Raw genomic sequence first — 72,089 nt, 5'->3', positions numbered from 1 at the left:
TTTTTCACCACTTTCCTGTCTCCCCATTTTCTTTTCTTTCAAAGAAAATAGCGGGTGTCGCCAGAATAAGCACCGTTAAGCGGTTGTAGGGTGTGCGCTTGTGCGTGGAGCTAAACGCCAGTGCGCATGCGTGAGCTCCACGCAAACCAGCGCTAACCCGGTTACAACTGCTTAAAAGTGCCTTAGTCACTTTGATTGACAGGTCCTGTACTCAGTTCAAAAGCAAAATAAAATCCCACTGTCAGTCCCGAACCCAGGTCCTTGGAAACACTAGTCTGTATGATCTACCACTAAGCCATGACTCGTATACCAAAACATTGTGCTAAAATAAATATAACATGTAATAGTAGGGATGAATGTAAAGGGAATATAGGATGTGTAGTACACAAAGCATGTCATTTAAAATTACTGTCAAAACTACTGGATTTCCATAATAGTAGTGTGTGAACAGAAACAGCCATGCTAGTTGGTAGCTTGTAGATAATAAGGTCAGTTAAAGTACATATATAAATGTATGTATATGTACATATATATATATATATATATATATAAATATATATCTATATATAGTTGTAGGAGTCATTGTGCATACACACTTGCTACAAGGAACATGAGAGAGGAATGGAGAAATGTGAATATGCAACACAGCCTGAATCATGAGAGAGATACTAACCTTTACACTCACAGAACACTGTCCACAGCATACCAGCATGGTCCCCGCCCTCACAATCTGAAAGGGCAACGGCTATCCCACATACCCTTTTATAGCACTGACCTGAAATCACAGTGAGAACTGCAATCAGTACACAACTGGCTGTATGCAATTAGCAAATGCTGGCTTACAACTGGTGCAGAGGCCATCACATGGACCTATGCAGATACCTACAAAAGTATCTAGTACTAACACTCCACACATGCAATACATTCATTGCTTCAGGCCTTCTAGCCTTTACTAACACCATAAACCACACTTGCAACACTAATTATATATCCTCAGCCCTCTTTTTGGATCTTTCCAAGGCATACGATATGGTTGATTACCAACTTGTAATACACACCCTGCAAACATTCTGTCTAGATACTGGAGCCTTCCAATGGTTTCAATCCTACCTGCATGGTCGACAGCAGGCTGGCCTCTGGCAGAACAAACTCTCTAACCTTCTGCCTAACACCCTCAGAGTACCACAAGGCTCTATACTAGGGCCCTTGCTGTTCTCCATCTTCATTAACAACCTTTATACTGTCATCCCAAAAGTCAGCTGTATCCAATATGCTGAAGACTCTACTCTGATCTGCTCAGCCACATCTCCAGTAGAGTTATGGTCAGCTACCCAGACCACCTTTAATACAATAGAAAACTGGCTTTCTGAACATCGTCTGACCCTAAATCCCAAATAAACTAAACTGCTGTTATTTCACCAACACGTAGGTCTACCGCTTTCACCGTTACCATAACATCAACTGATGGCACAATAATCTCCCCTGACCCATCTACTAAACTATTAGGTGTCATCATAGACAATAATCTCAAATGTGACCTACATGTTAACCAGATTATCAAAGCCATCAATAGAAAACTAGAGTCACTTTACAGAATTAAAGCCTTCCTAGCCCCTCCAGCTAAAGGTGCCATAGCTCGCTCACACCTTGTTTCAACCCTTATGTATGCATCCCCTCTACTCTCGAATATGAACAAGACTGTCCTTAACAAACACTCAATTTGCTACAACCACATTGCCAGGTTTGCCACTGGGCTGACTTTTAGGACACATCATTGCATCAATCTAAATCAGCTTGGTTGGCTTGCAATACCCAGCCTAATACAGTATAACCAACTGATTATGGCCTATAAAATCCTCTATAATCCAGACAATACTCCTGCACTTCAAATATTATCACCCCCTGTAATAATCCTAGACCGCTTCGATCCTCTAACAAATTACTAATTCAGACTAGCAAGTTTAATAACACAGCCGCTGATTCTCTCTTTGCAAACCCTGTAAGTAGATCCTGGAACTCACTTCCAGCTGATATTACCCTACTGTCCACCTTAGGTCAATTTAACAGTAGACTCAGACAACATTTGTCACTTAACTGGCTATGTCAATGTATCAAGCCTTGCTAACTCGAATGTGTAAAATCTGTGAACCACTTTACTGTGTAATTTAATTTAATCCTGACTTGTGCTCAGGACTAACATTAACCTGTGGAACATGTTTGACTTGCTTACTTATGTAATCTCTGTAAATAATCTGTTTGTAATATGTAATGCTAGTATTATGTAATGCTGTATCTGCTACCCTCATAGCTTGTCTCCACGGGCCTCCCCTGGAAATGGACATGCATCCAGTCGGACTATCCCAGTCAACAAATGTAGGATAAATAAATAAATAAATAAAATATATTACACTGACTACAATACAAGTCAGACATTGACACGCACTGACAGCATGCTGAACACACTGGGGCATACGTGGGGACTCAGAATAGCAGCCTGCCTGGGCATCACACACCTCCGCAGCTGGCACACAGGCATATGTTCCGTCGAAACAGAGCACATGCCACACATGGCACACACATCCCCTGTGCCACACACTCACAGCCTGTAGGGCTACACAACACATCTGCTACAGACGTGTCAGGTACCTGTCTTGTGTGCTGCACTGGGGTCCCGCTCAACAGGCTATATCTGGTGAAGGTCACAGTGATATGCCTCAGGGCACTATGGTCCACCACAGAACACATGCATACAGGTCAGTCAGAGGCATGGACACATATGACTAACTCACTGACCATGCCAGTATGGCTGCCTGAGACATACCTCCCTGGACTACATGATAGGGAACATAGAATGGATCTCTCAGCATGTGGCACAGGCCAGTATGAGCCTGATGTTGGTTGCCAACATACCCTCACCAGGTATTCTACCACTATATGTGGGAAGGGTGTTGTATGTCTACATTATGCTCAGTCTCCACTGTCATTCATAGGGTATCCACTGGCTGGTGTATTGTAGTATTTGCCAAAAGGATCTGTTCTCTCACACTTGCATTTACACACACCCTACAACCCCCCCACACATGCGCACTTGCCATTTGCAGGATTAATTCCCCTACCTAACTAAGTCATGACACGTGAGAGAGACGCATTAGCAAAGCGCACTATTCGGTTTACTAGACAGTTCCTCTTCTCTGGCTGTACTTATAGGGTGCTGACAACATCAGTACTTTGAAAGGGTAATGTGCATCAGGTAGTGTGATCTCCTGATTGCCAAAACTAACATGTTTTTCATATGGAAATGCACACACACAAACTCCCCACATCTAAACACACACATGCCATTTACAGGTTTCAAACTCCTACCTAATTACATTACGATACTCAGCAGAGACGCATTAGCAGAGTGCGCTACTCACATTACTGGGAGGCTTCTCTTCTTCTGCTGTACTTATAGGGTGCTGACATCATCTGTGTTTAGAAAGGGGAGTGTGCATCCTGTAGTGTGTTCTCCCAGTGCCAAAAGGGACATTTCCCCCACACAAATTTGCACACACACACACACTAACCCCCCTCATCCAAACACACACACTTGTCATTTGTAGGATTCAAACCACTACCTAACTAAGTTATGACAATCGAGATGGACGCATTAGCAGAGCGCCCTATTCACATTAATGGGAGGCTTCTCTTCTCCTGCTGTACTTATAGGGTGCTGACATCATCTGTGTTTAGAAAGGGGAGTGTGCATCCTGTAGTGTGTCCTCCCAGTTGCCAAAAGGGACATTTTCCTCAAACAAATTTGCACGCACACACTAACCCCCCTTATCCAAACACACATACTTGCCATTTGCAGGATTCAAACCACTACTTAACTAAGCTATGACACTCGAGACGGACGCATTAGCGGAACACGCTATTCGCATTACTGGGAGGCTTCCTTTCTCCTGCTGTACTTATAGGGTGCTGACATCATCTGTGTTTAGAAAGGGGAGTGTGCATCCTGTAGTGTGTTCTCCCAGTTGCCAAAAGGGACATTTCCCTCACACACACACTAACCCCCCTCATCCAAACACACACACTTGCAGGATTCAAACCACTACCAAATTAAGTTATGACACTTGAGACGGACGCATTAGCAGAGCGCACTATTCGCATTACTGGGAGGCTTTCCTTCTCCTGCTGTACTTATAGGGTGCTGACATCATCTGTGTTTAGAAAGGGGAGTGTGCATCCTGTAGTGTGTTCTCCCAGTTGCCAAAAGGGGTATTTCCCTCATACACACACTAAGCCCCCTCATCCAAACACACACACTTGCCATTTGCAGGATTCAAACCACTACCTAACTAAGTTATGACACTCGAGACAGATGCATTAGCAGAGCATGCTACTCGCATTACTGGGAGGCTTCTCTTCTCCTGCTGTACTTATAGGGTGCTGACATCATCTGTGTTTGGAAAGGGGAGTGTGCATCCTGTAGTGTGTTCTCCCAGTTGCCAAAAGTGACATTTCCCTCACACACATTAACCCCCATCATCCAAACACACACACTTACAAGATTCAAACCACTACCTAACTAAGTTATGACACTCGAGACGGATGCATTAGCAGAGCGCACTATTTGCATTACTGGGAGGCTTCCCTTCTCCTGCTGTACTTATAGGGTGCTGACATCATCTGTGTTTAGAAAGGTGAATGTGCATCCTGTAGTGTGTTCTCCCAATTGCCAAAAGGGACATTTCCCTCTCAGAGCCTTTCACACACACAAACCCCACTCATCCACACACACACTGAGCATTTGCAGGATTCGAACCCCTACCTAACTTTATTACGACACTTGAGGGAGACGCATTAGCAGACCGCACTATCCGAATTACTGGGCATCTGTTCTGCACCTGTAGTATTTCTAGGGTGCTGACATCTTTATTTCTACAGAGGTATGCAGATGTAGTACTACCTGTCAGGTGGGGGATAGCATATATATGCATTTGCAGCCACCTACGTCAGGGTCAGATATGCACATCGCACTGGCAGGTTATGTTCTATACCATGCTTTGGGGCCACAGGACCTGTAACACACAACACAACCATTCCAGAACACCACACCCACATCCAGGACACACACTTAGCTTCCCTGGGAACAGTGCCAGGATATGCAGGTATTCACATACACCATTCCAGTTGTTAACATCAGGTACAGGCATATTGTGTGTGAGAACTACTCAGGCCTCTACCACTTTACCCTACAGCCACTACAATTTGTGGGTCCATGTGCTATGGCAGAACCACACACCACAGCCACATGGGTGAATACATATTGCACCTGTCCATCTGCAACGTGGGTACTCACTGTTCCACACCAGAGGTAGACCACCATTGCTGATATCTGACCATACCCACCTTTCCCTGGACATCCATATCTCATCTCCACCCCCAAGCAAGGTTGTCACTGCACACAAACTGTGTTTAGCACAAGCAGACTCTACACTTGTGTAGACTGGGGTGGATGACTTCAGAGGACCCATGCTGGAGGACTATACTGGCCACTCAGCATAATCCTTGACAATTGCATCCTATGAGCATGTGTACAGTTTGCATTGGTCATGCTATCCCACATATACCCATGACTGCTCCACAACAAGACACCTGTCAGCTGTACACCAGCCATATATGCGCCGTTCAACAGGCAGAGTGACCTAATACATTGCAAAGCTGTAGCCCACAGAGGGAGGACATCTGTGGACAGTTCCAGCATGGCACTTCATTCACACATACTCATTACAACACAGTGTTGACAGTGGAATCATCCAGAGAATGCAGATAGGGCTCCCCTCAGTTTGTTATTGACAGACACCTACTGTCAGAGATCCTCAGCAACCCTCTCACAGCACACACCGACAACATGGCTGTGGCTTAGCACATTCAATCCCTGAGACCTCCACGGTGCCCCTGCTTGACAGAGGCACAGCTCACTAGCCTCACATGTTGCCTTCTGTGACCTACTTTACAGTGGCACAGTAGCCTACTATCCTGGGGATGCAGATGCTAAGCACAATCTGGCTGAGCTGTCATTCCCTGGGGCAAGAAGCCTAGTATTGACCTCTACACCCATATGTTCAATTGCCGGATGCACAATATTTGTTGTGCTGTTCTACTGTTTGCAGGTCTTTATTGCAATAGCATTCCCTGTTCCTATGACCAACTTGTGTATCTGTGGCAGATGTTTGCATATGACGGCGATCCACTATATCACTTATGTCTCTGTGGTCATTTACTGTGTGCACTGGGCTGATTGCTGTGTTGTGGTTGTTTCCTGGACTGACACGTACAAATACCAGATATGTGTGGCCAACTGCTAAACGTAGATATGGCCTAAGTGTGTGAGCATGCCCAGTTCAGCCTTTCCATGGCATGTTGTCTGACATATGCCTCATTTATCAAAGTGTGCGAGCATGCCCAGTGTGAGCTTTCCATATGTTGCACTCTGAAGTCCACCACATATTTGGGTGTGTGTGAACTTCGAGAATATCGCACATCTATGATTGTGTGTTGGGTGTCATGTTGTGTACTAACTGACCAACTGCTTCATGTCTGCCACAACAGGGATTATACTGTGCCTGCAGGAATTGCATGGGATACTTTGCAGACAGTTCTCAACATACTTTCATAATGACCTAACACTGTAGTACCGTATAGTGTACTGTTTCGGTACTTTCACTGTGGTGGACAGTATCCTGGGCTTTAGTCCTATGACTGCTTGACATCTTCATAGTGAGCACAGCAGACTGTGTAGGGGCCAGTTGTGCACATATGACCATGTTGCAATATGTTGAGATATGGACTACCTACACCAGGCTCGTCCAACATTGTTAGTGTATTCCACAACATGGGTGGACATTGGCAAACACTAGCGATGTTCCGTAGGCCATTTCTGATGCTAGTCACAGGGTGTGTTTGTCCTTCAACACACATTGTAACTGGAGTTTGCCATTACATATGTCATGGTTAGTATACTGTGCCTCCATCTACCTCTGACATAACAGTGATACCCAGGGTAGCCTACCATCTCCCATACACTCATCAGGATGCCTTTTGAGGGGTGTCAATATGTGGCTCTCTGGCTGACCTGTACCAGGAGTTTACTGGAGTGTGGGGGTGCCTTCTGTGTTATGGATCATTCTGTACAGCTTGTCCTATGTATGTCAGTGCTGGGGTTCAGGTCTCTCAAGTGCATAGCTCACTGCCATTCAGATTGTACAAGGTGCAACATGTTCATTCATTCCAGGTTGGACATGGCTTCATACATCAGGCACAGCTTTCCTGTAGCTGGGAAGGATGGCGGTGTGTGGGGCTGCAGTTTGTTTACTCAGGCAACACATGGCATCTGTTCATGCTCTTTGCTACCCCTGGTGGGGTACTGTTGTGGACTTTACAGTTGATGGAGGTGTCTGCTGCGGTATATCCCACAGGGGCTATTGTAGTCAGTTGTGATGCTGATGGAGGATGGCTGCAGAGCCACAGTGAGTTCCCTTATCTACATCTGCCAGCCTTCATGTTTGGGTGGGTATATGGTACATGTTTCTGCAAACACTACAGCTACATGTTTGTCCAGTGCAGGATATTTATCACCTTTTGTACCCAGGTCTCACATTACATGTTAGGTACCTCATGGGTTAACACCTGTGTGGTAATTTGTGGGCACTTACTGTATATCCACGGTGGTTGTCTATACACAGTTCTGCAATTAGCTTGCTGACATGGCTATGGCTACAGTTGTCTGTTTGTAGGTGGCCCTTTTGTGGGTTGCTTGTGTCAGCTGGGGATCGGATATGGTGGGCTGTTTGTACTCCTCTGCATACATGCTCAGTCACAGTCCTTCCATGTTGGCCTATACCTATGGGACATGTATACAGAACGGGGGGGGGCCAAGACCAGGCCTTGTGGGATGCCACTCATATCCGCTTTGTAGTCTGACATGGATGCGGCATGTCTGACCATGTCAGTTCTGTCCTTGGTCTGCTTTGCAACCCCTCTACTGACATAGGGCTGTATATTTAAGCTGGTGAACATATCCATACTAAACACGTACGGTATTGTCTAGAGGCATGTGCACGGTCCAGCTACGCTGTGTGGACCACATAGCCCTCATCAATGACCTTAATGACTGCTTCAAATGGGTCAGACATGTTTAGGGGCCGGTTCTACAGTTACAACAGCCACAGTGTGTAGGGTCCAATATCAGTAGGTCCACATTAGCCTTCTGTCTGCGGTACATACTGATCCTTTCCATAGCTGTGCAGAACAAGCTTGTCAGGATCCTGGGGTGGTTGTTTGGAGTATCCATTCAGGCAACGCCTTTGTTGTGATGGACCACTGTTGTTGTACACTGCTCTTTGGGTACATATCCTGTGGTAAGGCTGACATTGGCCAGTTGTGTGATTTGGCATTCCATTATTCTTGGGGTCTATGTTGGCCTCAGCACAGGACACCATCACATACTTTTGCTGCTGTGTGTTCTGCTTTGCAGATGATGGCTGTTACCTCAGCATCTGCAATGTCAGGGGACCATCTGCTGGGATAGGTATTTTGCACTCGGGGGGGGGGGGTATTTGCACTGCACCTTACAGGTTGTATGTTAGCAATATGTGTGTGTGTTTGGTATGTTGTTTGTAATATCTGTGTGATTCAGAGCATATCTGTGGATGCCCAACATGGTTCCTACCATCAGTTGGGTAAGCCTTGTGATTATCCTTAGTGTCCTGTACATTTTGTATCTTCATAGGTTCATGGATTCATAGTACGCTAGACACCCTAGGCTATTAGTAAGCCTAGCTAGAGTGTGTGTGTCTTTCGCCACCCCTTGCTATGTTCAATTATGGCCATTTATGAGGTTCTTCACTGTGCCTCTGTCTGGTCGTGACACAGTGGGGACCCCCAGTATACATGTACGGTCATCCATCCACTTGGCAATATTCCTGTTGAGGGGTGTCAGTGAGGGGCTCTGCCTACCATGGATTGGGATCCTGTTTCTGGGTGTGGGGAGCCTATGGGTTATGTATCTGTCCCTCCAGCACATCTTATTTCATTATGTGTTGAGGTTGACATCTGTGACTCTCACAGCTCCAATGGCTTTGATTTCCTGTGGTGTAGCATGTTCATTACTCCTGTGTTGGACATGGCCTTGTACAACAGACATACAATGCCTCTGTGTAGGCAGTGTGTGACTGCAGTCAGCTGGGGTGTCTACAGCCAGGCAGCATATGACATATTTCACACCCTTTATCCTGTTGGTGGGGTAACTATGAGGTCTTCCGAACAGCTGCAGGTGTCACGTACAGTACATCCCATATGAGTCATTGTACTAGATTATGGGTCTGATAAGGGAACAGTACAGCGGCACAGTGACCTCTGTTGATGTTGATGTGAATCCTTTCATGATACGGTGTCCAGTATCAACAGTCTTCATAGCCACATTGGCATTGTGGCTGTCACATGACAGATTAATGTCGACCTGTGTCCCTAGGTCCCTGATTACTCCTTGCATACATAATGGTTTCACACCTATGTGGTACTTTGTGTGTACCTTGTCTGGTATTTGGTGGGACATTCATACTGTCCAGTGTCTTCGGATGTCTGGGTGGAGTTCTTGTGTGTGAGAGTGTGGTCTGTCGCATGCTACAGACTGTACAGCAGTTTTGACTACAGTAAAGTGCACATGGGTGGTGTCCGCTGCTTTGTGCATTGTCAGTTACCTGGCAATATGGGTGTCTGTGCTGCATATGGATACTCCCCCTCCTTTGATGTTTTGGTGCAGGTGTTGGGGCCATGACACATGATATGAGGTATAACCTAGTAGTGCTGGTGTGCTATCACTAGGCTTGCAGCAGGCATCTGTCACTGGACAGACATCAATGTTCTCCATAATGGGAAGTGCCTCAGGGGCATGCATATTGCAGTTTACACATCTGGCATTGGTCAGCATTACCCTTATGTTTCCTACCACCTATGTTTTCTAGGGTGGTGGGTAGTCTTTTTGGCCTTGCCTACATACGGCTCTATGGAGGCGGCAAATGCCTTATCCAGTATCCAGACGCACACGGGTAACAGCTGACAGCCATCCCTGTAACAGCAGCATGGCTTGTCATGCTTGACATCTCAAGCAGACACACATTAGACCCTCTTGGACTGACAGCTGTAACTGTGCCAGCTGTTAAACATGAGCATTCTGTGTTTGTACTGTGGCATCATTCTTGGTGAGGGTTGGATGCTGCACACAGCCAGTGTCATCCCGCCCTGGGGTACATACTCGGAGGGACCATCCATGTCTCATTTGATGTTGACCAGGGAGGTACATCTCAGGTAATTCACACCAGCATGGACATTGAGTGCATCATATTTCTGCTTGCTTTGGGGTGACCTGCGTACTTGTGTTATGTGGCATTTTGTGGCAGCCTACAAGCAGCTTACTCTACCCTTTCCCTTGTTCAGTCTGGTGAGTGGGACAGCTGTGTGTCTGCCTATACAGACACCTATTACGACTGTATCAGGCATGTTGTTTCTCCTTCTGGCCTGTGACTGTTTGGCACACCAGCTTTGCATACTATTCGTTGCATGTGCTATGTTTGAAGGTTGTGGTTGCTTGTGATCTACTTTGGAGGCTTCTGTTGGTGTGGTGTGTTTGTAATTAAGGCCTCCGGGAATATTTGTCTGTGTTTATGTGTTTGGTTTACAGTTGTGGTAGGTCTATGTGGGACTGGGTTTGTGGTGTATGTGGTTACCTTCTCCTCCTGACTAGTGTTGACAGTACTGAGTTGTTGGAGCTCAACCTCTGGTTTGGATACATGGATGCATCTATCACATATGTTTGTATTTATTGGGGGGTGTTGTGGTTGTCTGTGTGCTTCATACTGGCTTCACATTGCCTCTGGATTCACAGATTATACTTGTTGTGGCTGGACTTCGTGGATTGTATGTGTGGACATATGTTGTTGCCATACTACTGGTCAGTGATTACTTCCCTTTTTATGTTTGCTCTATCATGTGGTAACTTCCTCATTCTCTTGCATGGTTTGGTAATGGCTGGCGGCCAGCATGCCAGGTGCCTGCGTGTATGGCATTGTGTGTTGTTGTTATTTGTGATTGCATACTCCAAGCATTCCTGGCTGTGTTCATGGAATGCCTGTAAAACGTGTTCTGTGGTGTGTCCCATATTCTGCACTTGCACAGGGCCTTTTGTGGATTCAACATTGGTTTTGAGGGCTGCAACCTATACTTTACACATGTTTTTCACTGTGGTATTCTGGCCAGGGACTGGGGTCAGGGTGTGTATATCCAGTGTGATTACTCTATGGTCTGGTCTTACCAGTGAGGGGTACACTTCTCATCTTGCCATCCAGTACACATGTTGCTGATTATCACATCCAGTATGCTTACCCCTCTTGTGGGAGTAGTTCATTGTTCCTGGGCATTTTGGTTTATGGAATCTGGGTAATTTTCTCCTACTGTGTTGGTGCTAGTACAATGTTACCGGTGTATATCTGGGTATTTTCAGTCAAGCAATATAATGTGGTTTGGGGGGGCTTGATATATTCATGTATTCCGACATAGGCCAGGTGCTGTTCCTGGTATTAGGACAGTAGTCTGCAGCAGGCTATATACTGCGAGGCAGTTTTAGCCATTGGTATTTGACCATGGCTATTCCATGCTGCTTCTTGTTATGGTACCAACATGGGGGTGTGGTTATCCTTGCCATTTCTTGCTAGTCACCCTCCTTTTGTAGCTTGTTCCATGTTTTGTGGCTGTACAGCACAGTATGAGGTGTGACCTGGTAGTGTTAGGGTGCTGATGTGAGCCTTGCCCAGTTCTCTATTACAGGACTGGTATCTACATTCTCCTTACTGTGTGCGTTTACACTGCACACATCTTGCTGTTTATGCATCTGTCATGGGGTAGTATTACATCTAGGTTCCTATCCCTTGTAGAACCTATGAAGGTGGGTTTGTGTTTTGAGACTTACCCATTCAGGGCATGCTGTGGGTACTGACAGCCTTTGCCACTATCCATGAGGCATGGCATGATAGGTGCACGCCACCCCTAGCAGGTGGTGCATCATGTCAAGCTCCGCATATCTTCCCAGCCTGTAACACATTGGCTCCCCTTTGACTGACTGCATTACTTCAGCCAATTATTGTACTTGATCTTCTTGTCTTCATAGTGTGGCATCATGCTTGGTGAGGGTGAGATGTTAGGCAGGGTCTTCATGTTTGCATATACTAGATGGTGTTACATTGCTTAACACATGGCAATCATGCCTCAGGTGGTGCTGCAGGGCTGCCTCTGTTGGATGCACATACTACACTCCCTGTACATGTTTGAGAGCAGGTTGTGTCATGTTAGGCATCCCTGTTACTATATGAGTGAGTCAGAGAGAGGTATCATTCCCAGGGTTCCTACTGAGCCAGTGTATGTGCTATGCGTTGCCTCTTTGCCAAGGCCAGGGCATACTGGGCACACCTCCTTCTGCCTACTGGGGCAGGCTCAGGTTGTGCCTCCTCCGACTCACGCTCTGCCTGTGATGGCCTTGGCAATGGTGAGGGGCTGTTTGGCCCGGCCCTATGCTGGTCCTGCTGCAGCTGTTTTCGCAAGATCATATTATGTAGCATAGCACATACCATGACAATTTGGGGACATGTAGTTGGTGAGTACTGCAAGGCTCCACTAGATGTGTCCAGACACCGGAACCGTGACTTGAGCAGCCCATACACACGCTCTATTACATTATGTGTTTGTGCGTGTGTCTCATTATGGCATTCCTGTTCAGGTGTGTGTGCATTTCTGATGGGTGTCATCAGCCACGGCTCCAGTGCATAACCTGCATCCCCCACTAGGTGTCCGTGTGGGATGTCCCCACTGGAAAATGTCTGGTACAGCTGCGTCAAATGCCAGATGTGGGAATCGTGATAACTCCCAGGGCAGCCAGCACACACATTCATTATTATGCCCTGGGCATCACACACGACCTGGCAGTTGATGGAGGGGAAGCCCTTGCGGTTAATGTAGGCCTTACCCCGCTCACCGGCTGGTGCTTTGATGCGTATGTGCGTGCAGTCTATTGCACCCAGTACCTCAGGGTATTCTGCTATTTGCTGGAAGAGACGCATATTGCTGGCCAATACCTCACGGGCATTGGGAAAATATACATGATCACCGACATGTGCTGACATGGCATCCAGGAACTGGTGTAGTACCCTGGAGGCTGATGCCTGTGATATCCCCATCATATTGCCAGTTGGTCTGTGGAAGGTACCTGTTGCTAGTATTCTTAGGCCAACACATACCTTGGTTTCCACTGGGATGGGTTCCCCTCTGTTGGTTCTGTGTGTGAGGCGTGGCCTGCACAGCTCAACAATTTGCTGCAGGAGCTCTCTGTCCACTCTATAGCGCTCTACTATCTCCAGCTCATGTAGCCCGTGGTAGGTGACCCTGGGCCTGTACACTCTTCTCCGTCTCCTCACTGTGGGTTGTCTGGCACCATCTGCATTGTCACCACCCTCAGCAAGTTGCCTATGTCTCATTATGACAGCTATGGAAGCCGCTAACATTTCTGCTCTGAGTTCAACTTTTTCAGTTTTCACTTCTATTAGCTTACTCCTGTCTTGCAGTGTCTCTTAATGGAAACATCCTGCACTACTGTTTGCAGAGTTTTAAGTGCTGGGCTGGGCTACTATTCTGCCTGTGTAATTGCCGGCTTCTAATTGTTTTCACCTGCTAGCTTCAGCAGTTATCCCTGCTAGCTTCCTATTAATTCTGTTGCTTCCTTTTTCCTCTCTGTTTCCTCAGGGGGGAGCAACGTGCATACTATCTGAAACACGCTCACAGTGGCTTACACGCGCACACGTGCTTACACGGTTCAGAATCTACTTATTCAGGTTAAAACGCGCATACACCTGCGCAAACACTGTTACACGTCTCCCAACAGCCTCCAACATACTCAGCCTGCCCTACACGCGCGCACACCCGCGCAAACAGTGTTAAACATCTCCCAACATGCTCCCACATGCTCAGACTGCCTTACACGCGCACACTGTCCTACTCGCACTTCATGGCGCACTGCGCATGCCCAGCAAGAAACTTTGGTGTAAGTAACAGTGTACACCTTCCATTTCTTGACTTTACATGACTTATCTAGTGGCACACCTCTTTCCATGATCTGTGCCTGTCATCTGTCATGTTACACTGGCCTCCAATGAACTGCATTTCTTTCTACCATTCCCCCCTGTGATGTCACCTATCTCCTACTCTATTCCTCCTCCTTATGTATCTCTTACACTACTCAGACTGTGCTCATTTGCTATGTGACTGTGAGATTCAGTATCCGAACCCTCATTTACATGAGATTGCCTACTAATGCTTAGTTACATGTCTTAGACTCAGCTTCCCCCCTTAGCAACCACTACACGGTGGCCATGTTGGTTTTGGTCTGCTGGTCCCTGCATTGTCATTCTATGTATTGCATGAAACCCACATTTATGGGTTTATAACCTTCTTTTTTATGTTTTATAGATCGCAGCCCATTTGCGCGGGGCTGCGCTGGGTTTAAAAAATATATAATTTTATCATTTTGGCATCGGGTTGTATTGCCAATGGCCACATATTTGGCCATTGGCATGCTGCCTGAGTCATATGCAACCTTTTTTTGGAGCTGACATCGCTCCGTTGTGGAATTTGCAGAAATGTACTCAGTTGTCAACTGAGTACATTTCTGCAGCTAAAACGTCTCCTACATGGACTGGTTCCTGCTTCGTGGATCGCTGATACCTCATTTGCATACCTTTTGGATGCAAGTGAGGTATTTAGCATGTCCACGCCCAGTCCGTGTAAGAGACGTTTTAGCTGGTCTCTTACACGGAGCTTAGGGCTGTTCCTGGATCGCGAGGCTTGCATGGAGTGTTGCACGTCTCTTACACTCCGTGCAAGCCTTTGTGAATCCTGCCCAAAAAGTCTTTACTTGATTCACACATATAAGACCAGAATGTATCAGCAAATTACTTTTTAAGTGATGTAGAGCAATATTTAAAACCTGTCCCTGATTTTGATAATTTGAACCCAATTGTTGGATTTATCCAGAAATCATAAGCAAAGAAGTTGTCAGGTATGCTGCTATCTGGTAAAACAATTTGTGCTTCTACATGTTCTGTCTGTTTTTTTCTGTAACTTTTAGTAGAAAGAGTAGATAAAGCTCTATGCACCATGGACATTGGGAGGTATATTCAATCTATGCATCTGTGCAGATTTTTTTTCAGAGGAAATCTTTAAAAATGATGACTTATGTGTATGCATATGTCTGTGTGTGTGTGTGCATGTGTGTGTGTGTGCGTGTGTGTGTGTGTGTGTGTGTATTTCTATGAGTGTATATTTACAAATGTAACTAAGTGGGTGCGCCTGAAAGTTTTCAAGTACATGTGTCTGTGCCGTTTAAGTTAATATATGAGACTGTGCAGATATGTGTCTTTGTGACTGTAGACATATATCTGCACACAAGCAAGTCTGTGTGTGTGTTTGTATATATGTGTGTGTGTGTGTGTGTGTGTGTGTGTGTGTGTGTGTGTGTGTGTGTGTGTGTGTATGTCTATGAGTGCATATGTACGAATGTATCTATGTGGATGTGTCTGAATGTGTACGTGACTGTGCCGTGCAAGTTAATATAAGATACCATGCAGAAATATGTGTCTTTGTGACTGCAGACATATAACACATGCAAGTGTGTGTGTGTGTGTGTGTGTGTGTGTGTGTGTGTGTGTGTGTGTGTGTGTGTGTGTGTGTGTGTGTGTGTGTGTGTGTGTGTGTGTGTGTGTGTGTGTGTGTGTGTGTGTGTGTGTGTGTGTGTGTGTGTGTGTGTGTGTGTGTGTGTGTGTGTATGTGTGTGTACATGTGCAAATATGCTTACTCTTGTACTTACATCCCTTGATGTCTTAACAGTTACGCAGAATAATTTAAATCACTCAAGTGTCCCTGATTTTCAAGATAATCTCTGTTTTTTTTTTCATATTTTTGTCCTATTCCTCAAAAAATGTTTGATTATCTGGTAAGGATTTTAGCCAAGTTATTTATGCATGGAGTTCCATAATTTTTATTTTTTAGAAATTCCATGTGGATGAAAAACCTGTTATTCTATTAACTTTTTAAGTGAATTAGACAAAGTTAAAAAATGCCATTGATTTTTTCCTCCCATTACTTTTTCCTAGGTCCAGAATTCTGAACCAATGAAGTTGAGAAGTATGAAAAGAACAATTCCGCTCAACTGTATCTGATTTTGCTTAACACCCCTCATTTTTTGTCTTCTTGCTGATGAGTCACAAACCAGTTAATAATGTAGACATTAGATTTTCATACTTATGTTGGCTTTTCCTGGTTAGGGGTCGCCACAGCAGAATTCCAATCTGCTAATGATTGGCAGTAGATTTTTATGGTGCCAGCTCAACACCCAACCTTTAACAAAGGCACGCCTATTCTACACATGTCTTTTGAGCACCACTTGACCACTGGGAGGACATGCAGACTCCACACAGAAGGTGCTCCAGCTGAGAATCGAACAGGAGAACCTCTTGCTGTGAGGTAACAACACTACCGCTGCACCACCACGGCTTTTGGAAGAGTTTCATACTTCTTATAGTTTTCAATATTCATTGTTATCCAAAACTTATTATATTAAGTTTTTTGGTAATTTAAAGTAATATTAAAAATTGGATTGAACTTTGTCCCACATTATTTTTGGCTATGCCCAGAATTCTTGAGAAATTAAGCTGAGAGATTTGGGGGGAACTGAATCTTTCAGCTGTGTCTTATTTTGTACAATGTCTCTGATTTTGCCTCATATTTGTTTGTTCTGACCCTCATATTCTGATAAAACAGTAAGGATTGCAGGTAAGTCAATAATGCTAAACATTAGTATTTCATAGAGCTTACTGTTTAGAACATGAGTGCCGATGCAATACCTATTGTTTTGTTAATGTTTTAAGTGAATTAGAGTAATATTTATGAATTTTCACCGATATTGTCACCTAATTATTTTTGTCTGTGTCCAAAATTCTTCAGAAAAGAAGTCAAGAAATATACTGATAGACCAACCCCTCCAGTGTTGATTGTGTTGAAAAAGCAAATTAAGAAAATTAAAAAGTATGTGTATTCTGCAGTTGACAGTGCAGTATCGACTGTTATCACTGCACACAGCTTTTTTTTGGCTTCCTGGCTCAGTTAAAAAAATATACCTGCAAAGGTAAAACTGCCACAGAAGCACAACTAAACAATTCCCAGCAGTCCTTTGTCAATTACTACTTGGCTAGAGATTGGGAGATTGCCAGTTAGCACGATAATTGGGATTTAAGGACAACCAATCATAGGCAATACAATTGCTCAGTTCTCAGTAGTTTATATCATAGTAATACATAATAAGAGATTACTGAATTAACACTGCAATCAGTTACTAAGGGCAACCAATCACAGGCTGTTAGATTCATTTGAGCATACATGACAGAGTTAGGTCTTGACAACACCCACCCTTATATGGCTGCTCAGAAGTATTGTTACTTGAGGGTGAGTGGGTAGAAACCCTGAGTGCAAGGTGTTAGGGGGCATGATTAGTGTTTCCTGAAATTGAGCTTTATCTCAGTAATGACATTCAGAAATTAATGCTAATACTTTAACTGCAGTCTGGACTGAAGCACTGAAGTGCCGTGTGGGTTGCAGGCAGTAAATGAGTTCATTAATGTTAAGGGACACTAGTCAGGATGAGTCTGAATTTGCAGGCATCCTTCTAATCATCAAAGCTTGCTTAAAGTAAGCAAAGATGTCACTTTGTTTTTATCTACCATTTTCCAAAGATGGGGAAGCACTAAGTAATACATTTGTTTCTCTGGCATGCCGTCTTTGTTGTTTCTTGACTGAGATTCAAATCTTTAATTCAAGTGCTTGTGGAACCATTTATTTTCACGGTGGTAAAGGAAACAAAGGAGGGCTGTTTCATTAATAACACAGCATGGTAAATATAAAACACCTCAGAGAAGTCTATACAAATGGCAGAGTTCCAATCATGTCTTGTTAACTCAGGGTCTTTAATCTGTAAATATTTTTACTTAGGAACCTCTGAGGTCTGTGTAGGTGTGTGAAATGTTTGGATAGATGCATAATAAAGGGACATTATATTCTGTTATTGGTGTGATTGATGCACAGTATGGCAGAAACATGACTTCTTTTGACTTGAATAAAATACCTTTAACTTCTGCCAGGCTGAATAATTTCCTGATAATTGTAGCCATGGTAGACAAAAGAAAGATGTCTAAAAGGGTATCATGATCTCTGAAGATTATATGATTCTGAAGTAGAGAACTGTCTATAAAGTTTCCTTCCTGCTTTAGAAGACAAAGATAAACAAATGTGTAATTAGCCTCCTGCTGCTCAGTACTGGATTTAGCCAGAGGTATTATCAAGACACATAGAAGTGGTATTTTAAATTGTGGAGAGTGCAGTTAAGAATTATTCCATAATATTTTTTTTTTGACAAGGGGACTCAGGAATTTGTGGTGCTTTAATAATCATTTCTGTCAGAGTTAATAGTTAGGTCACCTGGCAAACCCGACCACTCCCAACTGGCACCCTCCTCTCAGCATTACAGAGATAAGATAAAAAGTCCTCTGAGCAAAGAGTTATCACATTATCACAAAGTAGCTCTTTATCTTTCTGAAACATCTTACAATGGCTGTAGCAGAGATATGCTAGCTTCATGCTACAGTTCCAAAAACACAGCCAGAATTGATACACATACATTCTCATACACAGATACAAATAAACATGTGTATCCATGCATGTGTGTCTGACTTTGTGTGTGTTCACTGCAAACAAATTAAGTGGCTGTGATGTCAATCACAGTGCTTAAATAACTATGGATACTGCTGTCATATTCAGCTGTCCAGTACAAATGATTGTGCCACTAGTTTCCGGGACCAACTGAAACATCTTTATATAGTTCTGATAACAGCATTAATGCAGAGAAGGTTCTCCTTTTACCCAAAACTAGCTTTGAATTTGATTTCTGGTATAAAGTGGATACAAATTGATCTGCAAGTCTATTAGCCGTATCTGTGGGCTTAAAGTGGTTAATACCATTATGCATTAATTCAGAGTACTGCAGTATTATCGGTTAATCAACTGATGCAGTTCAATAAGGATTTATTATTATCTTTGACTGCAGATACTAATTTTAATTGGTGTTCCACTATGCACTTATGGTAACTTCCAGATTTTTGCTGTGCTTTTTGTCAGAACTTTTAATGTGGGTAGAATTTGATTTATTTATAGACCATAATTAATTTTGCTTTTTTATTATATTGGTAATTAATGTTAAATTCCACCAAGATGGTTTATTTGAATGTCGCCCTGTATATTTGATGCTAATTGCAACAAGATAGTTTCAATCATTTACTCATTAGCTCAAGTGATAGCTGAGGATTCACAGGGCTGGAATATTTCATTTGAATTTTGAGAGATCATTATATAGTTTTAATAGGTTTGTTTCTTTTTAAAATTCTTGAATTTAGAAGTGCTAATTTTCTTGGGCTTAAATTTCATTTATATTTTATTTTGAATTTGTTAACCGGGTTAGAGCAACTAACTAATGATACCATCATACCTATTTCAGTCTCAACCTGGAAGTGAAGACAATAGATTCCTGACACACTATACAGTGTGAAAGACAAAATACAGTACATTAAAATGTCGGATGGCATTCAAGTGAACTATGGTAATGGTCGAAAGGCTGATTTCCATTTCAAAGAAATTTGCACAGAAAATGGTCAGTTTCACAACAGCAAATGCTAGTGTGCATTCGATGTTGTGAGATCAACATTCTATCTGGAGATTGCAGTACAGTGGGGAATGGGAAATGTATCGATTTCTTCAGTGTAGTGTGGTCTCTGAGTTTGTATATATAGTTAGCAAGGGATGTAGGGAGCACAGGGGGCTTGCTCCCTGCAAAACCTTACTTGGGAGTGACTGGAAGGCAAGGTATGCTGGGTAATGGTGACTTTGTTGAATAGGATGGATCGACATTACTGGTTTCATTATTGTTGTCTGTCTAATGTTTTTATTTTCAGTATTATTTTTCAATGACATGATCACTTGACAGCATCCATTTTGGGATTTCAATAGTAAACTATATATATATATATATATATATATATATATATATATATATATATATATATATATATATATATATAGATGGATATACACACACACACACACACACACACACACACACACACACACACACACACACACACACACACACACACACACACACACAACTGTTATATATATAAAGTAAATATCAAAGTTGGATTGAGGGTATAAAGACAATAAAAAGTGACATTATATATAGGGTGACTGAAAAAACACAATATATACTTGCATTATATACAAAGAGGTGGTTGGCCATGGTGGTGCAGCGGTTAGCATTGCCACCTCACAGCAAGAGGTTCTCTGGTTTGATTCTCAGCTGGGGTGTCTTCTGTGTGGAGTCTGTATGTCCTCCCTGTGGTTGCGTGGGTTTTCTCTGGGTGCTCTGGTTTCCTCCCAAAGACATGCAGTAGGTGAACTGGTCACTCTAAAAATTGGCCGTGTGTGTGTGTGTGTGTCTTCTGTGGAAGGTTGGGTGCTGGGCTGGCAACTCGGCACTGTAAAACTGCACTGCCAATCATGAGCAGACAGATGATCCGCTGTGTCGACCCCTAACAGGGAAAAGCTGAAAGAAGAAGAACGATTACATACAAAGAGGTATCAGTTTGCATGCTGAAAGGATCACAGTAAAGAGTCAGAGTAAACAATGTCGAGGAAGGTAGGGTGGGAAGACATTAAGTTATCTGAAGAGGGGGAGGGAGAGAGAGAGAGAGCAGTTGCATCTTCCTTGAGTATTGGAATTTGCTTTTAACTCTGAATGGAAAACTGAGTATGACAAATAATCTTTAAGAAGGAAAGGAGAGATTCTCACAGTTTCTGACCAAGGACTGAAAAGTGTGATTTGTACACTGAAGTGTATTTTGGTGAGGTTTGGAGGAAGACCTGAGTTGTTAAAATGTTAAGGCTTTCTATTGTTATGTGTTGGTGTATCTCTGAATAGTGTGGAGAGTAGTGGGGGGGGCTTGTTCTGGGTGTGGAGGTACACTGCTTCAAATTTGGTGTGTGTTAGGGCATAGCCCCGGAGGTTTGGCAACTAACTTACTTCCCTGGGAAACACTTTCTCTGATGTGAACATTAGATGAATGGCTGTTCACTGATTTGTTTTCCATGAACAGCCATTCACTGAAGCAAATTTTCCAAACAAAAACATGAACTCCTGATACTGCAAAACCACACTAAAGGAGCAAAAAACAGTATAAAATCCAATGCTCTTTATTAAAGATAAGTGCTTTCACAACCTGTCCTTGTTGCTTCCTCAGACCAAAAAGTACAGAAAAAGTCATTATACATATATATATATATATATATATATATATATATATATATATATATATATATATATATATATATATATATATATATATATATATATATATATATATAAAGCAGCATGTAGTGTAATGTAATATAAAATACTCATTTAAAAGCAATAAATCACTTATACAGATGCTCTGTTATACAGATGGGCTAGAACATAGATCAGTCATGAACTATGGGTCAAGAAAGTGTAATATTTGTTCATTCTGTCAGTATATAGAGACAAATACTGTGTTCATCCATCCATTGAGTGGAAAACCCTTTAAGTTTAAGGCCTCAGGTGACTGTGAAAGTAAAAATGTGATATACCTAGCTCACTGTGCAAGCTGCAGTGCGTTTTATGTTGGTAAGTCCAACAGACGGTTAAGGGAGAGAATCCGTGATCACCTCTACTGTTTTAGAAGACAACAGAAATATAGTGCACTGGCTAAACACATGTTACAACATGGCGAAAATCATTATTTTTATTTTTCTTTTATTGACACAGTTGCTGAAACTATGATGATAGGTGATTTAAGCAATAGGACTGAACAAAAGGGAGTTGAGATGGATCTTTATGTTATCAGCCCACAAACCACCTGGGCTGAATGATTACATATCTCTGAAACCTGTACTGAAGGGTAGGAAGATCAGGAAGAAAGCTGGTTGACATTTAATGCAATTTATAGATGTGGTCGTAGTAGTAATTTTAGATATAAATGTTTTTACATATGTAGTAAGTTTTTTATATATATAGTATGCTATAGTAGATTAGCATATTTATTGCTTTTAAATAAGTGTTTTATATTACATTACGTGCTGCTTTATATTTATATATATATATATATATATATATATATATATATATATATATATATATATATATATATATATATATATGTTGTTTGAATGAAATCTTGTATTTTTGAATGTACTTGCCCTTTTATTTAATTAGTTACAGTCATGTGACACAGAATTTAAGGAGAATGATTTTTTCTGTACTTTTTGGTCTGAGGAAGCAACCAGGACAGGTTGCGAAAACGCTTACTTTTAAAAAAGAGCATTGGATTTTAAACTGTTTTTTGCTCCTTCAGTGTGGTTTTGCAGTATCAGTTCACGTTTTTGTTTGGAACATTTGCTTTGGTGTGTTCTCTCCTGTACTCTACAACTGGGCTTCTCCATTTCTTTTTAGCCATTTACTGAAGTTGAGTTTCAATGAAGTTATATAGACTCCTTTTACTCTGTTTTGTCAGTGGTATTATGAGTACTTAAAAAGCGATAAAACAAATAGTATTCTAGCTGTTTAGTCATCAGCTGCTACACATAATGTTCTCCGTTCTGTTTTGTCAAATAAAGACTGAAATCATGAGACATGAAAAGAGGGTTAGAAATGGGCACGAGTAAATGAACTTTGTAAAATGTGTTAGTTAAAATAAAGCATTGAAAGAACTAGAAATATTTTAAAGGAATATATAAATTGTGTAACAAAGCTAAAGTTGGTTGGCATATCTATAAAAAAATGCAATAAGCTATGCAAAACAATTTTTATTTGATGCTTTTAAGATTTAATAAGTTGTTTTATAACTTTAAATAAAGATAATGAATCTTCTCTTTGCTAATTCACAGAAGAATCTTTAAAATCTGACAGCGCTATTATAAACTCTGGCAAATGGAACCTCAGCCTTAGCTCAGTATGTCATCTGAAGAATGACATTTCACATTTTCTGCAACAAAACAAGAATGTAAGTAAATGCCCTATGAATAGAACCATACACCTTCTGATCTTCATCACATGAGTGCGGTGTCTGTTGAATCACTGAAACTGCAATACCAGTTATTTGTTTATGCATCTTCTAATATTCTTGTATGTTGCAAGCTGTCTTTTGCTGTATTTGAAGGCAATTAAGTGCTGAAATAAACATTTTTTTCTTAGGAAAAGACAATGACAAGTCTAATTGGCTGTATTAGGGTCGTAGTGCTGCTGCAAAGGAAGTTATTTTGCTCTTCAGACTTTATCTTTGTTGCCTACTCATGAATGTCAACTAAGCAGATAGTCATTAAAAATAAAATATATTAGCTTACATTAACCACCTGTAATATTAATTCATAAATGATTCAAATACAAAACTGTGGAGAATTCAGCATGCCATAACTCTTAAACAGCCTCACTCCAGTACACATACACGCACACAGTACTTTTTAATTATTGTGAGCAATTATCTGTCATCTCCAGTATATTAAACTAAAATAGGCACACGATCAGGCACATCAAGTCATTTAAAACAAGATCAGGTCATATGGTGCATACATCTCTGTGCTTATGCCATATACATGCCTGCTTGTTTTTACAAAAGGCAAATATCTGGATGTAATGCATATAGCTCCTTCCGTCTATGTTTATTTATCAGTATCACTGTGATTTATCTCCTTCTAAAAACAAACTATAGGAGAAAATGTAAACAGATAAATAACTCTGCATTTAAATTTGCATACTAACTGTCCAAGAAGAACAGAGTCCCAGCAAATGCAAATGTTCAGCTATCACAGGAGTACTCCTTTTATTTATTTTTTACTCATATTTTGTTCTTATCTTTCAGTAAACAAATAACATATAATAAAGTACAGAATAAATACATTATGAGTGAAATAGTGAATTCTTATGAAGAACAAACCAAATTAACTATATACAATATATACAAAGGTCTGAAAACAAAATGTTAAAGATAAAGCTCCAAATTTTTCTAATTTTCCATTTTCATTCTCAACTATTAGTAATGGAATTATTTTGATATAAATCAATAAGAGAAATCACTTTGACCTAAGGATGCTTGATGAATAAGTTAGGTCGAAGTCTTAGTTCTTTGACTTTAGTCTCTTTAGGTGCATTTTGGAGTTTGTGTACACTTGAACAGATGGGATGTGTTCCAAATATTTGAAGTATTCTTATGTGTAGCTTCAGTATAGCTTCAGTTATAGCAGATTTGACTTAAAACATTACTGTATTTATTAATGGAGAATGTTTTGGAAGTTTGTGATCATATATTTTGCTGGGAAAATGATTTGAAAGATACAAGTTTGCATGGCTATCACAAGTAGTGACACATGAAAACAGGCTAGAGTTAAACATTAAATATTTGAAGGGCTGGTTATGGCGCATAATTTAGGCATCTAAAAATCAGAAAAGCACGTGTTCTTTTCCATGTATGTATCTCCTGTAATTCTCGTTTAATTTCTATGCTCATATCCTGGATTAAGATAACTCAAAGGCAGTGAAAGTGAAAAGATTTGAAATTAAATACCATTTCAGGCTGCATAATATTGTAACGCATGTAGCCTCACAGCATTTGTTTCTCCAGGTTAGTCTCCAGGTAGGTTATATTCTGTGCGGAGTTGTCTGCTTATCCCTAATGATCCTTTTTGTGTGTGTGTGTGTGTGTGTGTGTGTGTGTGTGTGTGTGTGTGTGTGTGTGTGTGTGTGTGTGTTTATCATGAAATGGGTTGGTGCTACCATACACAGAGGGTTTCAAAGTTTTTGTGGTTACTGAGTGCCATAGCAGACATTAGCTTCCCTGTGGTCTGAAATGGGTTAAGTTGAAAAACAGACAATAAGAGAATGAATGAAAGAATTATTTTCCAAAGCAATAAATCTGTCTGTTGATTTATTTGTCTTTTGCCACAAACTATTACTGAAACTAATTGTAACTTAAAATTAGTGCACATTTGAAGCTTGTTGTGCTTCAGTTACTAATTTCTTCTGTAAAATTAGCCCAACAGTTTCATTTTTCACCAACTCTAAACTCAGGTTCTGCATATTTATATGAAACAGATTGTGATGACACAGTATGCTAAAGAGCATAAATGAAATGAATTAATTATTTACATTGCTTATGTTTAATTTACTTCTTTCTTCTGCAAGATTGCCACTACAGTTTCATTTGGCTTCAGGTTTAAATTAATGTTATGTTCTACACCTACATCAGAGATTAATATTAAATGTTATGTATTTTATGTGTCTATGTTACTTTAATTGAAGGATTATAACTATACAATAAGAAGGTACTTTCTCACATAGACAATAATCTCATTAAGGTATATTACAAAGGAATAACATAGCAACTTTTCCATTATTCTATCAGTAGAATTATTAAGGCTGTATAGTCTATCACAAACGTGGAACAGTCTAAGTGAAGTATTCAGAGAAGTTAAATCTGTACTACCATTGGTACTTTACTGTTGTGCTATAATAGTGCTACAATGCTAGCCGCTGATTTATAGACATAACAAGTGATGTATGATACATAAAACATGGGTGGATCTCATTTAAATGTCTCTGAATTCAACACTTAATGCAGTTGGAACAACTATGTTACAAGTTTCTCCTGCCAAACCATGCAATGTGCATGGGCACCCACCCGGACACACACACACACACACACACACACACACACACACACACACACACACACACACACACACACACACACACACACATGTGCATATACACACATAAACAGGGCAGCGCAGTGGTGCAGTGGTTACCATTGTCACCACACATTCTCTGGTTAGACTCTCAGCTGGGGTGCCTTCTGTGCAGAGTCTGCATGCCCTTCTTGTATTCACGTGGGTTTACTATGGGTGCTCTAGTTTCCTCCCACTTTCCAAAGACATGCAGTAGGTGGATTGGACACTCTAGATTAGATGTGAGTGTGTGTGCAAGTGTCTGGTACACCCTCCAAGGAGGGTTGGGCGCTGGGCACTGCCCTAGCAACCTGGCCTTGTAAAACTGTAACCACTACAGAAACAATGAGTGCCAGGAGGGATGCTTGTTGCCTGATGTGCTGAATGGCATGTATGGAACTGAGAGAGAGGCAGAGATATATAAACACACACACACACACACACACACACACACACACACACACACACACACACATGGATTCAGATGCATATACACCCGGACACAAACAAAGCAAATAGTCTCACATCACTTATCTCCTACAGCACAAACAAAATTTCTTCTCCCATCGACTGCCACAAGTGAATACAGTCAAATACTGTGCTATATTTTCACTGTTCTACTCTAAAATAATGTGACACAACTTATCTTTTAATAACTCTCCTGTGCCATTTTAGTCCTGTTGTAAGGCTTTCGGGAGAATGCATAGTAAGTTGACATCAGCCATGCTCCATGAAGCGGTTGCATAATTCATAATACAGAAGACCACTGTGGCACTACATGAGGGGTTACTTTGAAAACTTGCATTGTAGAGTTCTTAAAATTGTTCCCTTATACTACATTGATCAATCTTGCTAGAAAACAGGGCTGCAAAGTGTCCTATGTGCTTCTGAATAACCTAATAAAACTCTGTCACTGGGATTCAATAAAGCCTACATGATAATTTTGACCATGTGCTTGTTGTGCACACACAGCCGTGAAAAGTTTTAGATTTAGTAAACTCTGAATAGCAGTATGCACTTAGACGCATACACGGAAACATACGTGGCATGTAAATTACAGCAAAAGTAGCTGAATTTTATGCTAATGAAGCAAATCAACAGAGTGGATCAATTCAACAACCTCTAAAGCAACCATGTAAACTTTATGTACTTGTTGGCCATGTGTTTGAAAACTTTCCGAATACAACAACTGAAAGGAGTCTGCACAGAAACAAGAGCAAGTAAAAGCTCTTACATGTGTACAGAACTGACGTTAACATGTAACACCACACATATTATGACCTAATTTCATATTGTAGATGCTAGAAAATCAGAGTAACAAATATAAAAAGACCTTTTTAAGTTCCATGACATAAATGTAGCTTCAACCCCCGCCCCCCCAAATGAAGAGTATACTTGTAAGTAATGCAGACTGCTAATATCAGCAACAATGAAAAATCTGAAACAACCATGAACCAAAGAGAAGCAACTAAACAGTAAAGTACACTGGTGGGAACAGGTACTCGACACAATTCTTTTATTTTTTTTCAATAATCATTTTTATTGTTTTGCAAAACCATTATACATTTCACACACTATTTACATTATGTACAATATTGCTTCCAATGTTTTAGTTCCATTTTGAATTTCCCTATAATACATTAAGAATAAATATAATTTTAACCAAGTATAGGAAAATAAAATCACAAAAAAATTAAACATAAAAGCATCTACAATAGACAATTATAAACCAACTCAAGCCAATAATTTGTATTATTTCTACATTTTCTATCTAATCCAAGAATGTGTTGGTACACATACAGAATGTCCTGACGGAAAGTGGATAGGAACCGCTACGCCAAAATAATATTAAAGATTTGTTCCCAAATTTTTATGCTGTTTATACTTTTCTTATTATTTCTAATTAACAATTTGTGCTCTAATATATGCTTAATCGCTAACAGCCTGAAATTTTGCCACGACACCTTTGCTGGGTTCAACCAATTTGTGGCTATATATAATTTCATTAGTAAACTAATATTCATAATTACAATCTTTTTTGTTTTGTCCAAATTCTCCGGTGGAATATGTAGAATCAGAAATTCCCAGGAGAGTGTTGAGTTTTGGTAACCCATTTTTTGTAGTTATAACTTTAAAGAATTCCATAATTTATAAATGCACTTGCAACTCCAGAACATGTGTAACAGGTCTGCTGTCTGATCTACACACTGTGGACATTTAGGTGACTTTTTTGAATCAAATTTATGAAGTGTTAGATGGGTATAATATGCATTGTTAAATATCATCAATTGAGTAAAGACCAGTTTAACACAATTCTTTTAGAGTAAACCAAATTTATTAATCCACTATTCGTCTGAATACTTCATTGTTTTTCTTTCTTATGAAGTGAACTTGTCGAGCACCTGTTTCCATCAGTCTACTTTACAGACTGCTAAAATGTTGACTATTATACTGTAAATTAAGCATATTCATTACGTATCTGATGGATTACAGTCCCATTTTATTAAAACATGCATTTGTTTGTGCAGATATATAGGCAAAGGAATACCCTCCCTTGTGTTTACAACACTGGGCTCCTGTGCAGTTTTCCTGTTACTAATGATGTAGATTCTGGTCTGTCAGCATGGTGAAGATACAAGTGAGCAGTCAAACACTGAGGAAGGACTTTTTGTCTGAAAGCTTTGTTTTAATAAAAGTATTTTGGTATAGTGCTGTGGAACTTGCTTTTGTTTGGTGCTGTGAAGATGCAAGTGAGGACAAAACTCATTAGAATTGTTCACTGTCAAAAAAAGAGTAACCGTGAAGGGATGTTCACTTCATGTAGGCACTTCGACAGTGTTTGCGTTGAAAGCATGGCAACAGTGAATGATGATATTGGGGGGGGGGGTGTCCGGTTACACTTGCAGAGGTGTACATGTAGGGCTGTAAAGGGTGAAAGTGCATGCAAGCAGTGCACAATTCACAAGTTCTAAGTCATCCTCATTATTTGGGTGTTAAAATATGTTGTCTGTGTTTGGTTTAATTATTTTTTTTTTCTTTGCCATTGTTTGTGCAATACTGCACTTAGCTCAACCACAAGAAACAGAGGAATGAATGGCTGGTTTCTTTAGGCTGTTATGTAACTATTTCTGTGGCAGCACATGTATGTGTGAGCTGGAATATAGATGGCCCTGTCTTCGACTGCAGGGTGTGCAACCTTTCCTTCACTTTTTATGGTCCATGTTTGCACAATATCTTGAGAATGGAGGAAACAAATATCAGTTTTGCCTATGCTTACCTTATTTATGCGAAGGTGTGCAGAGGTATGGGGAGGTGCACATAGTGCACTAATGAGCAAGCAACAGGTGTGTATAATAGATGCTAATTATTGGATAAACCAATTCAATACAGAGGAGCTATTCAACAATGTATAAAGCATCCATGTAACCTCCATTCTCTTTTTTCCTCAATATTTCAATAGCATTGAAGTAGAGACAAGGAAATTATAACTGACACAATGCTAGCGGCTGCTGCACCTATTTTACATCTGTATGTGCTAGAGGCTGAAGCCAATGCAGTTGGTGCTGCTGAGAATAGACCTAGTCTGAAAAGAAGAGTGTTCAGGCCTAGTTTAACTTTCTATGTGTTACATGAGCTGGAGGTTGTAGAGCTCTACAGGGTGGGCAGGGACATATTACAAGAACCCTGTCACCCTCACCTCAGAACCAATATGAACTGAGGGGGATCCATCCCAAAGGAAATTAATAAATAAGAATGAATAAATAAGAATATTAGCTACTGGTATTTTGCAAATATGAACTGGGGACATGATGGGCATTTCACAGGCAACAGCCTCCAGGGTCCTCCACTAATTTCTGGATGGTATGCTCATACATGCCAATGAGCACATTTTTTCCCCACAGTTCTGAAGACAGGGTCAGCAATATGGAACTGTTTTACCATGTAGCGCACTATCCAAAACTGGGCACCATAGATTTCACTCCTGTACACATTAAGGCACCACCCTGGTGAGCAGAGTGGAATCTACATTAGCCACAAGGGATATCACTCCATCAACTGCCAAGTCATGTGTAATAACCAGGGATTTATGTTGAATGTATTATGCTGGCAACCGTGGCAGTTATCATGATTTCCATATCTAGCACACATCACAGCTGTACCAGATATTTTCTGGGGGGGACATCCCACAGGTCCATTTACTGGGGGATGCTGGCTATGCCCTGGAACCGTGGTTAATGACAACCATCAGAAGTGCACACATACCCATGGAAGAATGCCATATTGAGGCAAACTAGATACATCATAGAGTATGTGCTCGGGCTTCTGGTCATGGTTCCAGTGTTAAGATATATCTAGTGGAGCCTACTGCAATTAGGCTACTAGACTCAGATGACACTATGAATCAATGTGTCTATGCAGGCCTCCCAACCTCTTGCCTTCCATATGGCCTGAAGATGTTATCTACTATAAGTTCACCAGCAGTCCTGTCAAAATCAGACTTGTGCCATGGTGTGTGCATTAAGTATTTTGTTATGTAGCCTGTGTACTAAGGTAGGTAGGGGTTCTATTCTCACTACAGTCTGTGTGTGTGTGTGTGTGTGTGTGTGTGTGTGTGTGTGTGTGTGTGTGTGTGTGTGTGTGTGTGTGTGTGTGTGTGTGTGTGTGTGTGTGTGTGTGTGTGTGTGTGTGTGTGTGTGTGTGTGTGTGTGTGTGTGTGTGTGTGCACGCGCGTGTGTGTGTGTTTGTGTGTGTGTGTGTCTAGACAAAAGAGTGCAAGTGTGTATATCACAGTTATTTCTCCAATGGCATACACAGACTGCCAGTTTTTTGAGACTTGCATAAGCCCATGCATTAATTTCATGTAGGCCTCGAAACCTCTTTTCTCCCACATTCCCTGCTGATGTCATATACTATAAGGTCACCCACAGTCCTATCAAACTCAGACTGGTGGCATGGTTTGTGCATTAAGTAGTGTGTTCTGTAGTCTATGTACTTAGATAAGGAGGAGTTCTATTCTCACTGCAGTCAAATGGGGGGTTGGTGTGTGTGCATGAGCTGTTACTGGACATTACAGTGAGTCTTTTATAGCAGCCTGAGGGCACTGCTATGTTATCCTGGACAGACATGCATCTGTCATTACTAGGTTATACATTAAGCAAAATAAGCTGCTGTCTACAAATACAAAAGTGAGAACTTAGAACTGGAAGACCACCCTCCTAAGCCTAAACAAGCAAATAAGACAACTTGTACAATCTTTCACCCCACCCTTATTTTATTTATTTATTTATTTATTTATTTGGTGGGGTTGTTTTTATTTATTTTTTAACCCACAGAACAGTGGTGTAGGCCTAGCCCATGGGATCCACCTGCCCCCACTCCACCTGCTATAGCACAAAGGCCTAGCACATCTGAGCCTCAACCTGGTAACACCCCTTTTGCTGCCCCTGCACTACCTGGCCCCTTAGATAGTTATGTCAAGGAGGACAGGCCTGTGGTTCCCTCCAGGAGCAGTGGCAGAGGGGGTGATTTTATCACCTGAGAAGAAATCCTGGGATGGTGCATAGGATTGTGCACTGCACTGCGGGTGCATGGCTATACCTGATGGAGACACTGCTCTCAATCATTGTACTGAATAACACAAGAAGACACAGACATCAAACACTGCATGCATTAGCTCAGTGAGGTGAAATTGATGACAGTCCAGTGGCTGAGGGCTTGATTCTCACTGTCACCCAGCTTGACTTCCATGGGTTTGCGAGGTCTATACTTTACCCCAACCATGGTGTTCACCCACCTCTTGTATTCGCGTTTATATCACATTATCGAAAGATGAAAATAGCGAACACTATTTCATCGGCCCCAAAACATCTAAACATGAAAATATTGAACATTCATGGAAAAAATTTGCTGCTCAGAAACACATACACAGAACACAAGCACATCAAACAAACAGCAACCACACACACTTAAATTCCTACATCTAATGCTACACTAAACTAAGCACACACTACTATCTACCCACTTATCTTAACCCAAACCCTAACCCTAAGGTCCTTCACTATCGCAAACTCACCTAACCCCCGCCCTAACCCTTATTCACTTAAACCACCCCTAACCCTAAAGTCTGTCACTATCGCACACACGCCTTACCCGCGCCCTAACCCTAACTCACTTAACCTGCCCCTAACCCTAACATACAAACAATCGCACACTTACCTGAACCCCACCCATAACTTTCCACTACACTGCTAAGAATAGTGAAGCTACAGAAACGGCCAACCAAATTCTTTCCCAAGGAAAGAATTTGCTGTTCTGCAGCTTTGCTTTTCTTAGCATTCACTGAATAGTGTTCGATATCAGAACATTCAAAGTTTAATACTTTGATGTTCTGATATAGACCCTTGTGTTCTTCACCTTCGCTGTATCTTGTCTTGTATGTCCTGTCTGTCAGCAATTGCTTCCTTACCTTGCCAACTTACCTGCCCTAGACATAATACCTATGTCCCTTCCCCAATTTTCCTCTCTCTCTCTCCAAATAAACAAAAGGGCACCTGTCCCAAAAAAATAAATCATCCCATACATAGCTATCCATGCCATAAACTTGTGTACTTGACACACTTGATTTGGTCCAGTTGGCTATATAACATGCTTATGTTGTTATCACCTCTCTCTCTGGAGGTGACAGTCCAAATTCAGCTAATCTTCTGTACATATGATCAGTTTTTCAGGTAACATTCTCAGTATACATCATATATTCACAGTACATACATGGGTTGTCCACCCCCCCCCCCAAGCAATACAACCCTCGGGGCTCAGTATATTTTACACACATATATCAACCACACTAAAAAGTGTAATATATAATGTGTGCTCCCGCATGGACAGGGCCAGTCGATGGGTGCTGACAACCTTAGTTTACTAAACTCAAATATCCAACTATGCTCAATAAGGGTGCTTGTGGTTTTAAACAGCTAGGCTTCTTCACACCTAGGGCACACTCTACAGTTAGACTACTGTCTTCATATGAAACTATGAATTTATATGCCTATGGAGGCCTCACAACCAGTTATCATCCACATAGCCTGCTGATGTCATCTACCACTATTTCACCTGCAGCCATGTATAAGTCACATTTGTATTGTGATGCTTATAAAGTAATGAGTTCAATAGTCTGCATACTTAAATATGTAGGGGGTTGTGTTTTCACTGTAGTCAACTGGGTGTGTGTCTCTAATCAGCAGACTAGATGTGCTACTCTATAGTTACTTCTCCAATGGAATGGTTTGTTAGTCTTTTCATGCTTGCAGAAGCCTGCACATTCATTTCATGTAGCTCTGCCAACCTCTTGTCTCCCACATAGCCTGCTGATGTCATCCACTGTAAGTTGACCTGCAGACATATAAAAGTTGGACTTGAGCTGTGGCGCTAGCATATATTACTGTGTTCTGTAGTCAGTGTACATAGATAGGTAACAGTTCTGTTCTCATTGCCATCAACTGGATGTGCAAGTGTGAGATGTTACTTGCCATTACTGAGATCCTTTTATACCATCATGTGGGACAGTGTTGTCACCATATGCTCAACAGACAATGCGGATGTACCACCACATGCTCAACAAACAATGCTGATGTACTATGACATGCTCAACAGACAATGTTAATGTAATCAACTATATCAGATTATTGAATACACAACCATCCTACAAGGGCAGGATCAAACACTGGCCTGGAGCCCAGGTAGATGTCACTTTAGTTTCATAGGAGGTTATTAGGTAGATGACTGGTGATAGGTACACTTTGGGGTATGTCTGGTGGAGATGGGGGGGTGAAGTTTCCCCAAACTGTCTGGTAGTAGGTTGGCAATGTCCTCAGTGTCAGTGTGAGTGGTACTATCTACTACTAGTTCTGCACAAAGCTGGCCCTGCACTTTTAGATGTCTGACATAGCTAAACAATGCCTCCTAATTATAATTAGCTAGGGATGCTGCTTTAGGTTTATATGTGGCTTTAGAGGACTTTTCAAGATAGCTAGTTTCCTTGTTCAAGCTGTGGAGGGTGTCCTTCCTCTGCTGAGTCAGTTCCGTCTTGTTCTTAGACATTACTTTCTTCTACTTGTTGTATAACCTATGCATGCTTCATGCCCACTAGGGTGGTGTGTTTTCTTTCAGGAACTTGTTTTTATCTGTTCACATTCAGCTGAATTCATACATTTGTATAGGTGTTTACACAGGCCATTTGTGTACATCTCTGTATAGCAGTCATTGTTGACAGTGGTGACAGAGGTTTGCAACTTCTTATGGCATTGGTTAGGAGCTTATAGTTTGCTTTGAATAAATGTCTCATCCTTCTTGCTCTTGAGAGGCTGCCTGCTATGATTGTGAATGTGAATGAAACGGAATTGTGATCTGACCTGACTAGGGGGGCCAAAACACAGGACTTAGTGCAGAGAACCTCTATGTTCATCAGTACTAAGTCTAGGACATTCCCATTTTGGGAGTGCAGACTCTCTGTTACACAGCATGTGTACTAAAAATGCCCAGGAATCTCAGGGTGAGCATGTTTGTGTACATATATGATTCCAAATCTTTGGAAGGATAGTTGAAAGCAGACATGACCAAGGTGTTTGGCTGTATAGTGAGTGACTCAACTAGGTTCAACTAGGCAGAGTGGTACATGTGGTTCTTGCTGGGGGACCTGCAGCTAACAATGATATAGAAGGGGGTTTTACCTTCAGTTAGTTGGACTTGGAGTAGCACTACAGAGACATGCTCTTTGACCAGTCTTACTGTGTATTTGTCTGTAAAGAAGATGTATACACCTCCACCTTTGGTTCTACCATGCTCGTTTTGATGTGTGAATGTATGGAAGACATTGTACCCTTGCATGGCTAGGGTGCTGTCTGTAACCTTGAACCATGTCTGTGTGACTGCACAAACAAGAGCATCTTCCAAGGTAAGGAGTTCATCCAGTGAGTGCAGTTTCAGATTTACACTCCTTGCATTAAGCAGCATAACCTTCAGTTTGTCTGTACTGGATTCTTTTACATTAGGACTTTAGTTGTTCTGACATTGCCTGAAAAGGCCACTAGGGGGAGGCAAGCACACCCATCTAGTACAATGAGGAACATCTCCAGTCATTTACTGGAACATGGACTATGATGGAGTCATACTGGTGCTTGTTGTTGAGAGGCTTGAGTCTGTGCATAATCTGATGGACCCTGGCAATTGGCAAGTAGCTGACTGTGACCTTCTACTTGTCTAGCTTGGTGAGGAGGAGATTTGTGTCTCATTATAGAATTACATATGAGCAAGACATTTGGTTTTGAGGTGTTTTGCCTGAGGGGCTTATTAGCTGAGACATGTAGTGGATTTTGTTGGGTCTGCACTGTGTGCATTAAGTTTGCGCTTTGGAGGTCTCTGATCTTTAGTTAGGTTTCTACCAAGTACCTTTGCATATGTGGGTTGATGTGTTGTGAGCTTATTATGTGCAAGATGTGAATTAAGTGTGCTAACAACATGTTTGATATCTAGTTTGTTGCTATGCGAGTGAATTGATTCCAAATTCATAGTATAGATACAGCCCTCACATGTTGTATTAGTTTATTTAGCAGTAATTGGTTGCCAGTATACATGAGACAATTGCTCTGTTGCCTCAGGATGCCCATGTAAATCAAGCTGCCTGAAGAAGTGGTAAGAAACTGTCCATCCATTATGGAAGGTATGTACTGTAGTAACTAGTGGGCAATGGGCTAGATGGACAAGGTTTTGGTGTAAGACTAACAAAATGCATCTATTGTATTGAGAGCTAGGGTTGCAAAAAAGTGTCAATGTTTTACAATGCACTACTCAATTATTCTCAGGGCAGTAATGCAAGATCTGAGCAGCTACAGTAAACTGAGTGTAAACCCCCCAAAATACAAAGCTGGAATACAAGTGAAGTTAAACTATTTTTAAAAAGTAAACACAGGGAAAGGCCTACAGTGAGCCTTATTCTAGCAATCCTCAACTCAGATGGGTTCTTGGCTGCACAGTTCTGCCACAAGGGTGCAGGGGTGCCTTTTTCATGTAAGAGGGTTGGTTTTAGTGGGCTGATGTTACATGAACAAAACTTTAATCGAATAACTAAAGATCGATCTTGTAATATCAAAACCTAAAAATTTTCAATGGCTGATTTAACCCAGGGAAACACTTGCCTTGGCCATTATGTGGACTATGCCCTTTTCTCCAATTTGGAGCGATCTCAGAGTTAGTATATTTAGTTAGGGGTATGTGGGGGGGGGGGGCAAAGCCTCCCATTGATTTGGGATTTAAAGTTTTTTTTTTCATGTGGCCAAGGGAAGTGTTTCCCTGGGTTGAATCGGTCGTTCGATATTTTTAGGGTTTGATATTACTAAATCGATCTTTATTTATTCGACTAACTAAAGTTTCGATCTTGTAATATAGACCCAGTTTTAGTGCTCCAATGACACCAAAATATCTAGATTTAGCAAGCCTGAATTGAGCTTATGATATAAAATGCAGAAGTATTAGAAATCCAAAGTGCAGAAAATTGCAATCACAACAGAAGAACAAACAGTTTAAATAAAGCAGCAATTCAATAGAATACTCCAACAAGAATGTACACAAGAAAACTTTCTAGTGAGAAATAAGTAGTCTGGAACCCAAGTTCTTAAACCAGAACTAAGACACTTTCAGAATATCAGACACAATAAGCTTTCCACTAGCAATTCTCAACTTAGAAGTGTGTAGGCTATTTTCCCCTGCCACAAGAGTCTACACCACAAACCTTCCTCATGCAAAATAACTGTTTTGGAGGACAATTACTTAAACTATAACAAAGACACTTAGAATAACAGCCACAATAAGCATTCAAACAGCAATTCCCAGCTCAGAAGGACAGAGACTACCCTCTACTCCCATAGGAGTGTAGGCTACAAACCTTCTTAATATAAGACAATTGGCCTGGAGCCCAAGTGCTTAAACCAAAAGTAATAGGCTTAGAATAACAGTTACAATGTAATGCAATACCAGGCAGATGACAGTGACATGCCTTTTAATCTACACGCATACATCATGTTGTGGTTAGTAGGTCCTATGTCATCTTGATGAGAAAGCTCTGAGGTCTGTTCAGCTTCTGCACGTGTCTGGTGAGATTCATACAAATAAGAGAATTACACTGTACTACTGTTCGGATGAGTTGGACTACAGTGCTGTCACATAATCCTGAGATCTGCATGTGATGACATGTCTTATGATGTGCACCATACGTATGTATTGGAAAACATTAAAGAGAAAGGTTATAAAGTAATGACACACATTGCAGTTCCTGACTTCACAACCTTTACAAGACAAATAACTAAAAAGCAGTGTCATGATGATGCTATCCACTGTATTGTTTTGTAAGGCAAATATAACTGGCAGGTACAATTATCAGTTTGACAACACAAATGCAGATATACTAGGCACTAATGTAGCTATGCATCCTGTGCATCAGACAAAAAGCTTTTCTATCCCCGAATCCAGAAAAGAGAAAACAGGGATATGGCACAGTTATCATGACTTGCACAGGGTGCTAGGTGAGGGGTGGGAGGGAAGAGGCCTAGGCTCACATAAAAGGCTGGTGAGTGTGTGTAAGGGAGAAAGGGATGCAGGCAGGCTGTGTGTGTGTCTGTAGGGGTCTTCCATGTGAAAGTGGTGTGTGAGAGTCTGCATGAACAAAGCCATGCTCAGTTCTAGCTCTACATCTTAGTATATTGGACAGGTGTGAGCCATGCATTGTAGAGGTGTCTGTTCATTGTTGTCACCCCTGACCCCAAGAACTAGCTCTTCCAGGAAATGCACTGGCACCTCCATGCCACAGGTCAGATGTAGTGTTGCTACCCGAGCATGACTGATGTCTGCTAGATGTGCACCCTTCACAGGAATGCACAGGGCCATGACCCCATGGCCTGCTATGTCTGGGTGTGGATAACACATTCAGTGATGAATCAGCGGAAGTACTGCCACTACAGGAGTGTGATTGGGAATGGCCACACTAGCTATCAGCAGATGTGTCTGACCTATATCCACAAGGACACCATTCCCCTAACATTGCTGTGATTCTTTCCTTCATCCTTCCACCACATTCCTGCCTTGCTTTCACTTTGTTCTTCCCCCTGCTTGCTCCCCATTTCACCACTTTCCTGTGTTTCCCATTTCTTTTCTTTACAGTATAATTGCATGATAGTGCACATTGTGCCCTAATGCATGGCTATGGCAAAACCAGTTCTAAGTATTATATAGCTGGATTGGAAACCAATACCATGTGGGCATATTTTATATACTCCATATCAACTATCACACTTCAGAATTTGAAGTTACACATAAAATTATTTGAAACTGTTACATAAACCTGGATTCAAATCAAGTACCATCTGAACAAAAAAATGCATGTATCAATGCCCTAGCAGGTGGTACTACAGACCCAGTTGATTATCAGGTGAATTTTAGAGACTGCATAACAAATGACAGACTTAACTGCTGTTGTATACACCTGCTAGTCAACTCAATCTCTGGCTGCAAAAATTAATGCATTTAATGCAGTGATAAGTTCCTTCGGGTCTATATTATATCAGTGAATGCTTGAAATTGTGAATGCTGTATAATCAACCCAAGCACTTCGAAAATCTAAAATTCCGGACACACGAATCAGTGATTTTTTCCCAGGCAAAAAAAATCGCTGATCCATTAAAAAAAAAACCCAAACACAAAATAAAGTGGGGGTCTTCCCCCCCACACCCCCCTACTTAAATATACCAACTCGGAGATCGCACCACAGTGGAGGAAATGGTAAGGTCCCAAAAATGGCACAGTGTTTTTTTTCCATGGGAAGAAAAATCTCTGTTCTGTGCTTTCGGAATTTTACCATTTCAGGTAAAAACGTTCGATTAAATAGCATTTGCAACTTTAAGTGTTCACTTACATAATAGGAACCCGTTCCTTTTTGAGGCAAATAATATAGCTATGTATAACACATTAAAGTATTTTGGTAGTATGGTTGCTTATTGTGCAGCATCATGCAACATTGCACACTACTGCTGTAGAAAATTAAATGAGTATTGTGCAATAATTCTTTATAAAACATTACAGCGGATTGTGCAATACTGCTTCATACAAATTTAATGAAGAAGATATGACATTAGTAATATGGTGAGCAAGCATGGAGGAGTACAGAAGGAAATCTTTACTAAACTATGTCACATACTATTGAAGGTATTAAAAACATCAGCTAACTATCTGACTCTGTAGCAACAAGTGTTAATACATTGTTGTTGGATGCATATGGTACTGGGTTCAAAAACAAGTAGAAGCAATAATTTTGCAAGCGTATATGATACTTTAAATATATCTACTTATATTGATGGCATTTACCATTACTTCAAGTTGTTGTGCAATGAGCACCATCAGCAATAATTCTTTAAACAAAAGAAATGGGGAAGACAGGAAAGTGGTGAAGTGGGGAGCAAGTAGGAGGAAGAACAAAGTAAAATCAAGACAGGAATGTACCAGAATGATGTAGGAAAGAACCATAGCTATTAATTTCTTCCAGAATAAAACATGAGCATATATGAACACATTTTGCTGAATTTGGATTGTCACCTCCAGAGTGAGGGATGACTACAACACAATATGTTGTATAGAGAATTGGACAGAATCATGTGTGTTATAAAGACACGTGCAAAATGTAGAACTATGTATGAGATGATTTTTTTTTTTGAGAGAGAGAGGAATGTTAGGGAAGGGGTGTAGTGATGTCTGGGTGAAGTAAGTTAGGCAGATGAAGCAATTGCAGACAGACAAGACAATACAAACAAGACAAGAGACAGGAACGGTGATGGACACATGAGGTTAGTGAACACCATGGATGGGGAGAAGGTAGGGAATACCAGTCCCATGCACACTGAGGCAGTTAACAGTGAGAATCTAGTCCTCATCCAGTGGACTTTCATCACTGTCACCTCACTGAGCTGCTGGCTGAACTGTCCAATGTCTATGCCTCCTACGACTGCTCTGCATGAGGATGGAGACCAGGTGCTCCATCCAGCGTAGGCATGCACCAGCTGTGCAGTGCACAATCCTATGCACCACCCCTGGCAGATCATCATGAGTGATAAACTCATCACCTCTACACTGCTTCCCAGAGGGAGCAACATACCTATCCTCCAAGGCAGAACTACCTGAGGGGCCAGGTAGTGTGGGGGCAGGGCAGGGGAGCTTCCAGGTTCTGCACAGTGCTGCTGTAGCCAGTGGATTCCCACAATCCCGTGGGACAGTCCTACCCCGGTGTACTGTGGGAAAAACAAAACATAAAAAAAATAAAAAAGAGAGAGAGAAAAGAGTTGGGATGAGAAAAAAAGGGAGAACATTAGTAACTTCATATGTGACATACAAATCATTGATACAATTATTTGATTCTATTCTGTTACCTTTACTTTTAGTACTACAAACTTGTAACAAATGTATTCTTTACTTTTAACACTACCCAGTTCATAACAGAGGTAAACTATAGTACAGATTGTAGCCACCAGTCCTTGATGTGTGCATATATTGCATATATGCATGTTCCATTTATACTGATTACAGTTTACAGAAGGTCCTTTGTGCCACTGGTCTAGAGGTATGAAGTTACATTCCAGCAATGATGAAAACCTAAACAATATTGTATATTTGGGAAGTGTGTTTTTTGAACCCACAATCGATGACCACACAAAAATGCTGTACTGCTCTTTTGTTCTACAGACTACTGCATGCATGCTTTCCTTTTACAGCTTAGAGATGCTCACTGTTATTTGGGATTATGGCACCATTGCTTTGTGATACAGACTAAGACATGCATAGTTTATTTTACAGTTGTGATATGCATGTTCAGTTTGATACAACTGTTTTAAATACCAACTAAACAGTCTTTAACTTTTAATGCTATGAAATTACTATACAAATTATTATTATTATTAAAATACTATTTAGACAATACTGTTCTGATGCATACATACCACGTGACATGTTTCTTGCATCCTTACTAGATGTGTGGCACGGGACTGAACATTTGAGGCTCACTCTTCTGCAGCTGTAGAAAAAACAGAACAGAGCAGAACACCATTATGAATATCAGTCTTGACTATATTAAGCATTTAACTTTTACAATTACTCACTGAAATTTATACTTGCATATCTGTGGGGTGTCCCTTGCCTGAAATTCCCTGATCCAAAGGTTAAGGGTATCCCACTTCCTCCCCCAGAGGTCATCAAAATGATGTCTGCATTGCTTACCAGTGTGGGGATACCTGTAGCACTGGATAAGGCCCTGGCAACACTATCCCAGGCTTCAGATTTATATTCTCAGCTTGAATAGTTTCATAGTTTCATAGTATAGTACTAGGCTATCTGCCCTGGGGCATTTGTAAGCCTAGCCATAGTGATGTGGCTTTTGCCACCCCATGAAATGGTACAAAAATGTACAGAATAAATCTAGAATACTGTGCCTCTGTCTAGTAGTAACACAGTGAAGGTCCCCTTATATAATAGAATTAGTTTACTGTGCCCCTGTCTAGCAGTGACAGAGGTGTGGCCCCTGGGGTAAACTTACGATCTCCCATCCACTCATCAAGATTTATCTTGAAGAGAGTCAGTGAGGGGCTCTGCCTAATACGAACTGGGATCCTGTTCCAAAGCATGGGAAGCCTCTGGGTTATGAATCTATCCTTCCAGCATGTCCTATTCATACTTGTGCTGAGGTTTAAGTCTTTAGCTCTCGTGGTCCTGATGGATTTGGATTTTTTGAGGTGGAGCATGTCCATCAGATCCTGATTGGACATGGCCTTGTACGTCAGGCAGAGATCACCTCTGAGCAGGCGGTATGCTACTGAATAGAGCTGAAGTTTCTTTAGTCTGGCAGAATAAGACATATGTTGGAGACCCTTGATCCTTTTGGTGAGGTACTTTTGTGGTCTCTCCAGCTGTTTCAAGTGCCGGGTGAGGTACATACCAAATGGGGCATTCTACTCAATCATGGGTCTGATGAGGGAGGAATATAGGGGTACAATGACATCCTTGGATCTGGATGTGAAACCCTTCATGATGAGGTGTGCAAGGTAGAATGTTTTTCTAACCACTTTGGCAACGTGGGAGTCAAATGAGAGGTTGCTGTCTACTTGGGTCCCTAGGTCTCTGATTACTTTTTCCGTACTCAGTGGGTTGCTGTCTATGTGATAATTTGTGGGTACTTTGTTTTTTCCAAAAGGGATGACTATACATTTTTTGGCATTTAGTTTAAGGCCGTGACTACGGCCCCAGTTGTCCGTTTCAGTGAGGCCTTTTTGTAGGATGTGTGTATCTGCTGGTGTATCGACTATGGCGCCTAGTTTGCAGTCATCTGTGAACTTTGTCAGCCACAGCCCTCCCATGTTTGCTTTAACATCTGAGAAATAAATGCCGAACAAGAGGGGTCCCAGGACAGATCCCTGTGGGACACCACTTGTGCCTGGCTTTGAGTCTGACATTGCTCCAGCGATTTTAACTTTATGGGTTCTGTCCTTTAGCCAGTTTGCAACCCATCTAGTGACATAAGGGTTTACTTTTAAGCTATTTAGCTTATCTATGATGCCTGAGTGGGGTATTGTGTCGAAGGCCTTAGCCAAGTCCAGGTATGCTGTATGGACTGCTTTGCCCTCATCAATGGCTCTAGTGACTGTTTCAAAAAAGTTAACCAGGTTTAAAAGGCAGGATCTGCCCTTTACAAAGCCGAAGTGGGTGGGGTCAAGCGTCTGTAGGTCCCCTATGTCCCCGTTTATGAGTTCCATAATGATTCTTTCCATAGCTTTGAAGACCAGGCTAGTCAAGTTTATGGGGCAGTAGTTTCCAGGGTCTGTAGAGGCACCCCCCTTGTGGAGTGGGACCACTGTTGCTGTACGCCAGTGTTCAGGTACATATCCCGAAGTAAGGCTAAGGTTAAATAGCATTTTTATGTGTGGGTTTAGCTCCTCTTGCAGTTCACGTAACACGCACCCCGGGATACCGTCAGGTCCCATTGATGCTATGTTTTTTGCTTTGTTTAGGGCGGTTCTCACTTGGACATCTGAGATGACAGGGAGATTACATTCAGCTGGGATAAGTATTTCTTCTTTTGGGGGTGAAGGAGGCGAGAAATTTGCATTGAACCTGTCAGCCAGAATGTTAGCAATATCTGTGGGTTCAGTGTATTTTCTGTTGTTGTGAACCAACTCTGAGCATATCTGAGGGTTTCCACCCAGATTTCTAACATAGCTGAAGAAGGCTTTGTGGTTATCTTTAGTGTCCTTAGCGATTTTTCTCTCAAAGTTTGCCTTGGATGTTTTTATGAGAGAATGTAGTTTTCTGCTAATGTTGATCAGAGATGTCTTCCCTTCATGGGATTTCGCTCTAACGTGCAGTAGCTTCCTTCTTTTGTTATACAATTTGTTTATGGCTGAGGTCCACCAGACAGGATGCTTACATTTGGTGGAGAGGGACTTGGATTTGTTTGGGATTGCATGATCCATGCATTCTTGGAGATGTCCATAGAAAGCATTTGTGAAGGATTTGGCATTGTGGGATGTGGTATCCACTGGCACAGTGGGCTTAAAGGATACCATCTCAGTCTTAAGAAGAGTGAAGTCTGCTTTTGAGAAGTTTTTCACTGTGGTCTTTTGTGCTGGGGGTGGAGGTGGGATATGTATATCCAGGGTGATTAGTTTGTGGTCAGATCTCACTAGTGAGGGGTATACTTCGGTGTGGAGCATTTTGTCCCCATGTTTGTGATGATCAGGTCTAGTATATTATCTCCCCTAGTGGGAGAGGTGACTAGTTGTTCCAGAGCATTTGAATTTATGAATTCCAGGGACCTTTGGGCTAGGGTATTAGGGCTAGAATAATGTACCCAATCTATGTTTGGGTAGTTGAAGTCTCCCAGTATGATGGTATTTTGTGATACATTCATATCCTCCAATGTCTTCAGGAAGGCTGAGTGGGGTTCTTGAATTGGGAGGGTGGTCTGTAACATGCTACCAGTTGTATAGCAGTTTTGCCTATGGTTAGTTGCACCTGTATGGTCTCTGATGCTTAATGTGTTGCTACTAACCTGGAGGTGTGGGTGTCCTTTATGAATATGGACACTCCCCCTCCCTTTGTGGTCCGGCCCGGGTTTTGGGGCCGAAAAGCATGATACAAGGTATAGCTTGGTAGTGCTGGGGTACTCTCAGGATCCTTGAACCAGGTTTCAGTTACTGCACAGACGTCAATGTTCTCCAAGTCTGAGGAGTGTATCAAGTGCCTGCATCTTGAGATTTAGACTTCTGGCGTTGAGCAGCATTACCCTTAGTTTTTTTCCATTTTTGTTTTCTAAGGAGGTGGGTTTGTCTTTTGAGCCTTGCCTAAAAAAGGCACTATGGGGGTGGCAAGAGCCTTAGACAATATCCGGAAGCCCAGTGGTGACAGGTGTAAGCCATCCCTTGCGAAGCAGCGTGGCTTGTCCAACATATCATCCCAGGCAGACAGACATTGGATCCCCTTAGAATGACACCAGTACTTGAGCCAATTGTTAAAGATGATCATCTTGTCTTTGTATTGTGGTATCATTCTTGGTGAGGGCAAGATGCTGCTCAGGGTCAGGGTCATACCAGCCTGGGCTACATAATCGGAGAGCTCCTCTATGTCTCTTTTCATGTAGTCCAGGGAGGTACGTCTCAGGTCATTCACACCAGCATGGACAATGACGGAGTCATATTTGTACTTGCTTTGGAGTGACCTGAGTGCGTGTGTTATGTGGCGGATCCTAGCTCCCGATAGACAGCTCACAGTCAACTTCTCCTTGTTCAGCCTGGTCAGTGGGACATCAGTGTGTCTGACTATGGAGTCACCTATTACTAGTGTATCAGGCAAGGTGTTTGGCCTTAAGGGCTGCAATTGGTCGACACACTGATTTATTGAAGTATGTGTTGCATGTGTTTTGTTTTGAGGTGGTGGATTTTTGGATGTCTGCTCTGTTGTTTTGGTAAGTTTTTTATTAGAGCCTCCGAGTATGTCTTTGTGTTTTTATGTGTTTGGTTTGCAGTTGTGGTAGGTCTATGTGGGACTGGGATTGTTGTGTGTGTGGTTGCCATCTCCTCCTGTCTGGTCATGCCAGCCCTGAGTTGAGAGAGTTCAGCCTCCGGTTTGGCTATATAGTTGCATCTCTCACATGTATTTGTGTTTGTTGGGAGGAGGAGAGGGTTGTCTGTGTACATGAGACAATTGTAGCATTGTCTCAAGATGCCCAGATTGACCAGCTGAACTGGAGACGATGCCAGTAATCTACCACTCGACATTCTAGAACAGTATAAGGGAGTGGTATACCTTTAAGGGAAGTGGGTATTCACAGGGGTGGTAAGTAGATGTAGTGCTTTACTTAGTACGAGAGTGCTTACTTAGTAGAGAAGTATTGAGAACAAGTGCTAGGCTTATAATACAGTGAGTAGTCTGGTTATACTAAGAGTAGAGCTTCCTTAAGGGAAAATTTGAAGAACAGACTTGGCAGAGCCAGAAAAAGTTTAACCTTGTTTAACCGGCGCTGCGCTGTGCATACGACCGCGCAAAGGCATGCCTGCTGCAGTAACCAGGACCCATGCTCCTCAGCTAGGAGTCCAACAAAAATGTAGGATTCCTGGATGCCCCAACACTGTGCCCGAAAGCACACATCCTCTGCAGCATCTGCTGACATGCCTTCCATAGTTCAAGCTCAATGTATATTGAGTATTTCCACCAATTGCATTTTATATGCTGCTGTTTTACCATCTATTGCATGTCTTTCACTTACTGAGAATGTGCCATTTTGATTTTGCAACATTTGAAAACATTGCGCATTTCTTACCATTGCTCATACATGGTCGGCAAGGGTGAGCACTGGCAGGCATGGTGTTTTCAAGATAGTAGGCAACAGTTCTGATCGTATCTGTAACTCCTCCTTTCCCATTCTATGTCTAGTGTGTAGCTAGTATAAACAATCCCCATGACATCTCAACCTTCTATCTTAGTACATGCTCATTTTGTCCATCTCTCTCCTTCTCAAATCTCTCTGAACTATCCCACTGGACCAAAATATTTCGGCAATGTCCACATCTTCTAAAATACATTGCCATCATCTTGAATCTTCTGCCAAATACCATCCTTGCAACATTTTCATCTTTTAATATCAAATACCACAGAATTTCCTTAGTCAACTGGTCCAGTGTTCATCTTTGTACTTTGTACTTGATTGCCTTATAACTGGCCACATTTCTTTTATTATTCCAGAGAGTCTACATTACTCCCAGTTTCCTATAAAGCATTGCATGCAGTTTTCCTCCCTCTTTCTTAACACTAATCCATTCATTCCTAGATTCCATGTCCCTTTTAATGGGTAAGTATTGTGTCTATGTTTATATTTCACTATTAAACGGTTAGAATTAAGCCTTATATATGAGTATCAGTGTAAAGCAGAGGAGGATCCCAGTGCTGATCTCACGTCCAACCAACTGGTTGAAAGTAAGATTTGCTTGTGCAAAATATATGCTGAAGTCCTTTGTTTGCATTACCTTCAACATATCAGTGGTTTTGCAAATTTCTGCTTCATATCCATCACAGTAGATCTTGTCTCCTTTTATATATCCTTTGACCAAACTTTCCTTCCACAATTTGCAGCCTAATTGAAGAGTGTACAATGTTCTCTTCCAGACGTCCCATGGAATTTTTGCATCATTTGAAATATCACATATTGTGTTATCATGTTGAATGTTACCACATATTATTGAATATGAGGCACCTGTCAGCCATTGTACATTATAGGAAAATATAAAATCTCTTGCTGTCTTGTCTTTCTGGTTTCCAAAAATAATATATTCTATTAAATACTAAATCCCTTGGATTCCCCTTTGTCAGAATTATATAACATATACATAATCAGCCACAGTATCACTGTGAGAATCATAATGCTATGCACATTAATCCTACCTATCAAGGACTTGCATTTTAGGGTAGATTTGGATAACTGTTCCTTCACCCTAAAATATAGCCCCCCTTTAATCTTTATTTATGTTCAGCCTGCTCCAGACACAAGTAAGTACAGTAGGTGATATCTTGCAGAGCCTACAAAATCCAATTCCTAAGAGCCTACAAAATCCAATTCCTAAGTCCTGCTGCACTCTAAACAGAATTGTTGCTTTATTAGACATCACCCCTGAGCTTCTAACAAATCCCTTAATCAAGCTCCTCACCAGTTTCATGATCTCAGGAATTAAAAAAAATGCCTGCCAACATTTTAACTAGAACTCTACATTTCTCCTCATTCCTTCTAATTTTACAGGACCAGCTCCTCACAGACAATACTAAGCAGAGAGGAAAGAGGGTATTACTGCCTTATATAGCTCATAATGCTTCCCTCAAAGCACCCTTCTGCTAACCAAAATATGAGAAACCAGACTTTGATGTAACATATATTACCATTCTATAAATTTGTGGATGAAACTTCTTCTCTGGAGAATTTGTGTCCTTCAAATACTGAAAAACTATACCATCTGAACACTGCTGTTCTTTGTCTTGTCATAAAGATTACTAGAGCCTGGCCTTTTCAATACTTTGTTGTCCTTGGAAAAAAGTACCTGCCAATATGTATAATCCTAGGCAGATTTCTGAATAAACTCAAGGACAAACATGCAGCTAGAATTTTAATATCAGGATTTAATAATGAAACTGGCCTGAAATGCATCATATCCAATGTAGCTAGAATCTAAATATCAGAATTTAATAATGAAATTGGTCTTAAATACACCATATCCAATCCTCTGCATAAATAGAGACAGTTCAGACTTGCTAGCTTTTCCACTTTACATCCAGGTAAAGTCTTAAATTACTTTTGTCTTATTTATAAACCTAAGTGATATCTGTGTTTATTGACCTCCACCCTGGCCAAGCATCCAGCCATGCCAGGACCTAGGCCTGCCTCCATCTTTCTGTTTAACATCATGTGTCATTCCCAATTACTTGTGTTTTGACCAGTGCTACTCATCACCATGTATCCACCCTTTTCATGTATATGCCCATCTACTCTTCTCTTTGTAAGTATTGGCCCACCTGTGTGTGTCTCTGTTCTGTGCTTTGTCTGTCTTTTCACTCTGTTCCATCAACAGCCCTTCACCCTTACTCCAAATTTGTACCACTTGCAAAAGCCACTCTTTCCTAACAAAAAATGTAGCCACCCCCCCCCCCCAGTTTTCATTCCTTGTGGGTATTCTTTTGTGTTTTACTCTGCTTACTCACATTTCTTACTATACTATATACCCCATGTCTTCCTACTTCACATTATTTGCAAGGCTGCTACATTGCTACCTTGCAGTGCAAAACTGCACTGATGAATTTATTTTTTACTCAGGCAGATGATTATCAGCTATCAACAACTCCTGCCTCAAATTACTGGCTTTCAACTCTGATTTTGTTTGGTTAAGTAGGCATTTACATTGTTTTTCCATATGAAAAATTGCACATAAACAAAATAAAAAATATGTAGTCTCTTCAAATTCAGATGAACATTGTAAATGCACTTTTGCACAGATTTTATATACATTGTTATGTATTTTGATTTATTAAGAGCAAAGATAAGTAAAAATAAATAAATGACCTCTCATACTTAGAAGAACATCTGCATAATTTTCAGCTCAAACAATGGGTAAGGAAAAGTGACATTTCAAAAAAAAAGAAAAGAAAAAAACTCTGCAAGTAGCATGCAAAACATCACTGAATACAAATTACAGGGACTTTGGAAAACTTGTATGCATTTAGTTTGATGAGACATGTACTATAAACAGAATATGATCTCTCAGTCTGGTAGTTATATATCTAATTAGATGCAAAGCTAGCAGTACGCCAGCACGTCAACCACCAAAACACACACACACACACACACACACACACACACACACACACACACACACACACACACACACACACACACACACACACACACACACACACACACACACACACACACACACACACATATATATACTTTGATTAATATATAAATCTGTCCAAAATCCAACTCTGTGTCCTTGTCACTGCTGTGAAAAAGAAAACGTGCTTCACCAAAATCCAGATGTGCATCATTGTCACTGGTGTGAAAATATGCCTTCCTTTATTCCAACAGTCATGAACCCATTACTGCTTTAAGGGTAATTCCCTTGAAACTTGCAGTCTATAAAAATAATAATTTTTTCTCTAACTCAATGGGCAGTTCATCTTGTAGCAAATAGAATAAACCTTACCAGAATCATAGATGGTACAGGATGTACTTCTGGAGAATGACAACAGTTTAAATTTCTGGTGTATATGAATTAACAGAGGTTGCTAATTACCTGCATCCATTTAATTTTATGAATGAAAAACTAGAAAACAGTAATCATTGTGAGTAAAGCAGATAAGACAATGGACAGAGATTAATCAAGGGCAGTCTAGTCTCAGTCCTGCTCTGCACTTTCATAACTCAATATGATAAAACTTTCACAAAAATTAAAGCATTATAAAATTTCAAAACATAAGTTGTTTGCAAATGTGCACCTAAACTGAGTAATTTTTTTCTCAACAATCCCATTTACTAACTATTCACTTCTTAACCACATAAGTCAATAAAGGTTCTTAGGGTCTTAGGTAGTTATTAGGCTAGTAATCTGTGAGGGTTTTACAAAGCCTAGCTTTATGTTACATTAGTAGATTTTAGCTCTTGTGTATTGCATACAAATAACTCAGAGAGAGGCGAGGTAGAGAAATGTTGGGGCATTCACATGTTTTCCCTTTCCATGAAGGACGGGGGTATTAAACTGGAGCTGAATTTGTGGTTACCTACCCATTCATCCAAACTACATGTGATTAGAGTATGATAAGTACTTTGATTTATGTGGGCTGGAGGACGGTTCTACAAAAGCAGTATTCTCTGTGATACAAACCTAGCCCTCCAATACGTTCTTCTTATTTTGCAAAAGAGACTGAGATACCTTGATTGAGAGTTTATGATGGTTCACCTTTACAAAACCGAATCACAATAGTACGATTGCTCATATGAACGAATTGTAACCACAGATGTCAGAACAGTTACGATTCCATCTGTTCACAAATGAGACAATCGAAAAGCAGATTTGCTGATTTTTCTAACATAAATATCGAATGAAAAAAATGAAGTGTAAAACAGGGGGCCAAGCCCCCCTGCACCCCCCATGTGGGGGCTGCGCCCCACCCCCCTACATTAATATTCTAACACTGAGATCCCACTACAGTGGGGAAAGGGACCATTTTCCGATCCCCACTATAGTGCAATCTGCCTCACAATGTTGAATGGGCAATGAGCGAATGTCACTGTGCATTCGCTTATTGCACATTCGAACCTTTTCCTGTTCGGTATTTGCAAACTTTACAAACTGCCTTTTGGACAATTGCTATTCACCTGTGTGCAATACGCATACATGAAGGTAAACCATTTATGATACCATTGTACTTAGGAATGTGCAAGAAGTCTGATAGAGATGTGTCTGGTCTAGCTCGGTACACAAGGCAGAGCTCCATTTCGGTATTCTGTAGGATACTGATTAAAAAGGCAATGCTTTGAGTTGCTCAGCATAGTTTTTCTAATTTAGGCCCTTGATATTTTTTTTTTCAAACACCTCTATTGATTATCACTTGTGACATAAGCACATTTACATTCATATAAAAATAATCAAATTATATTAACATAAACATTATACTTCACATATATTGCGATATATCATATAACCTAACCAATATTATGTAAATTATTCAATTCTTGCTTCATTATTTAAATAAGAAACACCTTCATTAAACCATCACTTATTACATAAGCAGTCATACATTTATATAAATTAAAATAAACCGCATTCAGAAAGCATTGTAGTTGCTCCAGTTGTGACCAGTGTTTGAAACAGTACATACGAAAAGGGGTATTATACTTAATGATCGGCCTAATAAGTACCAAGTACAGAGGAATGATTACATCCCTCAATTTGGATGTAATATATTTAGATATAAGCTGTGCAGTGAAAATGGACTTCCTTACAACAGGATACATGGTGATTACAGGACAGCTCAATATCAACACAGGTACTGGATCTGTAACTACACTACAGGATCAGTTTTTAGGGGTGTGTTGTCAATATGATGTTTTACACATACACACACACACACACACACACACACACACACACACACACACACACACACACACACACACACACACACATATATATATATATATATATATATATATATATATATATGTATATATATATATATATATATATATATATATGTGTGTGTGTGTGTGTATATGTATACGTATATGGGTCTATATTACTTTGTCAAATGCTTTACTCAATGAATCACTATTAATCAAACTCACTTAAGCAAAACCTCATTTAAGTGAACAATCATTTCAGCAAATTTTTTTCTCAGGGAGAGGAAGTAGTTGGCCATCGTTGGGAATTTACACCTTTCCCCACTGTACTGTAATCTCACAGTTGGAATATTTAGTTAGGGGGGTGTGGGGTGAAGCCCCCCCCCACTTTGAAAGTTTTACATTGTGTATTGTTTGCTATAGCTGGTAGCTGGTCCACAAGTTTTTTTTTCTTTCCCCTTGGAGAATTTTCACTGAGATGATCATTTGCTTAAATGAGGTCTCACTTAAGTGAGTTTGATTCTGAGGAAATCCAGACATTGTGCTGACGAAGGCACTCAAGTGTTACTAAATCCTTTGTGTGAAGGAGTTTCTGTGGATGCTTTCTTTTATATATATATATATATATATATATATATATATACACACACACACACACATATATATATATATATATATATATATATATACACACACACACACATATATATATATATATATATATATTTATACATATATTTCCTATAGATATACATATATATATATACATACATAAATATATACATATATATATATATGTGTATATATATATATATGTGTGTATATATATATATGTATATATTTATTTATATATATATATATATATATATATATATATATTTTTTTTTTTTTTTTTGTTATATACACTCTGTTTTCATTATTAGCCAACTATAACTGTCCACTTAAGCTGCATGCTCTGGATCAAATCTAACCAAACACACACAAAAAATAATCTTAAATACCAAAGTTAAAATGACACACTATGGTATTTAAAAAAAAGGCAAATGACACGGCATTATCTAACAATTTATCTCTGAGGGAAGGTCAGAATACAAAACACTTTTCTGAGAAGTTCTAGTGATGGGTGATGATTTATAAATACTTCGAACGAGGCTACTTTATGTAATAGTCCAATAATGCATTGATGCATTGAATACAAGATTGTGAAACACAGTTTTGGGCCAAGATTTACACTAATAGTCGCAACAAAGGGTGAAACCATTAAGCAATAATCCACCCTGTTTGCAAGTATATCAGTATTTCCAGTTACTTATTTTACTTCTCTGAACTGAACATGGCAGAGGATGCAGTTGATAACTGTGATATTGCAGTGCATTTGATGGACATGCCTTCCAATAGCACTCCTAATAATCATTTGTGTTCACTTCTTGGTACACAAATTAATCCCTTGCCTAATGTTACCAGCCAGTTGCAACCTACATCAATTTCGAGTGAATCTAACTTATTAGAAGCCTTCAACAAAGATTATCATGAACTTGAGAACAAGCTGTACAAGTTCAAGTGGCTGCAATGGCAGCACTTTCATATGGAGGCTTCACTTAACCTTAATATAGCACCGAGAGGGCTTAGGGTCCTCACTATGCCCAGTTATGGATCTTCCCATCCCGAATTACTGAGACGCTGGCAGCTACTCAATCTTGAGTGTAGTGCCAAATATATGAGGCTCCTCATAGAGTTTTTTCAACCAGAAGAGAATAAATAATCAAAAGAGATCACTGATCTGCAGTACACCATATACAACAGCCACCCTTACATATTCTGGGCGATAGAATGGAAACTCTTGTTGATAATATCATGGGATATGACAAGAGACTTTTCGCTACCAAAGGCAGAAAGATTCAGAGAGACTTAAAAGATTTTCAGGAGGGTAATGTTTTCTCATGAAACAGGGAGAGAAATGAATCGAACCCCGATACACAGCGCACCACATTAAATGTGCTGTGCTCTGTTAATCCCCCAACAGTAGCTAATGCATACAATGAGTTGGCATCCTATGTGAGCGTGGTTAATACCACAATGGAAGAAGCGTTGCCAGTGCCCAATCATTCGGGTAACACCTTGCCTCAAGCGACTCGGTTTGAATGTAACAGGGTTACTGCAGGTTTGCAATTATGTTTTAAAGGAAGGAAATGAGGTTTCCGTTAAACTAAAATCTCACATGGCTCCTCAAAAGAACCCTACTATGACTGAGCAGGGCACAGGGCTATCAGACTCTGTACCAGGATGTTTTTTATTGAAAGAACCCCTTCCAATAAGGGGCAGGTCCAGGAATCGCTTACAGAATCCACGGATGCGGCGTTTACACAGTGAGGAGGAAGGAATGAGGGCAGGAAAGAGACACAAACAGGTTTAGTATTTAATATTTCATCTATGACATTGACTGAAATGCAACTCTCTATTTTAAATAGAGGCCTGACGTTCGTTCCGGCCCAGAGAGCGAATTTGACAGAGGTTCTCAAAGATTTATGTTTATTTGGTAAAACCCTCACTCTCAGAATGTTGTTTAGTAGTTCCAACTATAAAGATTATGTTTTTAAAAAAACAAGTACATTTGTACCACCCAGTAATTCCACAATTGATCTGTTTATTGATATATGTGATAAGCAGTTAAGGGAGAAATTGGTTAACAAACATACTAAAAGTTTTGCTAATTTGTCAGCTGTAGAGACACAAGCCTTACTTGAACTTAAACAAATTACTAGCATTGAGATACGACCAGCAGATAAAGGGGGTGGTATTGTTGTTACAGATAAAGATAAATATATGGAATGTATGTTAAATCACTTGGGTGACACTAGTAAGTATGCTATATTATCTGTACAGGTGTTGAAAGGTGCCAGTGAGAAAGTACAATTTTTAATACTCGATCTACTCATAACTGGTATGATTTCCGAACAGCTATTTGAGTATTTCAAGGTTGATTACCCTGTTGTGCCTATAGTGTATGGTCTTCCTAAAATACAAAAGAATCTTTTGACTCGCCCAATGTGACTGATTGTTTCAAGTAGGGGCTGGGTCACCAAGCCTCTTTCGATTTTTGTAGAAAAGAATCTGCATAATGTTTTAAATGAATGTCATACTGTATTGAAAGATACTAAGAGTTTTCTGAGTGAGCTAAAGGACTATATGGAAGTTATTATGGGCCCCTGCTTGTTTGTCACTCTAGACATATAGTCTCTTTTTACTGTTATCCCCAATGATTGGGGCATAGAGAATGTTAGGGAATTACTCTGTAATAACAACATCACCAATGATAAAGTGAACCTTATATGTACATTTGGAGATTATTCTTGAACATACTGTGTTTATTTTTTGTAATGATTACTATATACAAAAGATTGGTGTAGCTATAGGCACAGCATGTGCTAATAGCTAGGCCAACTTATCCTTGGTTAATTGGGAAACTAAACATGTGCTTTCCAACAATGCTTACTGCACTTGTATCACATGGTATAAGCTTTCTTTGATGTCATTTTTTTGCTATGGCAGGGCACAGAGCAACAATTGAATGAGTTCTTTCTTTATTTGAATCAACTAAATAACTTTTTAAAATTTATCTATAGATATTCAGCTGTAGAGATAGATGTTTTAGACGTCAAGGTGACTAAAGATGACATCTGCAGTGTGTCCACTGCCATGTATAGGAAAAGTGTGAGGAAGAACAATGTCCTACATCATAGCAGCATGCACCCAAAACATACTAAGTTGAATGTACGTAAGGGACAGATCTTTCGTGTTATGCGATTGTACAGTGATGATATTAAGCTGAGTGGCGCCTTACAGGTTCTTAGACAGGAATTTACAGGGAGAGGTTATAACTGTAACGTGATCGATTTTCAGATTGCTGAGGCCTGGCGTGAAAGGTGAGGGAGATGCATACCTTACTTTTCCAATGCTCTCCCCAGTAATGAAGCCTTAGATGCATCTGGTACAAATAGTCTTAGCATTACACAAAGGAACGATGTTGATGACAAGATAAGGATTCCCTTTGCTTATGCGAGTGACATCCACGTAGTATGTGATGTCATTAGGAATAATTGGGACATTCTCTCCACTATACATGAACTAGAAGGAGTTATAGACCATCAACCCAATTTTCATTTAGGAATAACAGGTCACTTAAAAAGCAGATTTGCTATAGGTCTCATTATTTGCATTCTCAGATTTTGTCTGAAAGAACTGGGACGTACATATGTAGGAGATGCATGGCATGCACTCATGTACACATAGGTGGGCAGTTTGTACATCCTTTATTAGGATTTAAGATAGAAAGTGTTTTTTATGCTGACTGCCAAACCAAAAATGTAATATACTTTTGCTATTACACTGTGTGTTTTTTATTTTACGTAGGTAAAACCAACAGGGCATTCAAAGACAGGATACTGGAACATCTAAGAGACATTAAGAATGCCAAAGAAACCAGTGCTCTAGCTATGCATGTAGCTAAAGAAGGACCTAGGCAAAATTTTAAGTTCCTAGTGTTAGAGATTATGCATAGTACTATGAGGGGAGGTGATTTGGTGAATAGAACTGAATCTAATGAACAGAAATGGATTATACAGTTTCAAGCAGATAAACCCCTGGTCTCAACAGTATAGTTTCCTTGAAGCCTTTTCTTAAGGCTAGGGCTCTTAAGCATTGATTTTTATTTCTGATGATGTTTTTATTTTTATCACTATGAACTGTGAGTTTTTTATTATTAATTATGTTTTAATATAGTTATATTTATTAGTGTCTTGTAATGATTTGTATGAGTTTACTTTTGCCGCTCATGTATTCAAAAGTTGGCTTAGTATTTATATGTATTGATTTTTGTTTATTTTAATGTGTTATTATTGTATAATGTAAGTCCTTCACAGATGTCCAGCATTATAGGAGTTGATTATGTATTTTCTTTCACCAGTTCTGTTGATTGGTTCATTTGATTATATAAAAGGAAGTATCTTAATGTCATTTTTCATTCTGGTTTGATGAAGTGGATGATATCCGTGAAAGTGCTTACCTTACTATCATTGTAATAAATTATTTTTGTGAGATTTAATCTGCCGTGTGGAACCAGTGTGTTTTATCTGTTTTTCATTTCAATTTACTGAAAGGTATCCATTTAAAAAAGGCCATTTATTAGAATTTAACTTAAGCTGCCAATATGGGTCTATATTAGATCACTGAAAGCTTAAAAAACTGAACGGTGATTAATCGACCCTATGTAAGCAAAAACTTACAATCTTGAACTGTCAGAACAGTGATTTATTTTCCTAGGGAAATAAATCGCTGTTCCAAAACACATGCACACAACACAAGCACACCAAACAAACAGCAATCCACACACATACACCTAAAATCTGACACCTAACCCTACACTAAACTATACACACACCACTAACTATCCACTTACCTTAACCCAAACCCTAACCCTAAGGTCCATCACTATCGCACACTCACCTCACCTGCTCCCTAACCCTAACTCAACTAACCCGCCCTAACCCTCACATCCACACAATCGCACACATACCTAACCCATGCCCTAACTCACCTAACCCACCCTAACACTCATATCCACACTATCGCACACTTACCTGAACCCAACCTGTAACTTTTCACCACAGCACTGAAAATACTGAAGCAACAGAAACGGAAAACCTAATTCTTTCCCTAGGAAAAAATTTGGGTTTCTGTTGCTTCGATATTTTAAGCTTTCACTTACATAAGTTCGATCAATCACTGTTCGCTTTTTTAAGCTTTCGGTGATCTAATATAGACCCGCCAATATAGCTCATGGAGTTTAAGATGGAGTTGTCATGGGCAATGCTTATCATGTGAATGGATTTATTCAACAATCCAAAATTTAAAAGCATGTGCACGGTTTTCATGGATATGATTAGCTAATGTATTTGTCAATTTATTTTTTTCTGATATCATATCTGTGTTCATAAATTTTCTCACTGACTTTTCTCTCAATTTTTCCCATATAGAAAGACGGGCATAAACTACAGCTGGCACAGTATACCTCCCCTGTGGAGTTGCAAGTATACAGGCTGTTGATGTTAATTAAATATTGGTGAACCCACAGTTGTTGTGTGATAGTAATAAATGTACAATAGCTGCGACTCCCACAAGTTTTCATTCCCTTTGTAATAGTCTGTTTCAATTCTTTCTACCACAAGGCTTTTAGATAAGTTCCCCTATGGTAAGTAATCCTGAGTTTCTCACTAATATTTTCTCTTAAGGAATGTTTCTCTGATAAGGGAGTCCAATTCTTTTTAAGAATATTTTTATTAACATGCTATCTTTGATGAACACAGTAATAAAAGTGCAATATACATTGTTACCTGTATTAGATGCCACTCCAGTTATCCCTGAGTTGGAGGGACTGGTTTGTAGTATGAGATGAGAGTCACTTTCTTTTAAATAAAATGGAGGAAGAGCAACTGATTTCTTTTCTTCATCACCTCCTACAGTGCATTGTCTATAAAGGCAACTGGATAACCACTTTTAAGGAACATGGATTTTTAAAGTAAAGCATTCGTTCCAGAAGTCTTCTTCTCTTGAAACCATCCTGGCAGCACATACAAACTGTTCCTTAATGACAGCTTTTTTCTATGTGATACAGTGGGAACTGTCAAAATGAAGAAAACCATTACAATATGTTTTCTTTCGATATATTTTAGAGATTAACATAGCATTTAAGTAATCTGTAGTAAGCCATACATCAAGGTATGTGAAGTGTTCACTGTTACAAGTACACATACATTTAAGGAATGAAATGGAATTGTTGATGAATTGAATGAATGAAGAAATAAAATCTTCCCTTCCATCCCATAAAATAAAGATGCCATCCTGGAACCCTGTATAAAACTTGCAGTGGGTAAAGAAATGGGATGTAAATAAATGGATCTTCTCACACTGTATCATCCCAATATTCACAAATAAACCACCACAGGGAGACCCCATGGCAACCCCTGTGCATTGATGTTAAACAATGCTGTAGAATGTTAGACAATTATTTTTCAAAACAATCTCTACTAAGTTGTCATACAGATAGATTTTGCCTTGGTGCAAACCTTTTTCAGCTAGATATTCACAAAACCCAAACCATTCAGCCCCCAAATTGTGGAGTATAATAGAGTTAAGGTCTTTGATGTTGATGGTTATGAATACATATGATGCTTTGAATGGAATAGTATTCATTTTTTCATAGAAATTTCCAGGATTCATGACAGATGAGGTTCTTCAAAAACAAAAGATTTTAAGTTGGTGTCCAAGTATTTTGCACAAGGATGAGTAATGCTGCCCCGTGCATCTACTATGGGCCACATGGGAGGCTGTTCAATGTTTTTGTGCCATTTGGAGACAACGAAAAGTGAGGGTATTTTTTGGATTTGACAAATGGTGGGCAACCTGACCTCAGCTTAGTTGGTAGTCATCAAAACCATTGGAGCTGAATCAGTACCTGACAACAATGATTTTTTAGAAGAAGAAGCCTGGCCAGAATTAAGGAGATAAGAGAGAATCAGGTCTAGGCTATTAAAAATGGGTATCAAACTTACCCTTACAAAAAATCACCTGGGAGGGGCAACCACTGGAGATGATGGTAACAGAGGGGAGGAATGAGGCAACAGAAGGGATGCTGGCTATTACACAATAAAACTTGGACCAACCCCAACAGGCAGCCTATGAATTCCAACTAGTAAACAACTGGTAAACAACAATCCCCTGGTAATACGAGTGGTGATAACTTGTCTTAGAACCAAAACCAAGACCACCACCTACCCACCCTGTGTTGTAACAACCAACAATAGTGGTGATTCTTGTTGTATAATTATTCTAATTGCCTTTTTGATGTAAAACGTGCAGACTTAATTGGCAGGGGTCTAACCTTTACCCCAGAAAAACATGCAGAGTTAGCATATGTGTGTGGATTTAAAGCATTATATACGGAAACTCAGTTTTAAGGTCATGTTTCAACATTCTAATATAACAGCAGCAATGGTCCCCATGCAACTAACTAGCACTTATAACCCCCCTCTGTGTCCTACCCTGGCTTTTATGAGAAAATGTGTGAACAGGATATTAGGAATACTTTAGACCAGCATAGACCACTTAACAATACGGAAAACCTCACAGGTGAGAAGAAAAATAGACTGACAATGTTAAGGAACAACACCAACATTAGGATAACTAAGCCAGATAAAGTTGGTGGTTTAGCAATTTTCAATAAAGGTAACTAAACTCAAAAATGAAGCATCTTATGTGATAGTACTTATACAGAAGTCTTCCTTAATGAAAAGTATGGAGCACACAGACATATAAGGGGTCATTTACATGATTTGTTCATTAAGGAAGTAATCACAATAGATGAATATAATTACCTGAATATAACTAATCTGAAAATACCCTCAATTTTCAGTTTCCCTAAATTGCATAGAGTCATTGAAGAACATCCCATACAACCCATAGCAGACTCAAGGGGTAGCATTATGCATTCTTGCACAAAATACTTGGACATCAAATTAAAATCACTTGTTTTTGAAGAACGTCAAATCCAACTATTACATTCAAAGCATCTTATGTGTTCATAACCATAGATATCAAAGACCTTTACTCTGTTATACCCCATGGTTTTGGTGCTGAATGGTATTGTGAATATCTAGCTGAAAAAGGTTTGCCCAAGACAAAATCAATTTTGATGAAACTTACTAGAGATCATTTTGAAAAATAATTTTCTAACATTCAACATTATTGTTTACCATCAATGCACAGGAGTTGCCATGGGATCACCTTATGATGGTCTACTTGCGAATATTGTGATGATACAGCAGGAGAACAACCATTTATTTACATTTCAGTTCTTTACCCACTGCAAGTTTTATACACAGTTCCTGATGACATCTTTATTTTATGGGATGGACGAGAAGATTTAATTCCTTCATTCATCCATTTCATCAACGATTCCACTCCATTCTTCAAATTATGTATACTTGTAACAGTGAACACATTGCATACCTTGATGTATGGCTTACTAAAGATTAGTTAAATGTTATGTTCATCTCAAAAATATATCAAAAGAAAACATTTTCTAACACTTTTCTTCATTTTGATAGCTCCCACCCTATCACCCAGAAAAAATCTGCCATTAAGGGACAGTTTGTGCATGCTGCCATGATAATTTCAAGAAGGGAAGACTTCTGGGATGAATGCTTAACTTTAAAATCCATGTTCCTTAAAAGGGGGTATCCAACCACCTTCATAGACAATGCAATGTAAGAGTTGATGAACAAAAGACAAGTCGATAACTTTTCCCCCATTTTATTTCAAAAAAGTGACTCTCATCACATACTACAAACCAGTCCCTACAATTTGAGGGTAACTGGAGGGGCATCTAATGCAGGTAACAATGTATATTGCTCTTTTATTACTGTGTTCACCAAAGGAAGTCTGTTAATAAAAAAATATTCTTGAGAAGAATTGGACTATCTTATCAGAAGACCATTCCTTAAGAGAAAATATTGGTAAGAAACCAGGATTACATACCACAGGGGAACTAATCCAAAGGTCTTACTAGAGAAAGAATTGAAACAGGCTACTGCAAAGGGAATGAAAACTTGTAGGAGTTGCAACTATTGTAGGTTTATTACTATCACACAATAATTATGGGTTAACCAATATTTAATTAACACTAACAGCCTGTTTACTTCCAACTCCATAGGGGAGGTATACTGTGCCACCTGAAGTTCATGCCCTTTTATCTATATTAGAAAAACTGAGAGAAATCTCCATGAGAGAATTTATGAACACAGATATGATATAAGAAAAAAAGAAATTGACAAATGCATTAGCTAATCATATCCACGAAAACCCTGCACATGATTTTAAATTTTGTATTGTTGAAAAATTCCATTCAGAAGATAGTCATGACCCATGCCAACTCCATCTTGAATGCCATGAGTTATATTGGCAGCTTAAGTGTAATTCTAATAACTGGCCTGTTTTAAATGGATAACTTTCAATAAATTATCTATTGAGGTTAAATTTATGGAAAGATAGCTAAGACTAAAATGGTAAAAAAACAAGGTGGACTTTTAATTTTAATTTCATCCCATTATGTAAACGTTATTATATTGTTGGAATACTTGTATGCATTCACTAAAGTGATCAGGTTTTCATCATAGGTTCATAGATTAATACTAGGCTAACTGCCCTTGTGAGCCATTTTAAGCCTAGCCAATTACCTCATGTAAGAATCAAAATCTGTACCTTGTGTGTAATGCCAAAGAATGTAATGTAAAAGAACAAGGTGGACATTTAATTTTAATTTCATCCCATTATGTAAACATTTTTATATTGTTGAAATACTTGTATGCATTCACTAAAGTGACCAGGTTTTCATCATAGGTTCATAGATTAATACTACGCTAACTGCCCTTGTGAGCCATTTTAAGCCTAGCCAATTACCCCATGTAAGAATCAAACCCTATACCTTGTGGCTATAAGGGAAACACCCTAACCATTATACCAACATCCCTGACTGTTTTCAGCAACTCTTATTGGTTTTAGGTTTAAATAAAGGAACTAGGAAATGTTTGTATGTTTATCTGATGAAGTTTCCAATAGGAAATCAAAAGAGCTTATTTGTATGTATTTTATATTTGTCTTATTCAATAAACAATTGAACCTTGTCTGAAAGAGTTTGCTTGTAATCAATTCCGCTGCAGTATCCAAGTTGGTTTGTGCTTTTTTTCCTTTAAATCCTGATATACCCACAGACAAGGGTGGATTATTGTTTTCATACAGTGGCATTACTTAGGAAAGAAATTGCTTACCTTTCTTAAGTAATGTCTTTATATAAGGGCACCAAAGTGTTCCTCCACATTTTTCCTTCTTTACTGACATACTGAGTATGCATATGGGACTTGCATATCCATGCTTGCAAAGTATATCAGTGCAGTATAGGAGAAGCAGTGGAGAAAATAGGATATCTATTGATTATTTTTTAATGTTTAAAAAGTCAGGATCTTATAAGGGACAGTGAAGAAATACAAAAACAAGGATGTTCCTGTTTCTTTGGTTTTGCAGAACATTCCTGATTTCTCTCATATTTTGCTGTTCCTCAGCATGTGCCAAAAGAAAGTCTTGCTGCGCAAATGTACTTTAGTGACCAGACTTTTTTTTTCTATTGGTACATACTCAATTTATAATGAGCACACTGGTTGGGCATTCCAATTAGTATGCTCATTTTTAAATAGCAATGAGCAGTCTTGTATAATCCCATATAAACTGCAGCAGTTTTAGAGTCTTTGAGCTGTAGGAAACACAGCTATCTGTTTGGGTTATTGATTGAAAATAATAATTTCCATTGCTGTGCTAAAGCCACATTATAGACTTTTTTGTTCAAAATGACATTCATAAACAATAAGCAATGCTTTTGGCAAACTATATATTCTAGAAGACATAAGACTAATTATATAAATGAGTTGGCATAAGCAGTACATATGTACAATATAAGAAAAAAATCATCTGATATGCAAGTACACTGTTTGGTAATGCATGTTTGTAAAGACAAGTATATTATTTGCTTGTGTCAGTGCTGAGATTACTGTATCACAACATAACACCCAGTGCTGTCAACTATTTAAAAAACTATTAAATAATTAAATAAAGACAAATGCAAACATTTTACCTTAGAGCTAAATGACATTTGTTGTCAAAACTGATGGATGTTATTATTTTTTCCCAGTAATGACTGAGGATGTTCACCTGGCATGTAAATATTGCCATGTAGAGGTATAACAAACACACAACATGCCAAAACAATATCCAGAGAAAATAGTTGCCCAAGAATGTCCTCACTGTAAATGGAGACATTCATTTTAATTTAACTTTATCTCAAGCTTCATGTGGAAAAATAATATGATGAGAAGATTGCATGTACCATTTAATTTAAAAGGCTCTTCAGTTATTAAAATAATAATAATAAATGAGGTTTGGTAACAAACCAAGTTGTCCTGAGACATCTTCAAGAGGGGTTAGGCTGATATATTAATGGGAGTTAAGTGGGTTGGGGAGGTGAAAGGGTTAAATGGAGGAAGGGATGATTGGGAGGAAATGAGATAAGAGTGGGGAGGGGCTCAAGCGGTTTAGACAAGTGTAGCTGGGTAAGTAATCACATTCATGACAATGCAGAACCTATTTTAGCCAGTTCTTAATTTTGTAGGGGTTATAGGTACGTATTCTCTATGATTAATGGCCTTGTCCACAGTTTTGCTAAGAGGTATAGTTAGGGCTTGGCGAAGAGGGTAGATTTACCCCCTGCTTAGTAATGTGCACATTTACTAGGACTAGTCTGACAGCTGGGATGGTGGCTAAAGTTATAGGTTCGGTTTATTATTCACAAAGTTCCCCATCCTAAAGTTTCATTGTGGTGTCACAGACCACTTGGCGGTGGTAAAAGTTTAGGAAGTTTTGGTTTTAGGCATGTGTAGAGGATTTACAGGGAGCTAGGGCAATTTAGCAGGGGCAGTTTAGGGGCAGGGCGTGCTTTGACATTGATTAATGTCAATAAGAAGTTTGATTGGTGTATGCAGAGAATTTACACTGTTCTTTCTTTGCAGGTAGCAGTACTTGGGGCCTGAAGGAAGTAGCATGGAAGGTGATGGAATCAGCAGGGTGGTTGTTTTGCTTTTGAATATATCAGTCACAGAACAGATTCTGGTTACCAGAGTGGTGCAATGCGGTCACAGAGTGCAGTTCACAGAGGGAGCAGTGGTCAGCAGCTTGACAAAAGCAGAGTGAAAACAAGTGTATTCGGTTGGAGTGGATGTTCTGGTGTGGTACAAGGGGGTCACAGGTAATACTATTTTATTTAGGTTCATCAAGGCTCGTTTCAGTACTGGTATGTTAGGGTTTTGGGGTTGACGACAGGGATTGGATTTAGTTACAAATGGGTACACTGAATGATGTTTGGCTTAACCCCTCTTTTATGGGGGGTAGTTGGTTAGAAAATGTTGGTAGTTGGGGGGAACAGCCTGGTCAGGCTAGTTGGAAGAGAAGAGGGACATGCTTGCCCTCTTCTGTTCCCTCTCTGGTGTTTGGAGGTTTATTTCAAATATTTGGGGAAAGGAAATGAGCAGCTGGAGGAAGTTTGCTAAATAGGAAAGCAAGTGAAGGTAAGGATGCTGCTTATTTGGTGGAAGGTAATTCAATGAATGGTTTATGAAGTGAGATGGGATGCTGCTTCATAAGTAAAGGATGGGTAATTCAATAAATGGGATGTGAAGTAAGTTTTGGATGCTGCTTCAAAAGTAAAGTAAGCGAGCAAAGGTATGGACGCTGCTTACTGGGGCAGGATGCGCAGGTATGCTGTCCTGATTAACATTACAAGGAAGTAAAGTAAGCAAGCAAAGGTATGGATGCTGCTTACTGGGGCAGGATAAGCAGGTATGCTGTCCTGATTAACATTACAAGGATGTTTATGCTGTGTTTAGAATCAACTATACTATGTCTGGTTGTAATTAATAAAATTTCGTAATCAAAGCTATGTTATGGAAGTTTTAATAAAGGTCTTCAAATGTCATTCAATGTGATGTGTTTATTGAAGGGGACCAGGACAATTAGTAATAGTATTATAAATAACTATAATGACCATGTTTCCCTTCATTTGAACTAGTATAACAGATAAAAAATTGTATTAATTACACTACACAATACCAGACAGTTTATGCATAACTGAAGTGATAGTAAATATTTACACATTTTTCAAACAATAAGCATATAATAAATATATTAGCAGGTATCATTTTAGGAATAGAAGAAAGTAAATGATATAACCTCCTATTTTAACCAAGTGTTATTTTTTATTATTAGTATTAGAAATAGGAAAATTAAGGCACTGATTTTATTACCTTTCATTCTCTTTAATATAAGCTGAAATGCTGAAATGATGAATCAAAGAGAAAGAATGAGAAAATAGTAAATATTGTGTTCACTTGTCTTTTATTCATTTATGTATTTATTTATTTATTTTGAAAGAGCTGCTGGCTTCCAATTGATTTTCTCTGCCTATCTTTTAAAACCATTCCACAAGGGCAAAATACTTACTAAGCAGTTCATAGCTTCAAACAGCAATGTTAAAATGCCTGACTGAGGTATTTGTAAAGCTCATGGATTCAGATGGAGATAAAATATAACTCTTTTAAACACAGAAAACAGGCTCATCTAATAAATGAAATACTTGTGGACCCTTCTGTAAAAACAGTTTGCTGGAAAAAATGTGTGTTTTGTTATTATTATTCTTCAGTTCCTTTAAGAAGGAGAAGTAAATCGTTCTTTTTCCATTACACTGTTAGAATAATCATTATGTAACCTTATGATCCTGCCACCAACTTTGGGGATAAGTGATCACATGGTTTTCAAGCTTAAATTTTTGTAAGTGTTTGACATGAGTCTCACAATACTTATGGTGGAGCTCACTTTTACTTAGATGAAGTAACCAATTATCTATGGTCTGTTATAATGCAAAGTCCAAAATTGCTGGAATCCACGTTGAAAGAAAGTTTGTCATATTTCCTCCTTCCATATTTTATGGGACTCTAAACATTCTCAAATTATTCCTCCTTTCTCTATTTTCTAAGTCATCAATTTGTCCAACGACTTGGTATTCTGTTTAAGAAGACATTTAATTTGTGACTGTACATATGCATATGCATATAGGTCTGCAGTGTCACTGTGTCTCTTCCATTTCACTAATATTAATGTTTTGCTGCTTTAGCATACCTTTCAGAAGAATTATTTGATTGCTATAGTATTCCTTAATGGTGTCACTTTTAAAGACCATTTTGTCTGTTTTAAGTGGAAATTCTTGTATGTTATTAATCAGAGTTTACACTTCCTTTGTCATAGAATTTTCCTGACAAAGAGCCTTGGAGTGACTCATTTTGATGCAGATATATGCTGGCTTAGTATACTGACAGAATTGTTGTTCGGAATGTTCATACTGGATACAAAAAATGAAGGTCTAGTTGAAAACAAGGCTTTAAACTGCTGAAAATTGTGAAATTAGAACTATAGGTGAAAACATTAAGATATTTAAAAAACTGGGGAACTCCTTCGAATGCTGCTAGAAACCTACCATCTTGGCTCAGAATGCCTCCTCCATACTACCATTATGTTTTTCTCTTCAACTTTGGATGGAAACGTGCCACTTATTTTCTGACCCCTCACATTTCCCTGCTCTGATAATTCTTACCACTAACCTAAGGCACTTTTCCCTATAATTCTTTTTGCCCCCTTCTTTCTAGACTAGGGCATGAAGACAGACTTTTTCCATTGCCACCATTTAGCAGCATCATTTAGGTTGACTTCCCTCAAGCATTAGGACTAAAACTCACTGAGCAATTGACATTCAGCTGATCAACTAAACATTCTGTAAATGTCCTCCTTTTCTACATTCTGATGAAGTTTTGAGTATTAAGTAAAAAAAACTGTTAAAACAACTGTTGGACGGTCAGAGTCTTTTGTGACGTGTTTTCTTTGGTACATTTAAGATACACACACACACACACACACACACACACACACACACACACACACACACACACACACACACACACACACACTTTGAAAGGTTGAAATATCAAAACTTTAAAATTTAGTCTGCCAAGACCAGAATATCGACGTTTTGGAACTGCAAAACTTTAATAAAATAAAAAAATAACATTTTTGAAGGGGGGGGGCAAGCCCCCTTGCACCCCCCACACCCCAAGCTAAATAAATATTCCAACTCCAAGAAAAGCAAAAATGTTTTTGTACCACAGAGACCCAAACTCCTCAAAGTTCTCCTACATAGTTATACTAACTTTGATATCACTATTATTTCCACAAAAGGAGATATCCCAGAGATACTGTAATCATAATTTTTAAATGCAAACTTCTAAAACTTCACATTAGTGACTGCACATCACATAATGATCAATGTGTTACACTTAAGCCTGGCACTAAGTTTACATAAATCCTCTGGAGATGTGGCAGAACATTAATATAACCTGCCATGCCTGTCCTACCTATTAGCACATGAGGAGTATTTTTGTATCTCTGATTCTTCTTCTTACTTATCTTGTTGTCTTACACCCTCCACCAGGGACTGTTACTATGTCACTGCCCATCAGGAAATACAGCATTTTTAAGTGAGAATTTGTATATGTGTGTGTGTGTGTGTGTGTGTGTGTGTGTGTGTGTGTGTGTGTGTGTGTGTGTGTGTGTGTGTGTATCTGAGTGTGTGTTTGTGCATGAGTGTGTGTGTGTGTGTGCGTTTGTGCGTGTGTGTTTGTGTGTGCGTATGTGCGTGTATGCGTGTGTGCGTGTGTGCGTATCTGAGTGTGTGTGTGTGTGTGTGTGTGTGTGTGTGTGTGTGTGTGTGTGTGTGTGTGTGTGTGTGTGTGCGTGTGTGTGTGTGTGTCTGTGCATGGGTATACTTACATTGATTGACAAATCAACAAGGTCGAAGGAAAAGAATGTCAATCTTAAAAGGCTGACAAGAGAAATGTTGACACATAACCAGTCATGAGTATAGAAAGAACCTTAGCGCAAGTACAAACAGTGCCCCCCCCCCATACCCACTGCTAATTATATGTATTAACTCTGAGTTGGCACCATCCTCAGGGCAAAAGAATATTCTTCTATCCAGTGATTGTCAGTCTAATGCACTTGTTGATCAGCTGCATTTGTTGACCAAATGTGCTAAATTAAACCACCCATACACAGAGAAAGAACCTTAGTGCATGCAATTTACAAATTGTAATAAAAAAAATAAATAACACTGCAGTGCTCTGCATACCTCCTGGAAGTTATATATACTAACTCCAAGACTGCACGATCCTAGGGGAAAGGGAATACTCTCCTATTCATGGACCAGTAATCTAGTGCACTTGTTGACCATAGGCATTTGTTGACCAAATGGGGTTCCATGGAGGTTTTGAATGGCGATCACGCTGGACTTAGAAAAATATGTTCTTAAGTTCATAGGTTCATAGGCTCATAGGTAGGTACTAGGCTATCGGCCCAAGGGCCTATGTAAGCCTAGCAAACAAGGTTCCCTGGCTTACGCCACCCAAGAAAATTATTTTCCAGTGCCACTGTCGAGCAGAGACACAGAAGTGATCCCCGGGGTATATTTCCTATTTCCCATCCACTCATCAAGATTTTTCTTGAAGAGTGCTAATGAAGAACTTTGCTTGACATAGATGGGTAGCCTGTTCCAGAGTATGGGAAGTTTCTGGGACAGGAATCTATCCCTCCAACATGTCCTGTTTATTGTGGTGACAAGGTTTAGGTCCCTAGAGCATGTAGCTTGGAGGGATTGGAATTTCTTTAAGTGGAGCATGTCCAACAGCTCTGGGTTTGACATAGCTTTATATGTTAGGCAGAGATCACTTCAGAGTAGGCGATATGCTACGGAGTAAAGCTGGAGTTTTTTGAGGTGGTCAGTGTAGGGCATTTGTTTGAGGCCAATAATCCTCTTTGTGAGGCACTTCTGTGGCCTTTCCAGCTGCTGCAGATGTCTTGTGAGGTACATTCTGAAAGGGGCGTTGTAATCTATAATGGGTCTAATGAGTGTCTAGTAAAGGGGAACAATGCCCTCTTTTTTCCTGGATGAGAACTATTTTATGATGAGGTGTGCCATGTAGAAGGACTTCCTGACTGTTGTAGCGATGTGACTATCAAAGGAGAGACTACTGTCCACCTGGGTCCCAAGGTCTCTTATCACGCATTCAATGTTAAGTAGATTGCTGCCTATGTGGTAGTTCATGGGTACAGAGTTTTTACCAAAGGGGATGACACTGCACTTTTTGGCATTGAGCTTGAGGCCATGGGTCTGATACCAGGCATCTGTGTCAACGAGGCCCTTCTGTAGGATGTCCACATCATTTGGGGACATGACTATGGCTCCTTGTTTGCAGTCATCTGTGGACTTCATTAGCCAGAGGTCGTCTGTGTTAGCCTGTACTTCAGAGAAGTAGATACCAAACAGAAGAGGTCCCAGGACAGAACCCTGTGGTACTCCACTTGTCACTGCTTTGAGGTCAGATTTGGAGTCTGCAGCTTTTACAGTGTGGGTTCTGTCAGTGAGCCAGTTGGCAAGCCATCTTATAATGTAGGGATTTATACCTAGTTTAGTGAGTTTAGCTATAATTCCTGAATGGGGGATGGTGTTGAAAGCCTTGGCGAGGTCAAGATAGGCTGTGTGAACCACCTTACCCTCATCTACGGCTTTGGTGACTGCCTCAAAGAAGTCAATCAGGTTCAGGAGGCATGATCTGCCTTTCACAGACCCGAAGTGGGTGGGATCCAGAGTTTGGAGGTTACCAATGTCTTTGTTTATGAGTTCCATGATGATACGTTCCATGGCCTTGCAGACAAGGCTCATCAGGCTAATAGGTCGATAGTTCCCGGGATCAGTGGTGGCTCCCCCTTTGTGGAGTGGGATAACTGTTGCTGTATGCCAATCAGTAGGCACAAAGCCTGATGCGAGGTATTTTTGAACATGGTGCTTAAGTGGACAGCCAGTTCGTTCTGAAGTTTGTGTAAAACGCAGCCTGGGATGTTGTCCGGTCCCATGGATGCTGTGTTTTTGGCTTTAGAGAGTGCAGCTTTTACCTGCATAGTTGTGATTACAGGGACTCTGCATTCTTCCTGTATAGATATGGGCCCTTTAGGGGGTGAGAGAGGGGTAAAGTTAGCATTGAACCTATCTGCCAGGATGTTGGCAATATCAGTTGTTTTTTTTTTATTTTTTTTTATTGATGTGTTTTAATGTGTAAGTTATTTGTTTAAGTTCAGGCTGATCTCTGTGGTGCTTCTGGACATGTGTATTATGTTTTCTATTTTTAACATTTTTGGCATTGTTAAGATTCATCAAAGTTCATTTGTGATCTTTTTTTGCTCAGCATATTAAATTTCAGTATTATGCTATTTCGATCTACTAAAGTAGATACATATGCATATAAATATGTAGATAGACAATGCCTTTAGTCTATCTATACTTCCAACCATGTAGTACTACTCCTCACAAGAAAGAAATAATAACTCTTTGAACTTATGCTTTTTCATGAATCATTAGTAGAGCTTTACTGGTTTTAGCCTTCTCCCCTTTGTCACTTGTTTCTAAAGTCAAAGAGAAGAATCTATATCTCTGTAGTCATTCTAATGAATAATATGATTTATCAACAGTTTTAGAAATTTTTGAAAAATGTCACTCCTTGAACAGCCTCATTCCTTATATGAGCCTTGTCCCCATACCTCCTTATTCATGTCTGCTAGCTCAAAATGTATCTCTGCCCCTGGCTCTAACTTTATCTCAAAACCTCATCTTAGGAAAATCCTTTGTCTTGCTGGTACCACTACACAAGATGCCCACAAACTCTACATATACTCTGACATATGTGGAGAAAACTAAAACTATCACCTTACCTAGCCTTACTACAATAATAATTTCCACTGTACCACTTCCAGTTTAATCATGCTTGTCTTCTTGTAACATTTCTGTAAAATTATGCTCAAGTTTGAGTCTAATGTAACTAACAATCAATTATTTCATCATTTCTGATTTCCTAGACCTTATAAATCTTTTTATACAACCTATAGTTCTATAACTATCATTAACCAATTGGTTGATATGATTAGAAAAACTCAAAGCTGGATGCATTTAGATACACTTTATCTACTGTTTTTCAGTATTTTTAGACATCTGTTTTGTGGTTCCATAACACTCGGGCTTCAAACCAGTCATTATACATTTAAAAGGACCAAAGTATGCACGTCTGTGGCAGGAGAAGGCTGATTTCACCTATCTGAGCTGGGATTTGATGGTGGAAAGCTTATTCTGTACTTACCTGTTTGGCCTTAGGACACAACTAGTATAAAACTTGTTTTTTTCTGCTCGAATACAAGCCTCACATTTGCATGAAGTTTTCTTTGCTCAGCAGTGTTAGTCGTGCCCTGTATATATGCAATCATCAGTAGTTGCACTTTCCCCAATAAAAAACTGTCAGAAAGTTACCTCAGTCCTGGGCTACTCAAGGAGCAAGTCATTTGTGTCCTGAGCAGCACTTCCACATTTAGTAAGGTCTAGATTACACTATTACAGCATCCAAGACCATCACTGATAAAAGAACAATTGGTTTGGGGCTGGGCAGCATCATTGATTAGGTTAGTTGTAGATTACACCAAGCACACATCCTTCTTCTGGTTGCAAACACCCTCCACCTTACTTTATAAAACACATATTGGGACCTGCAACCATGGATAGGCACTTTCCTGCTATCTCTGCATCTAGCTTGATGGACTTAGGCTTCCTCAGGCAACATAGCAGTTGCCATATATACACTGACAACCACTTAATTCTGGAATAGACTAACAAAGCAGCATAGTCTGTCAACTATGAGAGATGTAGTTACACAATGTCACTGGAAGCTAGACTCTCACATGCAGACATAAATAATACCAAAAAAGTTGTCAGTGACACACACAAATACACCACTCGCTGCACATAAAAAGAGCCAGACACATAGACCCACATATGTGGAGGTGCTCCCATGTAACTTACCCAAACCTCAAAGGCTTCTCAGACACAGTCCTCAGAAACTCTTTATGCACACAAGCAGGACAACTCCCACCACAACACACAAAACCACAACTCATTGTGTCTCAGCTACCAATCCCATAAGGTAACACCCCACAACCCAATATTCTGGTCGTAGGAGACTACATTGTGAGACACACTGAGGTCCGTCTCACCAGACTGGATAAAGAGAAGGTT

Source organism: Protopterus annectens, chromosome 5.part1 (genome assembly GCF_019279795.1).
Source record: "Protopterus annectens isolate FY-2018-M chromosome 5.part1, PAN1.0, whole genome shotgun sequence".
In the NCBI taxonomy this organism is placed as follows: Eukaryota; Metazoa; Chordata; order Ceratodontiformes; family Protopteridae; genus Protopterus; species Protopterus annectens.
This window is presented reverse-complemented; position numbering follows the sequence as displayed.